At 36.4% G+C, this 72,089-nt stretch overlaps 1 protein-coding gene, 1 long non-coding RNA gene and 1 pseudogene across 6 annotated transcripts; 1 reads left to right on the forward strand and 2 right to left on the reverse strand.

Annotated features, from left to right (window-relative positions):
* Nucleotides 1–15,413: 15,413 nt before the first annotated feature.
* Nucleotides 15,414–31,097, reverse strand: LOC149785573 (uncharacterized; annotated as a pseudogene). The gene is made up of 4 exons (XR_016425412.1): nt 30,822–31,097; nt 25,897–26,117; nt 22,733–22,861; nt 15,414–15,741 (listed from the first exon to the last, which is right to left on the reverse strand). The product of XR_016425412.1 is annotated as an uncharacterized LOC149785573 (transcript).
* Nucleotides 31,098–43,568: 12,471 nt separating this feature from the next.
* On the forward strand, nt 43,569–56,263 carry LOC149785574 (P2X purinoceptor 7-like). Of its 2 annotated transcripts, XM_089979368.1 has the most exons (4): nt 43,569–43,662; nt 44,534–44,688; nt 49,288–49,565; nt 54,659–56,263. In XM_089979368.1, the coding sequence occupies exons 2-3, from the start codon at nt 44,683–44,685 to the stop codon at nt 49,543–49,545; spliced, it is 264 nt and encodes an 87-aa protein (XP_089835494.1). In that variant the 5' UTR covers nt 43,569–43,662; nt 44,534–44,682; the 3' UTR covers nt 49,546–49,565; nt 54,659–56,263. The 2 variants fall into 2 exon arrangements, with proteins under 2 accessions (XP_089835494.1, XP_089835493.1); XM_089979367.1 differs by lacking the exon at nt 54,659–56,263 and having other exon boundaries at nt 49,288–49,597.
* LOC149785575 (uncharacterized) lies at nt 49,753–54,047 on the reverse strand. 3 transcript variants are annotated; one of them, XR_016425415.1, is made up of 4 exons: nt 52,787–54,047; nt 51,803–51,968; nt 51,275–51,505; nt 49,753–50,894 (listed from the first exon to the last, which is right to left on the reverse strand). It is a non-coding gene; the product is annotated as an uncharacterized LOC149785575 (long non-coding RNA). The 3 variants fall into 3 exon arrangements; XR_016425414.1 differs by having other exon boundaries at nt 51,275–51,962; XR_016425413.1 differs by having other exon boundaries at nt 51,275–51,968.
* Nucleotides 56,264–72,089: the final 15,826 nt, after the last annotated feature.

Below are 72,089 nucleotides of genomic sequence, written 5' to 3' on the forward strand. Positions count from 1 at the left end.
CGTCTCAAACTCGTCGGCAGCATGTTTGAATTATAGATTATGAGAGTCGCTAAAATCTTTTATGTCATCTGTGGCGTCTAATTTACTAGGTAAGTCTCATCGAATTTTTCACGACGTCATGTAGTAATTTGAGTAAATCCTTTTGCGCGTGATCAAACTAAGCATGCGGCCAGCGAAGTTCTTAAGTGACGTATTCATAAATTGCAAACGGTCGATGAAACGGACTACGTCCAGAGAGAACGACAAATAAGGTTATTTTGTATTAACTATTTATTTCCCTCTCCAATTTTTCAAAGCATTAGACGATTATATACGAGTCGTATCCCCTCAGATTATGAAAAACTACTGGAATAAGCCCTGCTGTCTGAAATCCTAGATTACATTTGTTATGCGCAGCACTATGATATCGGCAAGTGAAATGACAATGATCCTGAACTTTGTCTTCGCCCAGTGGCTTGCTTGCAAATCCAGCACAATATTTATATGTCGCTTATATCAATATTTTATTTTTGGTATTAGATTGCAGTTTATATAGCCGACTTATCGCAGCAAGCGCTGTGTAAAATATCCTACGCAGTTTGTGTTGCGTTAAAGTTTTATTGGTTTGCTCAGCTCATTATTTATGCAAACGACTGTTAGCGTTTCGACAAAGGTGTAAACGACTGTGTTAGCGTTTCCACAAGGTGTAAACGACTGTGTTAGCGTTTCCACAAGGTGTAAACGACTGTGTTAGCGTTGCCACAAGGTGCAAACGACTGTGTTAGCGTTTCCACAAGGTGTAAACGACTGTGTTAGCGTTGCCACAAGGTGCAAACGACTGTGTTAGCGTTTCCACAAGGTGTAAACGACTGTGTTAGCGTTGCCACAAGGTGTAAACGACTGTTAGCGTTGCCACAAAGTGCAAACGACTGTTAGCGTTGCCACAAGGTGTAAACGACTCTTAGCTTTGCCACAAAGTGCAAACGACTGTGTTAGCGTTGCCACAAGGTGTAAACGACTGTTAGCGTTGCCACAAAGTGCAAACGACTGTGTTAGCGTTTCCACAAGGTACAAACGAATGTGGTAGCGTTGCCACAAGGTGTAAACGAATCTGGTAGCGTTTCCACAAGGTACAACGACTGTGTTAGCGTTTCCACAAGGTGTAAACGACTGTGTTAGCGTTGCCACAAGGTGTAAACGACTGTTAGCGTTGCCACAAGGTGCAAACGACTGTGTTAGCGTTGCCACAAGGTGCAAACGACTGTGTTAGCGTTGCCACAAGGTGTAAACGACTGTTAGCGTTGCCACAAAGTGCAAACGACTGTGTTAGCGTTGCCACAAGGTGTAAACGACTGTTAGCGTTGCCACAAAGTGCAAACGACTGTGTTAGCGTTTCCACAAGGTGCAAACGAATGTGGTAGCGTTGCCACAAGGTGTAAACGAATCTGTTAGCGTTGCCATAAGGTGCAACGACTGTGTTAGCGTTGCCACAAGGTGTAAACGACTGTGTTAGCGTTGCCACAAGGTGCAAACGACTGTTAGCGTTGCCACAAGGTGTAAACGACGTGTTAGCGTTGCCACAAGGTGCAAACGACTGTGTTAGCATTGCCACAAGGTGTAAACAACTGTGTTAGCGTTGCCACAAGGTGCATGCCGCTAACATCTTCTGGTCGAAGATTTATTTGGATGACAATCTGTACCCGCGACAAGAACATTCACTAAATGAAAATCAGCGTGTGTAATAAATGGCACACGTTTAATATGCCTAAGGCTTCCAAAATTCGAAACGGTATTATTTTATTATGCTATGATCGATCTCGCCACGTTGGCACAGTCTGCCGTGGAAAGTAAGAAGTTCTTCGGTAGAAAAACCGTGTAGGCACTTTTTGCAATTTTTCGTGTTGTGTAGGCCACTCATTAGAGCACATAAGTTTGCAATCCAGACATAGTGATCACCCTTATACAGTTTGAGCAAGTCAGCATCTCGCTCACATATTACAGAGAAAACATGTAAAGGATATATACTTGCGTTGTCACTGACACCAAAAACATTGACTGAAATATTATTCAGCCGTTCAAATTTTGGCATGTCATTCACTTTTACTGCAAAACGTATCCCAGGAAAAATGAACGAATTTTGATATGCTATATGCATACTGAATCGGTTATAAATCGTATCTAAAGGTTAAAACACAGGCAACGCGGCCCACATGAAACATTTCGTAACTTTGTTCTGAATATTGACACAACTTTGACTGCTCTGATCTTTGCCAGTATCTAAATACACTAGCGCACACAGAGGATTGTACTTTAACGTGCCGATATCGCGTATTAATACACCATCAAAAATACAGCTAGATGATTCGCGTTGAAAGTCATCCATCTCGTCTTGGAGGGAACTGAAAGAAATTTAGGGACCTATTTTGTCGTCAAATGCGCGCACCAGTTTTGAGATAACATGAGCCTTGGTTTCTGTATCATTTAATTTAGTAAACGCAACGCCATTCCAACATAAACCTTTGTACCACGGTGCACACGTAATTTATCAGGCAGAAGTTTTCTTTTATCAGATTCTACGGTCGTGATCAAAATGTCATACGACGCCAGCTCGCTTGGTCGCATAGCAAACGTCTTGTCATAGCCAGCAAAGGCCTGACCCATCAGAAGGAAGCTTAAATTTATGCTCATTATATAAAATAGGCAGAATGTTTCCTTGAGCAGCTAGCAAACTATTTTGATTACTACAGGCCACTCTGTGACGCATCATCAAATTGTTGCCATAGCAGATGTAAATTGGTCGCGTGATCGCAGTTTGAACCGCTGATTTTCTGATATCAAAATTTGTGTAGAAAATTTTATGTGTTCTACCCATGGAACTTGCAAAAATGTATTTCAAGATTTTTTGTTGGTGACTCTGCAGTAAGATCCAGATGAAATTTCATTATCAGGAATTCTGTAATTTTACGGTGGCCTCAAGCGGTATATATGGTTCCCCCAAGCAGTCGTCTGTAATATAAACAATTGTATCCGTCATAAGATATAACTTGTTTAAATAAAGCTGTACAACTCAGAAGAAGACGAAACCGCGAATGTTCGTGACTACGACGAGTACAGTTATGTAGGAAAGGCTTACCAGCATTATCAGACCAAGCCGCAAAGATGTACTAGAAAGTATTATATCAGAAATAAGTTGGTGCCGTATGAAGAATCGGCAGCATTTAAAGAAATATTTGACTGTGATTCATCTAGCCATACTTGCAAGGACGAAAGAAAATTATCAAGTTCGATTATGCCTTCCCAAAAACATTTTCTGATGCTAGGTATGCAAGATAAGGCGGCTGCATTTAAGCCTGTAAGCAGCAAAATCATTACGAAAAAAATATGTATCAGTATCTTCTCTCTGATAGAGGGCCTGTCTCATTTTTTAGTGACAACCTGAAGGCATACTAAGTGAAGACGTCAATACTATTTAGCAGGTATTTGACGTCTTTGTTCTCTCTGAAATGTTCTTTTATGTCAGCGAGAACTGCAAAGCAAATATCATCAATACCGTTACCAATGATTCCACCACCAGAAAAATGCCATCTTACCTGCCTGTTAGTTGTATTGCAAGTACGTCATCTACTTCCTCCTGGCTGACATCTTTTATTATTTGCTGTCCATAGGTTTGCTGACCTTCGGTCTGCCAGCCTTAGGTTTATTACTTTTGACTGTTCACCAATCTTATATTTGAGTCCGGCAGCGCCTCAGACAAAAGCTTGAGCAATTCTTTCCCTCATTCCTGCCGGCTTAATCGCGAATAACACATTGATTACACTTTTATCGTATTGTTGTTGTTGCGCATTGCTATGGCATCTGCTTGGTTATATGGTTCATGGCTGGGAAGATGCGGATCATTGGTATCAAGTTGTTTGTCTAGAGGCTGCCGAAATTCCTAGTGATCCAAGTGCAGACAAACTTGTTACGCCCCAGGTTGCATGCAATAATTTAGATTGCTGAGAAACTCCGCCAAAATGAGATAATTGTTGAACAACCAATTTTAAACTGAGCTCTTTACAAGTACTCCTAGTTGCGTAAATTTGGTGTGCTGTTTTTCTTAGCACCTGAACGTGCTTTCCTTGGCGTATTTGGCTGCTTCCAAGTTTGGTTGCCACGCCAGATTTATTGTTTTGTTCAGTCTTAATTGAATATTACTGGCGTCACTTATCTCTCACTATGATATATTTCGATAAAGGTTACGAATACAGATTATGTTATACGATCACTGTCATTTTCCACTAAAATAATCGACAATAAAAAATGTATGTGTGGTAATTATATCATATGCATTTTGATTTGCGTCCTCAGCTGATACTATGGTCCACTTCCTTTCGATATCTGCCACATAATCTTTTGTTTGTTCCATATGCTTAAAACGTCAAAGTACACAATAGGATGCAATTTCGCGAATTCCTTTGATGATATTTGAGTTCCTGTATCTACGTCCTAATATTTTTTATAGCTTCTTGAAACATGAAGTACGTTCGCAGATTATTTTGTCTTTTCTGCCGTGAAGTTACACTCAAGTTCACACTCTTGTATCTGCCGTAGTTTGTCAAACTCTAGATAAAATCCGAACTGACGTAGCGAGCACTTAGGAAAACTTGAGTCTACAAGAAGATCGTATGGTGTTATAACTAAGAATTCTAAATCGAATAATAACTGTGGCAAATAACAACCAATCATCCTATTGTCTTTTGAATGGGCATTTAAATTCTAAAAGCAAAGGTTTATTGCCATCTGCTATGTAGCTATATGGACTATATCTGATGCCGTCTACATTTCTGATGCAGACATCGTTCCCACTAACGTTTCCACGTGTAATGATTTGAATATAATTTCTGATTACGGGCTCAAATAACGTTCCCCAAAGACAAGTCAAGGTTAGGTAATCTTGCTGCTTACCAAGCTGTTTTCGAGCCATATCTTAAGACGATGCAAATGGACAGATACCATAAACTGCCACCAACTCAGAGTCACCTACCATGTCTGGCATCATAAAGTACCATTTTCCTGACTTTTGCCTGAGCTCACGCACTTTCACGAAGTTGTCCAAGATAGCGATGAGATACAAAATTATGCTATATCATTTGTTCAATTCAGGATAAAATTTTAATATCTGAAAGGCGGCTATAGGCCTGCCATCATTTCAGTCTAAAACCAACACACACGTCTCATCAGCATCCGTGGGTTAAGACGTCATTTTTATGCAAAATTATCACAAGCCATAATCATATGACATCATATTCCATTGTCGCTAATCCTATTCATCTAGAATCATTACGTAATCATTACCATTCGCCATCATTTTACGTTATCAAGATTAAGGGTAACTCCAAAGGGTTATCTGGTACAAGGAGAGTACCGAGATCACCTCGTGCGTTATCATAAAGAGCACAGCAAGGCTTTTTCCAATAACAAACTGAACTGATATGATTAGTTTACCAACCTGATACCAAGGTGATGCTAAATCTTAAGAGGAAACTAATGTCTGAGCATATCTCGTTATGTTGAAAAAGCGAGCTGGGTCTTTGTAATAAACATCCAAGTGAGCTCATACTCTTCTTTTGCCATACTATTATTGTTTAAGGGTTAAATGATTTAAATTTATTTATAATGGGTTTTTTTATGTGTAAGATATTTCAGTTTTATTTTTATACCTTTTTATCCATTTTACTCTGTGTGGCCAGTAAATGAATGGTGGTCATTCCTAAATGCATGGTAAATAGCAATAGTAAGTGTAGTTTTATCATTACATTTCTCGTTAATGGCCTGAGAAAGCCGACATGATGGAGCGATTTTAATTTCAGTCACAGGGCAGGCAAACTAAGATTTCCCAGCAGACTTATCTAGCATGATATCCGGTTACAAGCAGACAAATTTCTCTTTTAAAACTTACGACGTAATGTTCATTTCAGTGACAGGACAGCCCAACCAATAGATCCTTCCATTAATAAACTAAAATGTTACAATCAGACAACTCATCCAGTAAAAATAAATATGGATCGATTGTTACGCAATGAGTTTCTCCTCCCCCACCCCTCAAAATAGTGGCCTAATATTAAATTGGCGTTTGGCTCTATAGTTGTGTTTCAACCTGTTTAATATGGGAAGCCCCTTTGATACTCAAGTGCCCCACTCTACTAATGGGGTCAGTTTTAAAAAAATGAATGTGAATGTTTTGGACTTGGTTGATGTTTGCTGATGTTTGGCATAGGGTAGGAGTAAAATCATGATAGTTATTTTTAACCACACTTAATACAGATTTATCCCCAGCCCCCTAACCCTCAGGGGGATGGAGCCGCCAAAAAGGATTGGGGAACCGTCAAAGTACTGCCTCACCGTAGCCCACTTAGGTTTATCAACGGCTACATGTATCTAATTCTCTCTAACTTGTCTAACCACAAGCCCATGCTATTAATGCTTCCACTTCCAACTACCTTCTCTTCAGTCGACCTTCTGGACATGTTTGCAAATTTCTTCCGTGACAAAGTATTTGGCATTCATGATACAGCCTTACTGTGGTTCAAGTCCTACTTGGTCAACAGGACACAAATTGTGCCTGCAAATGGAATACAGCCCAGTTGATCTATGTTGTGGTGTTCCACAGGTGTCTGTTCTTGGACCTGTTCTCTTCATTCTATACACTCAGCCGCTCTCAAGTGTCATAGATCATCATCCAGTGTCTCACCAATTGTACGCTGATGACACCCAAATATACAAATCTAGCCACCCAACTGAATTTGATGCTACCATCCAAGGTGTAGAGAGGTGCATTTCTGATGTGAAATCATGGATGACATGTAACAAGCTGCAGATGCATGATGATAAAACTGAAGCCATTGTGATCACAACACAAAGACTTTCTCATTCACATTCTTTACAACAAACAATAAATATCAGCAGCACCAACATTAAATTCATACAGTCAGTACGAAACCTAGGTGTTACTCTAGACAGTACTCTCACATTGCACCAACATGTCATGAACATATGCAAGGCTGCATATCTTGAGATGCGACGCATCAGCTCCATTCGCAAATATCTTTCAGTTGATGTCACTAAAACATTTGTGTGTTCATTAGTACTTTCAAGACTGGACTATTTTAACTCAATTCTGTCTGGTTCATCACAATATCTACACCAGAAACTTCAAAAAGTTCAAGACACAGCTGCTCGGATCATACTTAGAGTACCACAATCAGAGCACACCTCCCCGCTGCTCTGTACCCTACACTGGCTATCCATTCGATCCAGAATCAAACACAGAATTTGTTCTCTGTGCTACGTTTCACTGACGGACTCTAGTCCAACATACCTATCCAACCTCACCCATGTGTACACACCAGCAAGATGCTTACGCTCCTCTTCTGACAATCGTATACTCATTATTCCCACTATGAAATCAAAGTCATATGGACAGCGTTCTTTTGCAAACCAGGGCCCAGCAACGTGGAATGAATTGCCCACTGAACTTAGACACAAAGACACAGTGATCCCATTCAAGAGTGCTCTCAAAACTCACTTATTTCGACTGCAAGCACAAACTTAAGGACCTAATAATGTTTCCTACCTTAAATATTCTCAGCATGTTTTTTATGTTTTCTAATTTCATGGTGATTGTTTTTGTAATCATATCATTATACATGTTTTTTTATGTTATAGGTGTTGTCTAATGTTGTAAAGCGCTTAGAGCTCCTAAAGATTAGGCGCTATACAAAGTCCTCATTATCATTATCAAACAACCATAATCGACCCGAGTTGTTGCAGAGGTTTTTCTCTTTAGGTCTTCCTGCGGTTTCAGCTGTTCCAGCATTTTGAACTTCCTTCGTTCCGACAGACACCTCATCGCTGACATTTAAGCCGAATTTTCAGCGTGTCTTTGTATAATCTCTTCTCGGTCGTCAGCTTTTCACCCGGTTTTGTTTTGCTATTTTATCGTCGGTTACATCCTTGGTATACTCCTTTCGTTACGCATCGCGCATTTATCTTTTCTTGGTTGCATTGTTGTTGAATTCATCGAAGATAAGACGGATTTTTTTATTGGAAGATGGTGTTGCCCTATAGCTCTTTAGATATATAATCTCAGATTTTGTTGAGCTGCTTTATTTTCGCTTAGGAGGATTGCATCGTGTTTTTAAGCACAATGCCCAGTTAACAAAAGCAGAAGAAAGACTCAAGCTTTTACAAGCAAGGGTACGGTCAGCAGCAACACAAAAGCCTCAGTCAAAGCGGAACTCAAAAATGATGATAACACAGTGGTGCCAACGACATCCACCACATTTATTCTGAATTTATACTTTTTGTATCGAACACACCGCCTAGTCTCCGCTCCTAACGATTTTTCAACCTCTGCGTGGCTTTTATTCAGGCGAGAATCCGATGGTCTGAGATAAAGAGACATTAAAGCTCCCGAATTATCAGCGTGAAATGAAAGTTTACTTTTGCTGGTGCGGAGGAAGTGGGATGAGGGGAGGAGGTGTATAGTCCTAGCTCAAGTGAGGCACGCACCTCCAATCTGGCAAGAAAATAATGATATTAAAGAAAATATTAATTAGCTTCATTCACTAGTTGTTCAATAATTTATTATTGTCTGTAACACGCCCGCCAATGCGCTCACCAAGAATTAAAAGTGTCGTACCTTCTCGTTGCATCTTTAGTGAGTGTGGTTTTTGACCCATTACTTTAATGCAAGAAAACATCTTTTTCGATTAACACACGTTAATTTGTCAAGCAAGCGGATTGATAGAGGGTGTTATATACCCCACATGAAAGAATATTGCCAACGCATTATTTATCCGAGTTTTTCGCAAAATGTCACCATGACATCGTTGTAGTAGTCACGTCTGATAGCCCTCGCGTTTGCATTTAGTAGTTTGGGGTTTTGCATTTGCTGCATCGAACGTGCACTTACTTCCAGCATAGTTCGTGTTGGTGGCTCAGTATACTTTGAATGACCCATGTATTCAATGTCTAGTTGCTTTGCATTCTCAGTCAATTTTGCTGTGAACCTGGGCTATCCACCCTTTCTTCGAACAGATACTTTTCAGCCTGTGATTGGTATTCCTTGTCGATAGCAGGCACTGGTGCGAGTTGATAAAATACACCTATGCCGTTCGCTAACGAGGGATTGTCCGCTTGTCCATCTAAAATCAATTATTCATATTGATCGTCTATATCTCACTGTTCAACAGTGGCTTGACAAGCTTAGTTTAAAGTAACCTGTTTTCAACTTCATTGCCCTATTTCTGGCGAAGAGCAGGTAAAATATTGTCAAAGCGGCTGAAAATCTCATCCGCTGTGCGTTTACGTTGAGACCGTCACACCGAATGGTGTCTTTGGCTGCAAACGTAGACGCAAAGTTAGTTGCAAGGTTTTATGCATTAGCTGTAATAGTAGTAATGTCATTATATGTCATTAAATGAATAGAAAGCGACGCCCACGTTTCGTCACAGCGACCCCTGTGGAGATTAATGAAGTAAAGACTATCGCCAGGGACAACATAGTTTAACGTCTATGATGAATTCCAGCGACACAAGCTGAACACATTTATTGTTATAGCCCCACCAGCTGAGGTGATTGTGTCCACCGTTAAGCACAGGTAATTTTTTTTAAAGGCAAAGGAGGGTCAGAACAAACGCTTAATTCATTCAGCTCTCCTCGTGTCATATACTTCTTGAGGGTTGCCTTTATACGACTTTTCTATCTAGAAGGAGCAGCGATACAGTTTTCAATATGGTTACTGTGGCAGCCATTTTTGATAGCAGATCTTCACAGGTTTTGGTTAAGACAAAGTTCACATCATAACTCTTTTGGTGAAAGCACCCATGTTGATATGACTATCCATTTAGGTAATAAGATTTCAAGATGGTCACTTTGGTGGCCGTATTGGATGTCTGGGTGGCACTGTTTTCATTAAGGACGACTTAAACAGCGTAATAAATCTTCTGGTGAAAACACTACGTCGATAAAATTTTCCATTCAGTAGAAGTAGTGATCACAAGGTTTTGGAGACGGTTGTTATGGAAGTTATTTTAGACTTCAGATCGGTACCATTTTCATGTACGATCAACTGGACCACATAAGAAGCCTTTTTGCTTTTCTTGCTTGCGAAAACCCCCATGTTGATTTGATCATGTATTCAGGAGGATTAGCTATAACAGGATTTTCATGATGGCTTTTGTGGCGGCTTTATTGGTTGTTTGAGCAGCACCATTATCACTTAGGACCAGCTAGACCTGGAGATAAATCGGTGTGTAAAGTTGCATGGCAATTCCCTAGATACTTGATAGAGAAAGATCGGGAAGAACCACCTACCCACCGGATGATACTGGCAAGCTTTGACGCATACTCATGCTGAGACTCGAGCTCACATGGACAGAGATGAGATGTGTGCATAATCTAGAAAGGCGAGTGCCTGGTGCCACTCGACCACACGAAGCACCTCCAAGTAACGGAAGAACGGACAATGGACAACATGTCATCCCATAAGTTCTTCTGGTCAATACTAGCAGAATTAGGCGGATTAAGTCATTGACTGAGATATTGCGAGCACTGGCTGACTGCTTTTTTAAAAAAATGGAAATAAACGAGGATTACAACAACATTCTACCATTATATCACGGAAATATTGTGCGCAGTGTGACATGCGCGTTTTCCATTGGACTAAGCGCTCATTGAACTAAAATATTATTCTGGGACAATCGTGAATTATTCAAAGGAGTTCTCAACAATGTCATTTTGATACATCGGGACAGTTGTCTTTCATAACTAGAAATTATAGAATTGTCAACTTTGATTTGAAGAGTCTTCAACATATTGATTAAGGTAATAGATGTAGGTACAACTGAGCCATTCAATCAACATTAAGAACAACAATACAACAACATATTCATGGAGAGCAACCATCACATTAAAATTTTCTAGTTTGATATGAAGCCGCTTTTTGTTTATAAGATTGCCTGCTAGGCTGAAAATCCATTCATAAAAAAACACTAGATGCTTGCACTGCTCCGGAGGGCGACGCGACAAAAGCGCGCAAGACAAATGCGCGTAGTCCAAAGCGCGCAGAGACAACTGAGTGCAGGACAATAGCGCGCAGACATAAGCGCGCCTAAGAAAGTGAACAAATGCTCTTACAATAACATGCATTAAATAAATAAAATTTGCTAAAAAATGTTGGTTTATTTACTTACAATGTTTATTACTCTATACACGGCGGGCGCCCTCTACACACTTGTTGTGAAATGTTAACAAACCTGTTATTGACTTACTAAAATATTGAAAAAGGAGAATATTGTGAAAAACTAGCCTGATTTATGTATAAATAATAAGTAGAAATCTTAGATGTTAATGTTATGAGCTATTCCTTGCAAGTAATCTTCTAACGGTATTGTTCCATATGTTCAGATCAAAGCCTGGAGAATGCGATTAAGACGAACGTACTTTGATTTAGATGCCTCTGATTGCCTGATGAACGAACGAAATCCTCAAATTTCATAACCTTATCTTTGTATACATGCACGATTTTGTCTTGTGCGTATTTGTCGAGTTGTTTATCATTGCGCGCAGTTGTCGGCGCGCTTATGTCGGCGCGCTTTTGTCTTGCGCGCTTTAGTTACGGCGCCGCTCCGGATGTCTAGTGGTTAGAGCGTCTGCCTCAGAAGCGGGAGGTCGTGGGTTCGAACCCCGGCCGAGTCATACCAAAGACTTATAAAAACGGTACTAACAGCTGCCTCACTTGGCGCTCAGCATTAAGAGGTTAGTGTTAGGACTGGTCGGCCTGGTGTCAGGATTATTTACTAGACATCACTATCAACTGCCACAATGCAGATATCGTAGCGATATGACTGAAAAATTGTTAAAGCTACGATAAAAATCCTAATCACACACACACACACACACACACACACGCTGTCAATGTACTGAACTTATGTAATTTGTTTGAAAACCGTCTAAATCCATAAATGAATATTAAACATAGGAACCTCCCTTTTACTTAAATTTTTGTGATTTCTTATGACATTTTTTGCAGAACGCTTTAAAAAAAAGTTTGTAAATGCAGTGTGATTGACCCTTAAGGCCTATATCATAATGCAAAACAATATTTATTTATCTAACTGTTGTTGCAAGACTCGCCAAGAAAATATCGAAAACTCAAAACAAAAATGCTTTCATTCTTGACCGCTCCGGTTGCCTAGTGGTTGGAGCGTCAGCCTCGGTTGCGGGAGGTTTTGGGTTCGAACCCCGACCGAGTCATACCATTGGCTTATAAAATAGTACTAACATTTGCCTCTCTAGGCGCTCAACATTAAGGGGTTAGTGTTAGGACTGGTCGGCCTGGTACCAGGATTATGTTACTGTGTGGGACATCATGCAACATGTCTGCGGTATGGTGTCCCAGTTCTATACATCACTTTAAACTGCCACACTACAGACATCGTAGCGATATGACTGAATTTTTTTAAAGCTACGTTTATAATCCAGATCATACACACACGCGCTCGCTTTCATTCGAGATTGTGTACATGTAACTTTTACTAGCCACTGAATGTCAATTCTTTTTTGCACAAATTGCAAATCACTTTTGTCAGGTTTAGATTGTCTTTATTTGCCGGACCATCTCGCTTTTTCTGGAACCTAAAGTGGGCCCACACTTTCGATCGTATCTTCCAGGAAATTCAGAAAATTCACTTTACTTTTGTCTGTCACTTTTAAAGCGCATCGCTTATATCATGACTAAATTATATTCAAAACTGCATAAAAAGCACGACTTAAACCAAATAGTCTTCGTATTGTTATTACTTAGCATAGTCTATGTTATGATTTCTGTAAATATATTATTAAACTTTATATTTTGGAGTTATTCCAACTCAAGAGTAATAATAATTTAATACATTTATCAGTATCATTGGGAAACTCGATCACGAAAAGTCGTAATCGATTAAACAATCAAGCTGGTTGAACGAGTGATGCTCGAGTAAGTCGATAAAAACGAACAACACTACCCTGTGTCAAATATATTTGACGGAGAACTTTGGCTGTCGTCACCACTTATTGAAATTGTATTCGTAATTGTACCGCAGGCATATAGTTGCCAATGTCCTCAACTGTTTGAATAAACTTCAGCCGTTGTTTTGCCCAAAAACTTCTTAGGCAATTAACGATTGAAAAATATTCAAGACGGCGCGATACTATAAAAAGAACTGTGTCTTACCTGTATAAAATAATATAAACTTAATACAATGCGGATTGTCCAACAAAACCTGCGGCATAAATTTTACAACCTCAACCTTTGGTTCCAGAGGCAGAGGTTCATGACTTTAATTTTACAGCCGCAACCTTTGGTTCCAGAGGCAGAGGTTCATGACTTTATAGCCGTCTACTATGTAGCCATCTGGACTGTATTTGAAACTGACCATATTTCTGATGCAGATGTCATTGTCAATAACGTTTTCGCCAGTGTTGGCCTCAATATAACCTCTGATCACGGCTCAAATAACGTTTTCGCCAGTGTTGGCCTCAATATAACCTCTGATCACGGCTCAAATAACGTTTTCGCCAGTGTTGGCCTCAATATAACCTCTGATCATGGCTCAAATAACGTTTTCGCCAGTGTTGGCCTCAATATAACCTCTGATCACGGCTCAAATAACGTTTCCAAAAGACATAGCAAGGCTACGTAGTCTTGCTGATTATCAAGCTTTTTCAATATCTTCAGCTTATGCGCTTTCGCCAAACTTTTCATGATAGCTTTCAGATCCTTTTTTTTATACTATATCATTTTTTCAATTCAGCAGAAATAATATGGCAGTATACAAAAGTCGGCTACTAGCTTAATATCATTGTAGTCTAACATAAGCATATACGCTTCATCATGATCGGCGGGCAGAGTAGTCATTTTTATATAAAATCAAAATGAGTCGTAGATTTTATATAAAATCTGTTGTTGTTTTTTTTTTTTCTTCTTCTCAGCACAAATAATATTCTTTCCCCAACCTGAGATCAAGGCGATCCTAAAATCTCACGAGGAAAATGATCATGTTTGAGCATCTCTCGTTAGATTGAAAAACCATACAAGTGAGGTCATACTCTTCTTTTTCCATACTGCTATTGTTGAGAGGGCTAGATGATTAATTTTATTTATAATGTGGATCAAATGGCGGTAGGGACCAATGAAGTTATTTTTTTTATTTAAAAAGGATCACATTTCTATGTTTATACCCCTTCTTTTCCATCGTACTCAGTTTGACCATAAAATGGCTGAATGTTTGTCATTCCTAACTGGACGGTAAATAGTAGGTGGAGTTTTATAATTAGATTTCATGTTATAGGCCTATAACAAACCAATTTTTACAAGATGCTATTTCCCCAATTAATACTACCGAATGGCTTTCTAAAGTTTAACTCACCTTTGGCTCAATAATTTGTTAAAACCTATTTAACAACGGAAGACCCAATTGACGCTCAAGTGAGCCACTATACTAATGTAGTCCATGAATAAAAATGAATGCGAATGTTTTTTGTCTTGGTCAATGTTTGGTGAAATTTTAATTCTACCATTCTGTTTCATTCTGTTGAACTATTGCTAAAATTGAAAATCCCCGTATAGGAACTGATATAAATAAGAAATCTGAAAATTATGTGATATTAAATCTGCTTGAAACTCATTCAGTTTTCAACAAGTGTGACAACAAAATTGTAAAAGGGCTAATTCACACGAGTGAAAGAGAATGCGTCGATTTCAGCCAGTTCTACGCTTATGAAAATATTAACATAACATGTTTCGTGTAACGACACTCTCAAAATTTCAATTCGTATATAGGGATAATTGTATTGTACATGTAATAAAAGTCTTTATAAATAGAGACCATTTTTGCTAGACAAGTGGATTTCTTTGCAGGAAAAGTAACATTTATTTCTGTTTGTCTATTGGACAATTGGGGAAAATGAAATCCCATACACACAAATGTCTTACATACAATTGACAAACATCAGCTATAACTGCTGAATACTAACGTAACAGAAAAATATATTTCTTCTGTAATATTACTGTTAGCATGAAAGAACTATGTATTCCCTCAATCTATCCCACCGAGATAAAAGTAATCCATAGATAATAAGGTTTACCTTCTTCCATTATGCTCTTGATCTTCATGACCAACATCAGTTTTAGGTATGATAGGATTTAATTCAGTCAAAAAACATTTTATAAAAAAGCACAAAATCTTAAAATTACAATATCAAAGGTAAAGTGTAAAACATTTGAACAAACGTCTGAATATATGAGCTTATTTAAATATTACAGCTGAACCTCCGTTTAAGGACATAAAATATAGCCTTATACAATGTGTGCCATCTCATGAGGAGGACATAGTGATTGACATATCCTGTTTTGGTGTTAGGCAAGGTGGCCTTATAAAAGAACCGGCCTCTTTCACAAGGGCCTCTCAAGAAACGAATAACTGTAATTGAATGTTGGTCCTTTCACAGTAACTTGTGCATCTATACTTAACTGAACTATTTGTAAAAAATTGTTTATTTGATAAACTGATTCCTTCTTTGGACACCGTTGACAGCAATCCCGACATAGACACCCACAATGATGCAGACAACGACAATGGAAAGAACTCCTGCAATGATGCTGATAAGGGTCAACTTCCGAGCAGATTCGGAACTTTCTCGAGCACTGGCGATATCTCCCCGGGCAAGAGCCTATTTGGCCTAGAAGATAAAACACAACATTACATGTGTACGAGAATATTTTGAAAATGCATCTTTTGATGCACTGGGCTGATGCACTCCACTCCTCAACATTTATCATCCCTGGGCACATCGGCTAGCAATACATCCATTTACATAATTCTTAACAAGATGATGTAGGAAATTGAATAGCCAATCATATGCTTGATAGCTAACTACAGGTGAATCTGAAATCACTCCCATTGGTAACTGACATATGTCAGCCTGTGAATGGAAATTCACAAATATATGGATTGATTGTAGAGTAATGAAACTGTAGCGAGGAAAAAAAATGAATATATATATATATATATATATATATATATATATATATATATATATATATATATATATATATATATACACACACACACACACACATACACCTGTTGAAAGTCACCAGTGGGAAAAGGTTAAACTGGCATTTGTATTCTAGTGACCACACTATGCAAATTCATCTTTCAAACCTGGTTTATGAACACATGTCATGTTCCAAAATACATGTAACATAATTATTAAGACTTGGCACCGCTCAGCAACCACCAGTTCAAGCTCACCCTGTTGTCAAGCCAAATGCTGTAGCTAGGCACTTATTTCTAGTGGCAAAAGTACTTCTAGAGAAACAGCACCGACGTCAAGTACGAGATGAGTGGCGACAATACTGACGTCGAAAGTCAGATGAACTAGATCAAAATACTCCAGAGGCATTTACAACCATAGAACTTGAAACGGTACTATGCAGCATCAAATCAGGCAAAGCAGCAGGATATGACAACATCCTAAGTTCCTGAAGCATCTTGGCCCGAAGGCAAAGGAATGGTTTGCCGCGTTTTACACCCTGCTTGTTAGGGAAAAGTGCATGCCGACTTTGTGGCGCCAGGCAAAGATTATTGCGATCCCAAAACCTGGCATAGATCCTCACAATGCGGCGCGTTATCGGCTGATCTCTTTGCTTTCAGTCTTTTATAAGATACTGGAGCGCCTGATTCTCCAAAGAATTGGTCCTTTCTTGGACAATATCATAACTGTTCACCAGACAGGCTTCGGGCATGGCCGTAGCACTTGCGATCAAGTCCTTGCCCTGAATATGTTTGTTGAAAACGGGTTTCAGAGGAACCTTAAAACGGAGTTGTCTTTTTAGGATCTAACAGAGACATATTACACGGTCTGGCATGCAGGGCTGCTGTTGAAAATTTCTAGAGTATTGCCACGCTGGATAGTTGAGACTATTGAACTGTTCCTTCGTGACAGACGCTTCAGAGTGCACATCAGAGAGAACTGCAGCTCATGGGGGTGTCAGACTAATAGATTCCCACAAGGGTCTGTTCTTTTGTCTATTTTGTTTCATTGTCTATATTAACGACTTACCTGTAGCATATTCGAGCAAGTCATGTATGCAGATGACATTGCTCTCAGGACCCAAAGTCGCTCATTTACAGAGCTTCAAAGGGTACTGAACAAGGGTCTGGAGGATATTACGGACATCTTCAAGAAATGGCGCCTACAGCCAGACGCAACAAAGACAGTCTCCAGCGTCTTCCACCTTAACAATGCAAACATGAACTATGAGCTTTTCATCCTCCTCAATTGTCAGCAAATAAAACACGACCCGACACCAACATACCTTGGTGTGACTCTGGACAGATCACTGACATTCTACAACCATCTGAAGAAAACTGCAGCAACACGTAGCACTCGAAACAACCTACTCAGCAAACTGACTGGCTCAACGTGGGGCGCTAGTGCTCAGACACTCAAGAACTCAGCACTGACCCTCTGATATTCGACAGCCGAGTATTGCGCTCCTGTCTGGGGTCGATCATCCCACACTAAGTTATTTGATGTCCAGCTCAACACAACAATGCGCATACGCTCTGGAACACTACGTCCTACACCTATACCATGGCTGCCGGTACTCAGCAACATTCATCTTCCACATCTGCGTTGCCAGGAAGCAACCACAAAAGTGTTGGCTAAGGTCTATTCCAGTGAGAAACTTCCACTGTTCATTGACATCCCCTCACATCCAACAGTCCGCTTGACTTTGTGACGCAACATCTGGTTAGGTTCGTTACCGGAGAATATGACAGCTATTTTGGCATGGAATGTCAAGTGGTCTTCAACAGATGTTGTAAACTACAACCTCGTAGCTGAGCAATCTTTCTGCCCTCCTGGCTTCAACCTTCCACGTCATATGTGGACCACGCTGAACCGCTTTCGGAAAGGACAGGGGTGTTGTGCAGTCAACCTTGTCCGATGGGACTAGGCCACTAACTCTTCCTGTCTTCCTGTTGCTGTGGAGCTCTTCAGACCTTGTCACACAATGTGAACAACTGTCCAATGACAAAGTTCCCCGGTGGACTGTAGGCTCTGCACCTTGCTGATGACGAAGCTGTTAAATGGCTGAGCACGCACTGCACGCGATACTACTACTACTACTACTACTACTACTAATTATTATTATTATTATTATTTTTCATTAAAAGATTTTGTTTAATGCTCTATGCAAGAAAATTGTGCGTGTGTGATTTGGATTTTTGACGTCTTTTTAAAAAAAAGTCAGTCATATTTCTACAATATCTGCAGTGTGACAGTTTATAGTGCTGTCTGGCACTGGGGAATCATGCCACAAAGTCACATTATCCTGGCACCGCGACGACCAGTCCAAACACTAAGCTGTTAATGCTAAGCGCCAAGCAAGGCAGCTGCTAGTACCAATTTATAAGTCTTTGGTATGACTCGGCCTGGGTTCGAACCCGTGAGGAGGACGTTCTAATCACTTAGGCCACCGGAGCGGTCAACTAAATTGTGATATATTTACTCCAATCATTATTTTGATTAACCAGATGCTTCATTCCAAACATCAAAAGACATTCAGCTTATACGAGAGGCCTGTGATGACAAGGAAATAAAATGAAACGTTAAGTGTCTATTCATCGTAATACATACACTTAAATCTTGCCTATATTTACCAAGCATTTTTTAAATGAAGAATGACGCCTGACCTAACTGAAAAAGCTGTAACTTGTATCTGTCATCAAAAATGAACGTTTTTCTTCAGAGCACTGCTTAAAATTGATGTCATCAGCTATTATGTTCCTGATATTTCTAGCTGAAAAAATAAACTAAAATTGTTATCACGTCATATGCCTTGATCTAAACATTGGCTACCTCATCAAGCAAAGCAACCATCTTTTTGTTAAAACAACTCATGGTAACTGATCACAGAAAGTAGGAGACACTTATATACATAACGTATGTATAGGAAACCTAACCGGGGTAAAGTTAGAATGGCTATTGAGACCAGGTTAACGCTTTATAACGGCAATCATTTATGCAAGTTTGGTTGTATAGTATCAAGTTCTCTGCATTGATGAATAAGTTCTTCAAACAACATTCATGCTCCCTACCACTGAGGCTAGGACCTGATTCCTAACTTAAGAACTGTTCATATTACCACCTTTAAAATATATACACTGATTTGGCATTCCAAGAGGAACTAATCTGTGTAGTCATCATGAATCCATGGGTCTGTCCTTCACTCTACTGGATCCCCACCAGTGGATTCATAACTTGAAAAATGAATGAGACTTGTGATAGCTCATGGGTTTAAGTACTCGACTAGCGACCAGAACGTATTTGATTCGATTACTACCATCTGGAGGCTCGTTAATAATCATGGATCTTGCTCATATTTGAACTTCATTGATATGCGTTGATGTCACTATAATCGAACTAGTTTAATATTTTATAGATATAGGTTTGCATACCAAATCGCTTCAAAATGTGATTAGTAGTATGACCCCTAATGTGTTGATAAGCTCAAAAAATCAGATGCAAGATCACCTCTTTAATATACATGGATGTTGCTCAAAACTGACCTCACCCAGTGTCATGATGATCATGCATACTAAATACAATCCAAATATGATCAGAAATATTGTTTCTAAAGTGTACACGCGCTAAGCCAATTAGTCAGATTCTAATCTGATCAGTAATTTCACTTCTGGAGTGTTCACAATCTCAGCCAAACGGATGCGAGGTCACTTCATCAAACTGCGCTAATGGTGCTCACAGCCAAATTTATCCGAAATCTTAATGGTGTAAGCTAATTGACCAAATCAGACTGAAATCTGATCAAATAAATTGCTTCTAGAATACGAACAAGCTCACATAATCTGATGCAACGTCATAATATTACAGTGAAATCCAGATATAACATCCTTCAGTAGAATACGAATTCCGATATAACAAATGGCCATGGCGAGGCTCCCACACCTTTACAAGCTATTCACTCATTCTTCCAGAATGATTTTCAAGTTACTACGGACTATTATTGCCGACTTATTGTGTCCGATTTATTTCACTGATAATTGTAAATCTAATTTGTCTTCAACCATCAACAAGAACACTAATGCATCTTATTTGTTTCTGTCTTCAACGTAAATTGTTGTTCAATGCAGGTAGACAACAGATCGCTAATATCTTTCAATCAACAGAGATACACACGCATGCATCAAACAATGCCTTGGCTCAGGGGGAATGATTGCTGCAAATATTTTCTGCTGATTTATTAACAGTCATTAAATTAAAACCGCCTTTGTGTTGTCAGTCAATGATCAAGTGATAAATCAACCAGAAGACAACAATACATCATTTCTTTTCTTTGGAAACCAATACACTGTATCACCAATCTATATGCTGCGGATATCCAGAAAGTTCACTGACTGTTGATTAACATTTGTTTTCAGCAGTTTTGGTTATTGTCAAACATATTTGGCCCCCCCCCCCTTCATATTACCTCTGAAAGTTGACTCCAGAAATATGAAGATATACACATTATTTCGTTCATGTAAATCTTGAAGTCATCCTGTGGCCAAATGCATATACTTAAATCCTAATCAATATTGTTTTATTTTCTTAAAATGTAATCGAAACTGAAAGCATCAGCTTTCAATGATCCTGATATACATGTGCTAGTTGTTGTTGTAAAGATAATGTTTTATAGCTGAACACTGACTAGAACAGAACCATTTCAGATGTAGGAGTGCAAGCGATTACTATCGTAATCAAACATGCTACTGTACGCCCTGATTTCGCTTCACAGTAGTGCAAAGTTGTAGTTGTCAACTTATGAAACAACTAATATAGGACTTATTTCATTTATTCTTTCCTGTCTTTTAGAATTTGACTCAAAGCGATTTTTAGACTGCTCTTCGCCCATGAGATATAATGGTTTGCTCCCAAACTGTGTTTAGCCCTTTCACACCAGTTATTAAGTTCATCTCAACTACATGTACCATGAGAATACCCATGAACAAATTTCGGTTGTAGTATTTTTCAAGCCAAAATTCAAGATTCTTATTAGCATCCCTCAATGTTCTTTTGGGGGCATTTTATTGTTAGTCAAAATTCAGTCCCTTTCGACATATCAGCATAGATTAATGTTGTAGAAAATACAATGTTTCCTAAGTTAGTGTGAGTGTATTACCAAAAATAAAATATTTGGATTTAAATAGAATTGCCAGCAAAACATCAAGACATCGCGCGTCTTTATGCACATTTTCGATGGAATTACACACAATGAAATCAATTGTTGAATACATATGTATCTGTACTATCTATTCTCGATTAAATGGCTAATTTTCTTGTCCATGCATGTACCAATTGACGGTTTTCGAAAAATATCAACTATTAAAAATGTAATCACTGTGTTATTAATCATAATTTTAAGTTGATAACTGCATCACTGAAGCATGCAGTCTGTATACAACGTAGTTTTGCAGCCAATCCCCGAATATATGTAGCCAAGAGAATAAACATGCAATATTTTCCTCGGCTAACTGACTTGTGATTATACGTAATATACCAAGATTCCATTTTGTTGACCCAGACACAGGGATGCAGTGAAATATGCATGGATTGATCATAATCAAACTCATCCGGAATCTTACAGATAAAAGTTTACAATTATCAAATATATTTAAAATATGATTAGAAATATACCTTCTAGATTATTAAAAAGCTGAGCAAATCAGATGCAAGATCCATCTCATCAACATGCGTGACAGCCTCTTATAACAAATCGTTTGAAGTCGTGATGACATAAGTTTACACGCCAAAACAGACCAAATCTAATCAGAATTAAGGCCACCAGAGTGTACACAGCTCAGCTATCAGGTGCAAGGTCACAATATTAACATACAAGGATATTGCTTGTTATTGAATTCATCAGAGATCTTGATAGCATAAGCAGAAATACCAAAACATTATTTAAATCTGATCATAAATGAAGCCTCCTGAATATTCTGGCCAGGTGAACTAAAAATATGGTTACCTTTGGATACACAGAAAATGTGGCGTCATACAACCAACCTATCTCTGGAAGAACAAGTCTGAAAGACTAATGGCGATCACTCTTTATAACACTAAAATAATCTCAGATTGGAATTTGAATTCTCTGAGTTAACATAATCAGAGCTTTTTTAATTATTCATCAGCCTCGCAGTTTACATGTGCATTAACAGAGAGATGAAGAATGTAGAGAAACAGTGCTTGTCAACCCTTCAAGAAAATGAAGATTAAACAATGGGAAAATATACAATATAACGGTCTTCAAAGTAAATGGTTGTATAATGATTCTTTATAAAACTGGTTAAAACTGGCTATGAAACAGAATATCTTAAACTAGTTTTATTTAAACCAATGTCTAGTAGGGAGTCATTGTTTAAAAGTAATTTTTATAACATGACCACCAAAGAAATACTTACAAAATAGATCATCTGTGAACTTTTTTCTCTTATCACTTCCGATGTCAATAGAGCTGATAAAAAGATCGTAATTTTAGATTTATTGTCTATATATTTTAACTGACGTTCAAAATAAAAAATTTGACACGCAAGACGTATGATGAATAAGGCACTAGAGGATGCGTATAAAATGTACACCACATTATTATGACAGTTTTACATACATCGCGGGCCTTAATAATGGCAAATATCCCTGTTGGCCAAAAGCAGCAGATTGTCGCAAAGATAGCACGGTTCATGTAGTCTTGTGGGGCCTGCTGAGTGTTCATGGTCTGGTGTTGAGGTGCAGCAACCTAGAGAAGTATAAAATCATGAATGTGAAATGATTTGTTCTTCAGATAAAATCAAAATGTTATCAAGAATTACACAGGTCGCCTCTATTGACCTCTTGTAGTATCCAGCAGCCACTGTAAGCATTAGTTATTATGCAGAAAATAAAGTCTTGACCTAGGAAATGTTGACCCCTGTGTCAGAGTATAATAGATGTTGAAACATTTAAAAATAACATTTTTTTTCTATAACATCAGAGAGAGATATTATTATGAGTTCATATTCATGAGCTCTGCCTAAAAAGTAATTTTGAATGTCAGATTTTACTGGGAAGACGTATTCGAGTAAACTTGGAGTGGCAGCCATAATGACCACTCGGAAAAGCGTAGTTTATGCATCAATGTTGTCATTGATGAACCACTACATCTAAGGCCTGCAATGAAGTGCAGGAGTCCTACTTATTCACATCTACAACAATAAACTGTTTACATGTTGCTAGTAACCTGTCACAAGATACAATGTAAAGTCTTTCGTGTGGAATATTTAACATTTACTAAATATATTCCCTACTTCCATCAGAATGGTTAGAAAGGCCTTCTGTGTAGGCTAGAATGTGTGTAACATGGAAACATCTATGTAGTCATGAGCAACGGCATAAAATGTAGGTCAGTGTGACCTTTGCTTCTAAAGATGCAGTACTAATAGAAATATGTCGAATTATCAAGTTTCATGAGTCTCCTATATCAGTCCACAAGAAATAAACATTAAGCAAACCATTTCAACAATATTAGTAAAGCATGAACTATAAATTATAAGGACTTAATTTTGCAATAAGGCTGAGGTACTTATCAAAGTGCGTGCCCTTATCAAACATTACAGAGTATAGGAAGGATAATATGCATATAGCATACCAAACACTGATATAGTCATGAGGTAAATATAATACATTGACCCCGAGGTCCACGGTGCAAGCGTGCAATTCACCGAATAACTTCATAATTATTCATTCCAAGTGTGAACTGGAATTGTGTGAAGTAGAATGTTTAATGTACTGTACATAAACAAACATTACATCGAGTCTGGCTGCTGCGTACAGCGTTGCCCAAGGGTGTTTTGTTTTTGGCCAAGGTTATTTAAAAAAGATGTGTTCAGTTTATTCATTATTGCCCGCAAAACGTTCCCGCACTGAGAAACCCAATTACAACGAGTTTTCTTGCTGTATATTTCACCTACATCCAGAGTACTTATAGAGTAATTTCTCGTCTTATCATAATGCAATGAGCATAGTCAGGAAGCTGTCTACTTGAAGGGAACAATCTTCAGATGTACAAGTATGTAAAATATAAAATAGTAGTATTTTTGCTGTCTATTTTATGAAATAGAATTGTTTAGCTGATTTAATGTCTGCAAATTTATTTTAAGATTTGCATAGTCAGATCTATGTCACATTAGCAATGTTATCATATATACAATAGTCTGTATGGACAGAACGGTATGCTAATAAAATATGCAGGTTGATAACCTATTAAAATGTACTAAAAAACATCAACTTGCATTCCAGAGAAATATGCTGAGTACATATAAAATAAACTGTTACATTAAACATATTATAAATCTATTTACCTTATCATATGGGACAAAGGCCAATTCGCATTTTCTTGCAAGCAAAAGAATCATCGACTTTTCGGCCTAAGACACTACTTTGGGTTACTGAGAACTCAAAGGCATTCAGAATATGTCTTCGTGGTAAGAAATCAAGACATTCAGGTCTTTTGGAATTCGTTCGGAAGATTCTTTATTGTTGGTCATGCGATAGAACATTCAGGATTATTTGGAATTCAATTTCCAGTACTGTAAGTGTCTTTTGAATTTTCACTTTGTATTCAAAAACAACATTATTTGTTGATCTTACAAAACTTGTTGCTTTTCCTTTTTTCTGTTACATTAGAGAAACGAAACGCAATCACTGACAAACAATATATTTATAACTGTGTAAAACAATTCTGATCCTTAATTACCACCCTGCATATAGTTTATACTAGCTTGCAAATCGTAAATTTTCTCTATCAAATACTTTGTCCTTACTTATGAATTACAAATTATTCATTTTGATCGCCATGATCTACTGTTTTGCTAAGTTTTGAAACTGTTCTACAAAATTTTACACTTTTTGTATTGATAAATTTTGCATGATGAATAACTCTGTAAACGTAAACCTTTGATTCTCAGTAGTCAATATCATGTGTTACGTAACACTTGCTCTGTTTTAATTTGGAGAATGTGAGAGAACAGGTATTTTAGAAAATAAAATTATTTCAGTTCCTCATGATGTGAAAACTATTTATTACTCTGCTGAATCGTATTAATATGTGCAGATCTGACTCGTGACAAAAAGATTAGGGCATCTTGATATTACAAGTCTATTTACTAAGTTAACTCAAAATTAATTCAATATAATGGTTTTCAGAGTGATACTAAGTTACGTCAGTCAATGCATGATCACCTCATTAAAATGAGTGGTTCTTCCTCATTATCAGACTCGTGTGAAATCTTTATCATATAATCCCATATTCCAAGTTTAATCAAAGTCGGAACAGAAATAATACCTCCAGACCTGCTGTAACACCCGCTAATCAGATGAAATATCATCTCATTAGTATGCATAGATCTCACTCATAATTGAACTCGGCCGAGATGTTAATGATATAAACATATAATCAAACTTAAATCAAACACGTGACACGGTGAGTTAAAAATGCTAGTATGGTCCTGTAGTGTAGTGAAAAATGTGATATTTCATGCCCTGGAATGGGAACACTGCTTGCATTAGCAGCCACACTGAGTGTTTCATTATGGATGAATTATACCACCCATGTATGACTATAAGATTTGAAGTATTGTCAGTGACAAATTATGGGATTATAGCTTAATTTCACACCGATGTCTTCAATTTTTTGCTTATGAGAACAGAACCCGGCTATTTATTTGGACTTCATAAGGTGCTAATTTCAAAACTTTGGAAATGATGAGGATTGACTGAAGATCACACTAGGCTTACCACAAAAGTCTGTCCTTGCTGCGAAACGTAGCCATGCTGTGGATACTGTCCAGTATATTGAGGTGGATTATATCCACCCTGTGGAGCTGGGTACTGGCCTGCTTGCTGGTATGGATATTGTCCTCTCTGGGGATAACCAGCACCACCAAGATCTGACCCATAACCGACCATAGGGTGACTATCGAGTGGTTTTCCAGATGGCTCCTGCCCAGATAGCAAACCTGCACAAAAGTGGAACGCTTTTTTCATTGATGATAAATCCAAGAGACCTAACCCATCAAGCTCTTGTCAAATAAAAGGGTTGACTTTATTACTGGACATATCTATGAGAAACATTATATTTATTTTAAAAAAATTCAGCAGGAGGGTAACACAAAACAAAAAAGGAAATGGTACAGTAAATTTGCATGTTATGTTTATTTCCATTATGGGAAGTCCTGAAAGTTTAGAAATCTATGAAAATCTATTTTGGAACTCCCCATTTTTGGTAAAGTGCTATAAACATACATGTATCATTTGTACGCCTAAGGAAACCCTGCAGGAGATACCTTATTTAACCCAGGCATCTGAAAATAGTTCTTGAAAAAGTGAAGTTGAGTAGCATCCCTATTTTGTGATAGACACAAAATTACAAATGAATTTTGTGACCATTTTCTTCATATCATTCTTGATGGGCCAGTAAATCAAAAGTGGTATTGCTGTCCCCTGCCTGAAAATCACATGTAAGTGTAGACAATTCAAAACAACAGCAACTGAAATAGGACATCATCACAAATCTGCACATTTAAATTTCACTGTATCTTCTAAAGCCCCTTTACAAACACTTACTCATCAACCCAACCCCCAACCCCCACAGTGACAAAGTCGTATTGCTAAATACGTCATTTATATGATATGTCTACCTGCTACGGCTGCATACATGTAACTTACGTTCGATCACAAATAAATGTCATAGTAATCACAATCAAATTATGTACATTTTACATTGACTCTACCCTCCCCGTGACAAAAGTGTTGGGTGCAAAGGATAACACACTCTTCTTGCAACTAGTTTCCACATGGGCAATATTTATGAAACTCCATCAAGCAGTTGAAAAGGAAATGTAACATACAGATGAGTAGTTGGACCAAATAAGGTATCGTACTATCCCCGCTTGATGCCACCCAATTTCCTTAATATTTAACAGCACTATTAAGACATTACTGTTATATCAATGTAAGGGAAGCTCGTTGTCTTTCCCCGAGATATGCTGATATGCTGTATTCATTGACACACTGCAACCCGTATCGAGTTGTTTTCCCATACGAAGCAACGCACCTTGATTTTTACAATCTTATTTTATTACCTGTATGTGGTTGGATTTTTTTTTTCCTGCCTGGATAAGTCTGCGTGGCAGTGTGAATATTCGCATGATTGCAGTTAGAAACCCGCAAATACGCCTACACCGAGCATAATCGAAATTGTATTATCACGACTGATATAATAACGGCTCCATCCACCCACACCAATGGGTGATGGAAAATTTGGACAATCTTGGTCAATATATTTTCGTCAGAATTACACTCTACTGTGCGTGCGAATATTCCTACAATTGCAGTCAGCAACCCACAGATTCACCCACTCAAGCGTGTTTAATAATTGTTAGCCAGACACGCCAGGACTACACATAACCACGCGCGACTGCAACCTCTGCTGCCAATCGTGGAAATGTGAGGCCTTGGCTGCTGCAACGCCAGCTTCACAACTACACGTTTAAAGGGTTTTTTCAAAACTGAATGCAATTCGTTTGCACTTTATCAATTTTTGGTGCAGAAGTTAAAACTAACAAAAATGAAATTGCTTGTTCAAGTGGCAGTTGATTTTATATTTCTACCTCTTTGTAATTACAACGATCCAATCTATGTATAATTAATTGAAATATACAGTTTCTGCTGGGTTCATCTGAAATCATAGGGTCATATACATGGCATGACGAACCATTTTATTTATTAAGCCACATGTTTACAGGCTTTACTGCATGGCCAAGCTACGGGTTGGTTATTTTAGTCCTCAGACCTCCGGAGGGATTGGTGATGTAAAATATTGCTATTGATACAGTTCACGCTAGACCACGCGCTACTCTTACTTTGAGATGTAACTACTTTTACGCATGAGTCAGAAATTTAAAATTTCAGGATATTAAGTGATGCATACACATATGATCTATTCCAAGAGGGATTAAAACTTAAAAAGCGAATGTTCTGAAGGATTTAATGGCATGGGTCAAAAGAAGAAGGATTTTACTTACCACATGCATACTAAGGTCAGTCGATATAAATGTATTAATTATTAGCTAAGGGCCGATAATACGACTGAGCAGGAGTCCATTCTAAATAGTGCCTCGCACAGTTTTCTCTGCAACCGGTAATGTCAGAAAACAAAAATAAAAAGGGTGGAGAACTACTTGTTGGTCTTGAAAATTTCGATAAAAATGTATCTTTTAAAACTAAATTTACTTTTGCTCGTCTACAACGTGAGAAATTATATCCAGTTTTACATATACTCTGTGAACGTTATGAAATAATATCAACCCGAAAATGGCCGTATGTTAAAAAGAAATCTAACAAAGAACACACTCTAGCGTCCTCTAACAAGTATGCAATAGCTTTTCAAAAGAAAAATGATGCTATCCGTCTCGGATGATTCCAACCAACGTTAATAAAATGCATACCTCTGTAATCTATTTATAAAGCATATGATGTAGAGACAAAAGCTGATTGGTCGTAAATTACTTGAGTTTCAATGTAATAACAGTCCGATTGTTTTGCCCAATCATTTAATTTTCAGGTGGGGTGGGGGTGGGCCTGGGACATTTTTTGGAGAAAAAAGAAATTTCCTAGTACTCAAACAGCTTGAAAAATATTATTAGTCTTATTTAAAGAAATAGAACTAATTTTACCCATCCATAATTTTAGTAGAACAACAATTTCTCTAGAGACACAAGATAAAAAAAGAAACATCCTGGTTTTGAAAGAAAATCACAGGCCACCTCCATCCATTACCAGAAAATTGAATGGTAGGTCGCTAAAGAAGCGGAGTTTTGAAAAGACATTGGGCGAGCGTTACAGTTTGACGAGACGAAAAATCACAAGGAAATATTTTCTATCTCTTAACTTCTCAGAGGTCTAATTGATAAAGATATGTGGATACGCTTAGAATTAGGAGTGTTTCAGCTGCTGGATCTTCAAAGAGAATGAGGCATGACATAAAATATCTTAAATTGTTGTTTTACCATCGCTTTAGTTCCCATATCAGTCAGATCACAGTTCACTGTGATATCTGAAGAAGTAACTATATTTAGTTAAACATTCGAGGAGTATCTTAGGCAAAGTTATATTTTGATAGCTTTCAAAGCAAAAATCTAGAACTCCATAGCAACCAGATAGAAAATACATTTTTTCATGTTTCCTCCCACACACACGCAAACAAAGATACGCTGGTAAACTTTTTATCAAATTATTGGAGAAAATATTTATTATGTCATATTCTACAAAAGAATGTGTGTATCTTGGTCCCATTGCCAATCAAGTGAAATACACAACTTTTCCACCATCTTCAAAAAGAACAGTAAATGTTGTCAAACTTTCAAGAAGTGTTCAAAATAATCTATTTTAGCTAATGTTGTTTCGTTTAATCTCCTGAGCAACCAAGAATATCGGACATCAGCCGGGTAATGATTTGTTTAAACATTGTGAACGCTGTTATGGTAACTTATTTTCTTTTACAGTTTCTACAAAGGCTGCGTGTAAGGAGAACAAGAAACTGTTGGCTAATTATGTTGGCTGAGGGGGAGGGCACATTGGTTGTATTTTTAAATTTACTGTTATTTCAATATAAACCTAGTGAGCCATACTTGTTTTTATTTTTATATATGTTTGGTTTACTTAATAAGTACTTTCATTTTTTAAAAGAGTCAAAGAGCTACGCCCTGTTCAAAATATGTCTGTGTATGTTATCACGTGCGCGAGGGAGACAGACAGACAGAAAACAGAGACGTAAACATTCGATTGATAACAATTTGAGATGATCCCCATGATCTCATTCACAAAAAAATTACTTGCTTTATCCACTGCTCTAAACATGCAAATAAACTCTTATACTTCAGGGAGAGTACATTTAGTATGTGTTGAAACTATTTCATCCGATCAGTGACACATACATAAAGGTGAAAGCATCAACATCGCTCTCATTCCCTTTATCCTTAGATAACGAGTTCGATTTGTCAAGTTATCATCTTAGACGAGGAAAGCCTTATGGCCATCGAAATTTGGCAATCTTTAAATGAGATTTTCTGTCGTATTAGAGTTAACATAAGCTTAAGTTTTCGACATTTTGAACCAACAGAAATGAAAGCAAAGTTGTCTTTTTAAAAACAATTTATGTAGAAGAGCCCATTTAGTATCAACATTAATTAATTACCAGAACGCCTGTGATTGTATCCAGATAGGATTCCCAAATATGCATGCTTTAGAAAACATAAAGACATGAATGAGATTTTTTTTTAGTAGGGTTTCTTTTTCAACGACAAGAATACAAAAGTGATAGACTATAAACAAGTTGCTCTCCGCCATTTTATAGATTACTTTCAGATATTAGCCCACTGGAACGCAGGGGCTCGTATTAGTTCTTGCAATTTATGCACTAGTACTATACATATAATAAGTAAATTACAAGCAACTATACGAACCCATGTGTACTGACCGTGGGACAACGGCCTTGTCAGAAAATAATTAAATGGGGCGGTGAACGAATTGCTCATATTGTTGGTCTAAATGAAGTGTTGAGCTCGTCTGTTTTCGATAGAAGAAAGAAATGAAAAATTGTTCATGCCAATGAAATCAATCACCGTCTCCAAGACTTAAGAGAAAGAATAGTTTTGTCTTACCTGTTCTCTCATCTGCCATTGCTCTTGTTTTCAGTTTTTCACACAAAATCTTTGTTTAGTTCTTACGAAATCCTGCTTTTTGTCACCGAGCAAGAAACGTTCAGAAATCCTCCTGTTGCCTCAATATTACTTGTAAAAAATAACCCCATAAAAAATCTTCCGGTTACCACAACAGACTTATGAAACATATCACCATGAAAAACTTCCTGTTACCACAATACTATTTATAAAACACGACCCCATGATGTTTCAGTAGACTTCATTTTTTTAAAATTCTACTTAACGAGTTAAGGAACGCAATGCATTGCTTAAGGTGGATGGTTTTCATATCCGAAACACACCCTCAGACGTGCATGGTATTTCCGATCTGACCTATGACGAGAGACATTACTGGTAGCGGAAAAAGCGGAGATCTATTTGTTGGTCGACAAGGCAATTCAGAGAGAGTTACCGTGGGTAGTAAGATATCAATATAATTTTTTTTAAATCGGGAAATGTTACATAAAGGCAACATATTTCATTAAAAAAATTCGAATTACATCAATTTAATTAAGATCTGTGTATGTAGATCCATTAAATTATTGCGATTGTGATAATTTTATAGTATCTTTTATTACATGACATATTTATTTCTAACCCCAACCCCATAAACTTAAATTATATTCTCTAAGTCTAGAAAGCACATATAATGAATCTGAAGGGATGTCAGGGTTCATTAGCAAACCTTATACAACGGATAAGAACCCGCACTGATACGAAACTCGGTAATTATATAATTTACCCTTGACTACCCCCTCCACCAGTTATATACCAATTTGTGGTCTAATAATTTTAGTCGTGTGACAAATTCTTCCTTATTGTTTAAATTGTGAAACAGGTGAATTGTTGACATTATGCTTATCACGTTTTAAATATTTAACATAAAAACGATTGGAGCTGGATGTGGCATAAATGGGATTTGATGAGTTACTTAAGTAATCTTGGACGAGTCCATTTATTGACGAACAGTTAGATCTCCGCTTTGTTTCTGACATTCCTACTTATTCCATAAACAATGTCGATCAACTAACGCTCTCGGACTATAACGAAATCGGACTACCCGATTCGGCCCATAACGAAATCGGACTACCCAATTCGGCCTGTAACGAAATCGGACTACCCGTATCGGCACACTACGAACTCGGCCTATCAGTCCAGAATCTATAGAATAATAAAGTCAATGTAGGCTAATGACAAGTTCAACCCAAAGATATGATCCAGTACAGTTCTTTGTCAACGGTCATCTGACATTTTTTTAAATCATTGTTTCATCGTCAATGGTCATTTCATATTTTGACCGCTCTGGTGGCCCAAGTGGTTAGAGGATCCGCCTCGGACGCGGTAGGTCGTGGATTCAACCCAGGCCGAGTTATATCAAAGACTTAAAATATGGTACTCGCAGTTGCCTCGCTTGGCGCTCTTCATTAAGAAGTTAGTGTTAGGACTGGTTGGCTTTGTGTTAGGATAATGTGACCGGGTGGGACATGATGCTACATGTTTGCGGCATGATGCCCCAGTGCTTGACAACATCATAAACTGCCACAATGCGGACATCGTAGCGATATAACTGGAATTTTAAAAATCCAAATCACGCATACACACACATTTCAATTTTGATTTTAAAATTATTGTATATTTCTATGTTCAGTGCATCAGTTTGTTTTTACTTTCCTGTGAAAGGGCAAGTCTGCAGGTCATGTATACATTCAATATAAACTAATAAAATAATAGGTGTAATTTTCTAGAATTTCATTACACAAACCGTTAAATGGTGATTATTCACTTTATATTGAGCCTAATATACCCATCTTATTGAAATATTAGTATATACACGCCCCAAGAAGCACATACGGCAAAATCAATGTTAAATTACGTAGACGTTTTTGGACGAGGTAAACCTTATGACCTGATCCCGTACACACAGCATAAAATGTCTCGTGATGTGATGTCGCGATGAGAACTGAGAGTGTTGTGAAGGAAATAAATCCAACTAACCTGATATTTGTTATGACAGACCCGGTGTCCTCATTTCTTGACCCAGTTTTGGTCTTGATAACCACTGTAAAGGTGAATAGTGACCAATAATTTTCGTCTGAAATATTTGGATAACGGGGCCGGATCAGCTCGGGGGGGGGGGGGGGGGGGCAAAAAATTTCAAAACAGCACCAAACCAAAAGTCAAATAATACCCAACAAATGTTCGCACGAATAAAACGATGGTCAAATTTCAAGTGAAAAGTGATTACGTTTGTGTGTATGTTTGTATGTGTACGTTTTCCTTAAGCCCTGGGGTTGGTGGTCCGAACACCCTGGACCTCCCCCCTCCCCATTCCAGCCCTGTGACATTTATGACATGGTGTAGATGATTCAATGCAACAATCAGGACTTTTCTGACTTCCGTTAAGACATATTTATAATACAATTTAGAACAAGTAATATTTAATTTAATTTGAGTAATTTCGCGTACGTGACCCACTTTGATATACACTTTAACTCAAAGAGTAAACAGTTGGCAAGAAAAGCCTGTGATATGTTTTTACCATTTATTTAGTGGATATTGGGAAAATATTACAGTCAGTCGTTGCTACTGCCAAAAATCTGAACATATTGCATCAGTAGCTTTGAAACATTCATCTTTGTTGGTTGTTGTTTTTGTGGGTTAAATGACGCTGCGTTTTACATGGATGTAAAATTTACCTTGGCGTTGTATATATGCTCATAGGCGGCATTCTGCTGGAGTCAAATATCTGTATTATATTACTGTGGTTTTCTTACCTCTGATTCAGACTACAACCTGTTGACGTTGTAATACAGAGTTTCTGATAATCTTATCGTAGCCTGAAACTTCAGTAATATAATTGAACATAATCCTAAAGAATTTCCATTGCAATGAAGCGACAGGGTATCTTTTGTGACGTCATCAATGAATGTGGCAATACAATTTGGCTGGTCTTGGACGCTGGTATTAGCGTAGTCGTATTCCGTATACATAAAATTCTTCAGAAATAAACATAACTGTACCTTACAAGATTTGCCTTAATAATGTCACTATAGTCACCAAAGAAACTTACGATTCCCATATTGATTGGACCCTTCTCGTACCGATCGTACTCTTTGTGATAAAATATTTCGTATACTCTGGGAAAATTCAAATTGGCTTTGCGAGCACTTGCTAAAACTAGTTTCTACAAGAAGACATAAACTGCAAGAACAAATTTCCAAGTTAGATTGTAACTGCGGCAAATAATAATCAGGCAGCTTGCTAATGTGGCACTTAAAGTTTTGATGTAAAACGTTTTTGCGCCTACTTTGTAGCCACTTGGATTGTATCTGAATACTTCCGTACTTCTTATGCAGAAGTCTTTGCGATAGCATCTTCACCAGTGATGATCACAGGCTGAAATAAAGTTTGAAACAATGTAAGGTTTCATAATCTTGCTGGTTAACAAACTTTTTCTCTGGCTAAGTCTATAGGTAATGCATACGGGCTGATACCAGGGGCTGTTGCCAACTCAAAGCCGCCTACCGTGGGTGGAATAATCGAAAACAATTTTGCTAATTTATGTTTCAGTTTATGCGCTCTCATGAAGTTTTCCAAAATAGCCTTCTGATCCAATATTATAAGATATAATTTGTTCCAATTAGCATTAAAAAAATAATGATAGTATACGAAAGGCGGCAGTCTAAAATCAAAATATAAACTTAATCATCATCTGCGGGCTAAGTCGTCATTTATTTTGTAATGTAAAATCAATACGTAATATCTTCATATGCCATTACTTGCCATGGTCCATTAATCCTGTTTTATGTAAAATCATCTACCATAATTTTTTACGTAAACAAAAACATAGACAAATCTGAATGGTAGTATGGTAAAATGAGTGTCGAGCTCAATTTATGAGCATTACAATAACAAAGTACACAGATAAAATTTGTTTTCCAACCAGAGATCGTAGTGATGCTAAAATCTCTTGACGAAACTGATCTTGTCTGAGCATATCTCGTTATGTTGAAAAAGCGAGCTGGGTCTTTGTAATAACCATGCAAGTGAGCTCATACTCTTTTTACCATGCTATTTTTTGTTGAGGGTCTAGTTGATTTAAATTTACTGTGTGACCAGTAAATCGATAAATTTTGGTCATTTCTGAATGTATGGTAAATAGTAAGTATCGCTTTATCATTACGTTTCTTGTGATAGGCATGAGAACGCCGACCTGCTAAACCTAGTTTTAGTCAGAGGACAGAAAAGTCACATTTCCCATCAAACACATCTAGCGTGCTACACCGTTACAAACATCTCTTAAGAAACCTATGATAATATTCATTTCAGTTAAATGGCAGCCAAACTCACATTTCCCTCCTCTAGCATATTACAAAGTTAAAAGAAAAATCAGACTCATCCTGTGAAAAAAATATTAACCAATTTTTACACAACAACCCCCCAACCCAACCCAACAAAATTTCAAACCTAATGTTACATTCCTATTTGTCTCTATACTGTTACTTTAACCTGTTTAACAAGAGAAGCCGCCACCCCCACCCCCCTTTCTTTTTTGATGCTCAAGTGCCTTATTATACTACTGGGGCCAATTAACAAAAATGACTGAATGTTTTGGATTTGGTCAATGTTTGGTGAACTTTGGTATAAAGTTGAAGTACATTATGATTTTATATATTTTTACCAATTCCTTTAAACGTTTAGCACCAGCCAACCTATCCCACAATGAGGATGGAGCTGCCAAAAGTATCAGGGAGCCTTTAATGTACTGTCTTGCTCTATCCCATTAGGGTTTATCATACAGGTGGCTATATGTATCATATTAGCTGTATGTATCTAAATCTATATGTACATGCGGTGAGTATCAGCAGGTAAGTGTCGTTTGCTGGCAAGCGTGTAACCGCCAACCCATAGTATTATTCCTATTCAGTTGAATATGGACGTTTATTTGGCATAACATCAATGAAAACAGTTTCAACCTACTGCGCCCTATCGTGTACCATGACGACAGCACAAGCACTCTTCATCGACTCGAGCTTTTACAATATTTTTAAATGGGATAATGATGTTTATTGTGAACGACTTCAGTCACATATACATTAGAAAATAATAGACAAGACTACTAAGGAGACAGAGGTCAACATTGGCTTTAGTTAAGTACCTTTACCTACAGTACTATTATGATTTAGAGTCCAGTCACAGCGGTACCCAAAGACGAAGGTGCCCACCATGGCACCAACAGCATCTACTATATTTACTGCGAACGTGTACTTTTTGTATCAAACACACCATTCAGTCTCTGTCATACGGATATTTCGACCTCAGGCGAGAATCAGATAAGTCTTATAGTTCGGGTTATAACATATAACAATATTATAACTCCTTTGTCAGCAGCTTGATATGAAAGCTGACTTCGGCGGGAGCGGAGAGATGGGATGAGGGGAGGGCAAGTCGACAATGCTTTGAATGACCCATTGTCCATCTGCCTTGCATTCTTTGCCGCAGATACTCTTCCCCCTTTGGCTTGTATTCTTTGTCGATGTCAGGTACTTATGCGAACTGATCAGCTCATCATTCGCCGTCCGCTACCGAGGGATCTTCAGCTTCTCCAGTTGGCACCAACGATTCATATTCTTCGTTTATATCTGGCTGCTCAGCGATGGCTTGTCCAAGTTATCGTTTAAGATACACGAGTTCGTTTTGTAGGTCATAATGGTGGCGAAGAGCAAGCAAAAGACAGAGTGGCTGAGAATCCTGTCGGCAGTGCGTTTACGTCAAGACGGTCACATAAAAGTGGTGTCTCCGGCTAAAATCCTTGATGCAAAGTTAATTGTGTTGATTTAGTGTGAGGCATTTGCTGGAACGGCAGTAATATCATTATCTGCAATTACATGGGTTGAACGCTAAGCCTACAGTCTATCACTGCGACTCACGTGGAGGCTAATGTAGTAAAGACTTGTGTGCGGGACAAAAGCTTTTTAACGTCAAGCGTTGAATCTCAGCGATACAAACTGGACCTATTTATAGACGTAAACCAACCGGATGAGGTAATTATGTTGGCACTAACCTAATTTTTCAAAAGAAAACGTTTAATCTCTCTAGCTTTCCCCGTGTCACGTACTTGGTAAGGTCTACTTTCCATACGACCTATCTAGGAGTAGCAATACCATTTTAAGAATGGCGGATGCGGAAGCTATATTTGATAGAAGATCGGTACAATTCCTATTTATGACCAACTTGATATCATAAAAAGTCCTTAAGTGAAAGTACCCATGATAAAATAACCATCTATTTAGGTAACAAGAATTTGAAAATGGCCGCAGTGGAGGCCATATTTGATATCTCGGCGGCATTTTTATGTTTTATTAAGGACCACTTAAACATTGTAAGAAGTCTTCTGGTGGAAACCTCGTGTCGATGGTATGACTTTCCGTTCAGGAGGAGTAAAGAAACGATTTTGACGCGGACAAAGATGAGATGTGTGAGTATCTGTAAAGGCGAGTGCTTTGGACCACTCGACCATCCAAGATCCCTCCAATGTGAGTATCTATAAAGGCGAGTGCTTTGGACCACTCGACCATCCAAGATCCCTCCAATGTGAGTATCTATAAAGGCGAGTGCTTTGGACCACTCGACCATCCAAGATCCCTCCAATGTGAGTATCTATAAAGGCGAGTGCTTTGGACCACTCGAACAACCAAGATCCCTCCAATGTGAGTATCTATAAAGGCGAGTGCTTTGGACCACTCGACCATCCAAGATCCCTCCAATGTGAGTATCTATAAAGGCGAGTGCTTTGGACCACTCGACCATCCAAGATCCCTCCAATGTGAGTATCTATAAAGGCGAGTGCTTTGGACCACTCGACCATCCAAGATCCCTCCAAATAGTTTAAGAGGATCAGCAATAACAAATTTGTGATACTGATAACGTGCCATCCCTTAAGTTCTTCTGGTTTACACTAGCTAGAAAATGACCACAGATTATGTCAGTGATATTGGGAGAACTGACTGGACGCTTTTCAATAAAGAATCGAAATGAACGAGGACGACAACAGCGGAATACCATTACGTCATAGAAAGATTGTGAACAGTGTAACATGCGCATTCTTCACCTCTACAAAGGAAGAGTCTCTGCGTTCTGTTGAACATTAATCTCTTCGATGAATATTTAATTTATGCTAGAATTCATGAAGTTTTTTCGAAACATTTATTTATTTGCTTTTATTGTTCTGAAGACCGCATTCTCTGCTTAAGTACTCAAGTAGATTGGGGACCAACCATTCAATTTTTGTCTTGGGGTATGGATTTTGTTGAAACCACAGCGGTTCGTATCGTTGCCTACAATTTACTGACAACTCATACATGTGCTATATAATCCTACAAAGGAGCACTCTTCTCTCTCTTGTCGCACGACCTATTTAAGAATCTATACTGACTTCAGGCTAAATTTGACATCGATGTTTAGCTCAGACATCCAACTTTGTATATCTACAGGAAGTTTGACTTACTGTCACATCTTTAAGGAATGTCATACCATTTTCCCACACTACCGCTCGACACGACCGTGAATGGCTATATTTGCACCCATCTAATATGCAGGCGCAATGAGCCAAATGGAATGCTGTCTTCTCATTGTTTGACCGAAATTGACACTGCGCACTCAGATATCCTGATTTCGTGCTGTGCAATGTCTTGCGTAGATGGAATATCAAAATACAATTTGGATACATACAGTCATTGGTTTGATAGATATCCGATACAACTGATGCATTAGGAACTTTGAAAATGAATTGGATAGAATGGCAAATGTTTCTGAAATAGAAACTAGTTTTGTTTGCTCTTATTTCACTAGAGACACATTGTTTAAAATTCATTTACCGATCTCACAATGTAACATCTGTGATATATTCTGCTATTGTACATTTTTGGTTGAAACGTATTTAATTGCAATCCTTACAAATGGGGTCGAGATGCAAGCTGTCACAACTTTGAATAAGCCCTTCCCCTAAAATCAATATGAAATTTACATGGATAGATGCAGTAAATTAATGATTTCATATAATCATAAGAAAAGATTCATGATTCAGGCAAATGTCTTCTCTGCGCTTCTAAGTTTGTCTCTTGTATTCATCTAATGGGGCATCTCTTGTCACTGTCCAACAATAGTCTGCAACATTGATGGGCTCCATTTGCTCTGATAGCGTTTTTCCATTGTTGCAATGTCCTGGTGAAATCGCTCGCCGTGTTTGTCGCTCACTGCTCCTCAGTTCGGTAGGGGAAAAAATGTAGATGAGAGTGCGAAAAATGTATCTTTAGTGACATGTTTCAATTAAGGTTTTGGTATGCCTTGAGGAGGTTTTCCATCAACTCCCTGTAGTTGTTTGCCCTGTTGTTTCTGTGAAAAATGTTTGCCACTAACTGGCTTTCCATGCTGTCTTTTCCTTGCCATACAATACACGGTCAAATGCATCATCTCGAAGAAGTTCACGAATCTGATGACTAGCAAATACACCTTCCTTTATCTGAGCTTCACTTAACCTTGGACTTTTTTTTCACGGAGGTACTTGAAAGCTGCTTGTGTTTTGTCTACGGTCTTGACAAAGTTCTTTATCAGACCTAGCTTGATGTGCAAGGATGGTAGCAAAATCTTCCTTGATTCAACAAGTAGTCGATGCTGAAAACTTTTCCTCTCAAACTCCAATGACGGTCGGAGTGACCAATCTGTCTTGATGTAGTGGGAATCTCTCGCATGACTCATTCGCAGAGAAAACAGCAGTACCTTGTGTATCCAGTCTGCAGACCAAGCAAGAGAGCAAAAACCTTAAAATCGCCACAAAGTTGCCACTGATGTTGGTCATAGTTTATGCACCTCAACAGTTTATGTTTTCATAGATTTCTTTCATATGGTCTGAATAACCAATTGGGGTTGATAGCAAAGCATTGCCACTATGCAGCAAAATAGAAATCGTGACTTACAAAAATTAGCTTTTGTATGTTAGTCGAACATTAATGTAATTACAATTATTCCTGTTTTTAAGGTTACACCTGTTTATCTCACCAACCAGTGGTGGTAATAAGTCAGCAAGACAAGAATGAGAGACTCATTATACAAATTTATGAACGTAACATAGTGTATTGAGCTTTCGTCGATCTGTATAGGTAGACCAACTGGTTTCTTCATAATTCTTACGTCCCGAGATACTTCTAGTAAGCCCAATTCCAATTTTTCCATTCAATTATAATTTTTCTGTTTTGAGCGAGTTTTGGGACGAACAAGCCTCGTTTACAACATCAACGTATTCTACTAAGGGGCGGATTTGTGTAATATATAGAGTCGACATAAATATATTATCAGTACCTTTCGTCCAATCCCTTGACAACTGAAAGTTACACCAAGATGTTTGTGGAACTCAACAAAAGAGATGATTTCATTTTTGAATTTTAGCTCAGTGAAAACCGATTCCAGATTAGGCGAGAATAACACTGCTTCGGTTTTGTTTGGACTAAAGTCGACTAAACACTGCTTTGACCAATCGTCAACCATTTGTAAAATCATTGTTCAGAACATATTCTATTTTGTAAGTATCATTAGATTAGTACGACATCATCAAAGAGTCTCATTTCACTCAAAAGTGTGATCGCCAATATCGTTAATATACACAATATGTATATAATAACGGACCCAAAACAGAGTCCTGTGGTACATAATGATATGATTACAAAAAAACAAACACCATGATATTAGAAAACATAATGACATGTTGAAAATATTTAACGTAGGGAATATTATTAGGTCTTTAAGTTCGTTCTTGCAGTCGAAATAAGTGAGTTTTAAGAGCACTCTTGAACTTCACTTAATTTCTCAAGTCCACTAAATATTTTATCTTTTGTTGAGTGTGTTTTATGTTTACTGGCCTTTCTTATAAATATCTTGCCTGGGTGTTGGCGTAACACTCAAAGTTTTTTCATCATCTTACACTGAAATCATGTGAAGTTAATGCCACCAAACTAGACTTAATTTTTTTTACTTAAAGCTGTAATGTCCGAGTTTTTATTTCCTTATATTTATTATTGAAATTCACTCAGTCTATTTGAATTAAAAAAATCAACTGTCAAATATTTTCAGTGGGAATCATGCTATTGATACTGTAGTACATTAGTGCTAATGAGGTGAATAATCATGCTACTGATATTGAGGTGGATAGTCATACTATTTATATCGAGGTACATTAGTGCTAATAAGGTTAATAATCATGCTATTTATCTTGAGGTACATTAGTGCCAATGAGGTGAATAATGATGTTATTGATATTTAGGTAAATTAGTGCTAATGAGATGGATACTCATGCTACTGACATTGAGGTACATTAGTACTAATGATGTGGATAATGATACTATTGATACTGAGGTACATTAGTGCTAATGATGTGAATACTCATGCTGATGATAATGAGGTACATTAGTGCTAATGAGCTAGATAATGATGCTACTGCTATTGAGGTACATTAGCGCTAATGAGCTGGATAATGATGATATTTATATTGAGGTACATTAGTGCTACTGAGGTAGAAAATCATGCTACTGATATTGAGGTACATTAGTGCTAAAGAGGTGGATACTCTTGCTATTGATATTGAAATACATCAGTGCCTATGAGGTGGATAATGATGTTATTGATATTGAGGTACATTATTGCCAATGAGGTGGACTGCTTGAACAGTGAAGTTGTTTATTTTACATGAAGATGCTATTTTCTTATCACTACCAATTCAATCTTAAAATCAAATTATATCTTAAAATGGTCATTCTGAGGGGAAATCATTTCTTTATTGACATAAATAGCCATGACTGTTTCATATGTATTTATGTACGTTTTTATTACTATCATTCTGTTTGACTGTTTGTACATTTGAAGATCTCCATATTAGAACTGATGTAATTAAGAAATCTGAAAAGTCTGTGCTATTAAATCTGCTTGAGACTCATTTATTTCTTGACCAGTGTAACAGTCATTTTTTAAAATAGCTAATTCACATGAGTGAAAGAGAATGCATATCTTTTAACCATTGTTACGCTCATAAAATACCGATACTGCAGCCTTTATGTAATGACACTCAGTAAATTTCAAGCCTGGCATATATAAGGATAATTGTAATGCAAATGCAATAAGTCATTATATAGGGAGAAAATATTTGCTGGATAAGTTGCTTTATTTGCTAGGTAAGTAACCTATATTTCTGCTTGTCCAATGGACATGTGGGAAAAATGAACTACCATACACACAATTTACAAGCATCAGCTATAACTGGAGAACACTAATGTAAAAGAATATATATATATATATATATATATATATATATATATATATATATATATATATATATATATATATTACTTAGAAAGCATGACGTTACTGAGTATTCTCTGCATCTATGCCATCCATATAAAACTGGTCCATATTTAACTACATGAAATCTGTGTTAGAACTCAAATATTACTTGCCCTTTATTAAATTTATAAAACAATTGTATCACTTGAAACAGATAGCAAGAAAGAATACAGTTATATATTTCACATCTACAGCTAAAGATTGCTCCCTAAAAGTGGACAGCATCCATTTATATTGTTATAGGACAAGAATTTACTTTATAAGTACCCTGGTTTTGATTCAGAATCCACAGCCAGAGAACTTGAAGTAATTGGTTTCTCATTGCAGGTGCTTTGCATGTGCAACAATGGATAAACTGATCTGTGCATTTTGAAATAAACATGGCCGATGAAACCAGAGTGCATTTTTTATTAATATTCAATCTCTGAGTCCCTTATATTTTCACTCTTGCAGGAAAAATGCAGGCTGATTAGATTTTTCGATGAGGGCATTTTTTTAGCTGGGAAATTTCGTGTGGGAAACACTCCCCTTATTTAGCGTAACCAATCAGTATTAAATGTATCTACCGCCTTTTATAACTAGGCGCAAAATTATGGTCAGCCTGATTTCTAGATTTCCAAACAACAATTCTGAAAAAACTCAGCTCTGCCAGTTCCGATAAAAATCGAAGTTAACCTTCCCTTTTCTAGTCGTCTATCGGCTAAGTAAACGAAGGCTTACTTAAGAATTACTTCCTCTCCCGACACTGACAGTAGAAATCATTGCAGTATAGCAATTTAACAAACACCTGTCCCCATAAATCTTATTAATTGTTCTCTGGCCCAAATTAATGTGCTCTTTATAGATAGACAGAAATGTGCACCCTTACATATAGGCCCCCACCCCCTTGAAGAGTTAAATCAGGGATTTTTACTCCCCAAATTTCGGAGATCTAACCTGATCCATTTACACGTCCTCAGGTGAACCCTTCACCTCAGACGTCCCTAGTCTACTTAAGCAGTCAGCCCCTACATTCTCGCTGCCTTTAATATATCGTACTGGCAGTTGTAGAATTAATGACCATCTCATTAAAGGCACAATAGTGCAGCTGAGGGTGAATTTTCTTGCAAAAATGTTGGGACATTTATGTATATCAACTGATTAAATACTATTTAAAAGGCATTTCTGGGGCAATATCAAGTACGTAGCGGTTCTCGTTATGAAATACGAGCTCTCTGAAATCTTCGTACGTAGAGTAACGAATCTGTCGTCTCCATGTTGAAATCCCGCTCGGCAGTGATCGGCAGATCCCGAATGAATAACACGCATAATTCACGTGAACGAAATTTGCATAATTATAGGCCACATTGTAAACACTGAAGATGATGACGTAAAACACAACCACGCTACGAGACCGCCCAAAATGTCAACAACGGTGAGTACGATCTTCTTCTGATCTCGTTCTTTTCTTCTTATCCTTTTCCTTTCTAATTTTAATTTTGAGACGAAACAATGAAATGTATGTAGAACTACTTTTATAGTTATATTTCAAAGTTTTTGTGGTACGAGAATAATTTAAATCGACGTGCTCTGTACAGTATTGCAAAAACCCACAGGTACTCACTCTATTTCTTGCCCAGTAGAATTCGTACTCCCACACGTCCTCACCACTCAATTTTATAAATGAAAAGCATCAGGGATATTTCAAAATGCTCATTAATCAATTTATAAATTCTAACCAGATTGTCACCAGTGGACCCCTAACACCCATCTTTCTGACGTTTCAAACAAAGCAGAAAAGAATTTGTGTGCTTCTCCAAGTTAATACTTTACATGCACAAGGTTTTAAATAAGCTTTTTTTTTTTTTTTTAAATCTTCGACTAGAATATGGAATCCAGGTTCAAAACTCGGGGCCAGATCATAAAAAAGTACACACACACAAACGTACAGTCACTTGTCAGCTGAAGTTTGACCACAGCTTTATTCTTGCACATGTTTATTGGGTATTGTGTACACTGAGTAAATAGACACATAGACTTTTCTTTGGTGCCCATTCGAGGAAAGTAGAGGCCCTTTTTAAATTTTAGATCCCCACCCCACCCAACACTTGACCTGATCCAGCCCAAAAAAACCTCCATCAAATCACAACCTCTCATGTATTAATTTCTGATCCAAAGTTGGCACTATATTCCTATAAGCTTGATAAGTAATCATGAATATATTAATTGTCAAATTATGAAATACATTTACATATTAAAATTCATTAGATAGACTTAAATCAGCTCACTTTCAAGCTCAATTCTAGAGCGACCTTTAAGAGGAAGAAGGAGAGGAAGGATGAGGCATGGAGCAAGAAGTTGAAAAACCAGATGGGGGAGAGGAGGAAGACATGATGTGCAGCCTAAAAACTGAGCTGACCAAGCTCTACACATAGTTCAGACAAGGCAGACAAGAATGAGGGTAATTGTTTATTTATATCTTGCAAAACAAGTATTGATAGATATTGAAAAATATCTATGTCAGTAGTGTTTTGCACAACTTAGAAAATGCATACTTGTATTAAAGGATTAGTTATTTTACCAAACAATGTATGTTTAAACTGTTTTACTTTTTGTTGCTACTCAACACTCCACCCCAATATGATTTGATAAAGGAAGACTATGCACAGATACCATACAGAGGCCACCTCATTTATATGGCCACCTTATATAATACTAAAATGGTAAAAGTATTATGGAGACAGTCTCATAGAGTACTCCATTACATGATGAAATACATATAATTGATATGAAACTAAATACAAAAGGTTTTAACATGGGTCACTTAAATGTACAAGGTATAGTGGAAAAAATAGAACAGATTAAGTTAATGTTGTCTTCCAAGGAAAATAATATGCATGTTTTAGGACTCACTGAAACCAAATTAAATGCTAACCACAATGATGATCTATTTCACTGTCAAGGCTACAATAAACCATTATGCAGAGACAGAGAGACAGTGGGGGGGGGGGGGTCTTGTATACCTTACAAGATGTAAATGCAGAAAGGCAACCTGACTTGGGGTCACATGAAATTGAGAGTATTTGGGTAGAAATTTCTCAAAATAATGCAAAATCATTCCTAGTTGGTTTCATTTATAGGTCACCTTCCTCCAAAGCAATTTGGAATGATAACTCTTTGAAACAAATAGAAAATGTTCATGCACAGGTGAAAGAAACATATACTCAGCAGTGTAAATAAGGACCTACTCAATACTCAAATAAGGAGTAATTGGATGGAATTTTTTGAATCATTAGGCCTAGTCCAGCTGGTAAATGAGCCCACAAGTGTAACAGAAATATCAAGCACTCTTATTGATCACATTTATACCAACCTACCAAACAATGTGGCTTATATTAATGTACCAAATGTTGGTCTTAGTGACCACTATCCTACTTTTTTGACAACAAAGGTCAATTGCCACAGAAATAGGAAACATACACACAAAACTATCACTTACAGATCTTTCCAAAATTAAAGTAAATAACAATTTCAAGATGACCTATATAAAGTTCCATGGAATATTATCCAAAATTTTGATGACATATGTGAAGCTCTAAAAGTGTGGACTTATTTATGAATGTAGTCTCTAAGCATGCACCACTAAAAGTACATGGAGTAAAGTATGAAATCCAACCTAACTGATTTACTACTGAAATTCTAGATACTATGAAGACACGAGACCAATTGAAGGCTATGGGAAACCCTACACAATATCAAGTATGGGGAAATAACATAATAAGTATGATTGAAAAGGCTAAAAAAAACTTGTTATCAATCAATGCTTGAAAACACAAAGATCAACACAAACTCCATTTGGAAAGTCTTCAGTGAACTCATTGGGGTAACACACAAAGATCAGACAAATAAAATTCACTCACTTCTGGTAAATGACACAAAAGTCACTGATGACACTGACATTGCAAATATTTTGTGTGAATTTTTTTCACTAACGTTACCAATAAGTTAAAAGAACCAGTGATAGAAAACAACTATAATGAACTGAAAAATCCCTAAGGAAGTATGTTTCTCTATCCCACAGGTATAAAAAAACTGCTAAACAATGTCTCAGTAAACTTGATATCAAGAAAGCTACATGGCTTGATCAGATTGGTCCACCACTCATTAAAACTTCTGCCTCAGCTTTTTCAGATAGCATAACATTCATAATCAATTTAAATATTGCAACCTCATCTGTCCCCAAAATATGGAAAACTGCAAAAGTAATGCCTATGCACAAATCTGGTTCTAAGAATGATGCTGATAACTACCAGCCAATTTCAATACAACCAAAACTTGTCAAAATTGATTGAAAAACATGTCCATGACTCATTCATGTCATATTTAATGAAACAGTTGCTGTTAGACCCTATTTAATCAGGCTTTAGACAGAAACATTCATGTGAGACTGATTTGATCTCTCTAACTGATAAATGGCTTCAACCACTTGATCAAAGTTGAATAATAGGATCTCTATTTGTAGATTTCAGGAAAGTTTATGGGTTGGTGTACATGAAATTCTTTTAAGAAACTGAAAATCAACCAATGTGATGAAAGCACAATTAGATGGTTTACCTCAAACTTAAGTGAGAGAACACAACATGTTTATATAAATAATGTTCTGTCGGAACCTGGAACAATTAGATATGGAGTACCACAAGGTTCAATTTTAGGTCCATTACTATTGATACTATTTATTAATAGCCTACCACTTTTTACTAAGGGACTCAATTTCATCTACAGATCTCTATGCAGATGACACAACATTGTCAGACATCCAAAACACAAAGCACAAACTGTAAATTTATTTACAGGATGCCCTAAACAAACTGGACAACTGGTGTACATGCAATGGCATAGTGGTAAATACTGGAAGAACTAAAATATGACTTATCTCAACATGGCAAAAAAGAACAAATCTTGGTAGTGATGAACTATGTCTGACATGGAAGGATACAAATTCGCAAATGGTTTGTCATGATAGACTACTTGGTGTTTTGGTAGATAATAACCTATCATGGACTGAACATGTCAGTGAAAAAGTTAATTCAAGTTTATGGCTTTTCAGTAGGATAAGGTACAGAAAACTATTTTATAACAGTTACATACAACCCTATTTAGACTACTGTAACACAGTGTGGAGTAATTCAAATGTTAAAATCATAGCAAAGCTGGCACATCTTAAAACAAGTGCATTCAGGCTAAATCAATCCAGAAAGTAAGCAAGGAAAATTTTAGCTGGTAAGTTAAAAATTATTACCTATTAAAGACTGAATCCGGTTGAGAAAAGCCAAATTAATGTACATGATATCCAATAATAGTGCTCCTGAATATTTACAATCACTATTCAAGTATAGGCTACCTGGTAATACTCCACAACTGTGATCCATGTCTACCAAACAGTATAAAATTCTCAAACCAAAAAAAGGAATTATTCAAAAAATGTGTCCAGTACTCTGGAACTTTGCTCTGGAATAGTATTCCAGTTGACATTAGAAATGCCAACTCTATTTCCTTCTTCCAAACCAATATATACAGCGACTTCAGAGATACATTTAAAATAGATAAATTCCTTTGTATGAGGGCCTAAAGGTAGATTAGCTAAAATCATTTCATATATAGGTATTAGTGATCTACGCTAGTGGCATACAAACATTCAATACTGTTAAGGTCAACTTGCTATTTTTTCAATTTAATTAATAAACCAACTTAAGTAATACATTTATTAGTTTTATTTTTTTAAAATACAAAATAGTAACAAAAAGTCTATGCAGTCTTACTTTGGAGTTCAGCAATTAAACCTGACTAGATTGCAGTTTTTAAAAAAAATTAGACATGTACAGAATTCATATAGCCATTTAAGTCTTGTGAAATAAATACTACACTTTTATTCTTCTGTTTTGAATATGATGCATGCCTTAATGTGTATTTCTAAATTCCCAAAATATGTTAAGATAATACTATATATGCAATATCATGATAAACATAAGGACTTAATAATCCTAAATTGTTTTATTTATCCAGAATTAAGACTGACATGAAGGTTTGCAAGAAACTTTTTTTTTTCTTCATATCTGATCTAACATTTTTGGGTAAGAATTTTAATTGCCCAGTCTGCCTGGCATTCAATGTTTCCACCTTTGAACTGGTGATTACTGCAAATGATTTCTGTATAACAAATTTACTTGATTCAATGGCAATTTTGAAATTTCTTTAATTCTTTCAATAACTTTTATATATTTCTTGAGCGTGTTATTGCCAAAGCTTAAAATTTTTATGTACAAAATGTATATCTCAAAAGGTATGAATAACTTGACAGGTATGTTGGCTACATTACAGAAAACCTCTTTCTGTATACAGGATATGTGTAGCACATGCCTATGAATGTACAACTTCTACTTTGTACCAATAAAATCAAAATACTGCATCAATTTACAAACAGAATTAAAACTTTGATAGTTACTATTACAATACAACATTTACAATGAATTCCATTTCCAAGGTGGACTCTCAAAGATTGATAATTGATGTACATACATGATTGTTGTAAATGTTATTTCTTTGTAACCACTGTGAAAGAATTTTAAAATTGTAAGCCGTCCAAAAACAGACATGCATACATATGCAAATGATAAGGACTTTGTTTTAATTTACAATTCTCATCGAGTAGATTATTTTCATTACCTGATTTCAATGTGGGTACCTTACTATACTAAACAAATCTAAGCTGCAATCAGCCATTCCTATTTGATCCCAATGCAGGAGTCTCTGACTTCTAGAAATGCTCCCCAAAAACTTTGAGCTGTCCATCTTAACATAAACTATCAGTTCTAGTTGCGATGGAACTCTCAGTGCTCATGTAAAAAAAAAAAACGTGCAGTTTTGATCCACGTGTATTTCACAGTGGAATTTGCTGATCGAAGATGAATAACATTTGAATAAGTGCATGTTCCTATTATTTCTTAAAATATACTTTTTTACATTTTAGAAATAGCATATTACAACTGGAATAATTTTTCAGATTTTTCAAGATCTAATCCTTGATGAGGCTGTACTTGCCTTGTCCAGGATGTACAGACGAAATGTTCTTGTCCTCAACGATAAAGTTGACTTGATGAGTGCCAACAGTCATGCTACCTATAGGCAGTTCATACTACGGCAACATGGAAGGCTGGGGTCTGGACAGAGACATGTAATTCCCTCTTGCTGTTTCTGGCAGATACATGACAAATATCCAGATGGACAATATACTGGCTTCATCCCCTCTAGGCTAGCATGAACTTCAACACTTTCTTGCATGTATGAGTTTGTATATAAATGAATACAATTGATTTTATTCATTGTTTTCTTATAAATGCACATAATATTGCATCAAACAATAATGCTTTCAGATTTTTTTTTAACACCAGTCTATTTCTGCCTATAAACAATGTGGGCACGAAGATCATAAATAATCAATATAAAAAGTTTTCAGCAACTGCAGATACAATATTATACATTATTTTATTTTCAACTACTGATATTTCAGGATATTATATAAAGTGTAACCGGCCTTAGCTGACACCTCCATATATCAGACACTGTTTCATATTTTACATAACTAAAATCGAGAGATCTCCTTCACCACACCAAAACTAGAGTTGACGGTGGTTCTTGAGGTGCCAGGTTTCTACAAATTCTCCTGGGATCATCTTCCTTTAGTTCTCTTCTCCTCTGCATACCCTGCTTTCCCTCAAGTTGACAGATGAGGGCTTTCTTTATAAGCTCCCTGATGTGGGGATGTTTTCTTTTCCTTGCAAGGGTAGATGGACCATCTGCCGCTTTTTTTGTTGTAACATCGATGCCTGTTTTAAAGAAAATTTTATTTTCTTAACATGTGTGACAAGCATCCCCATGCTAACCCATATTAACTTTTTACCCAATATTAGAGCCTCATGATCAGTTCCCAAGAAGGAGTTGTTGAGGGGTTGTTTTTGTTCTTATTTGTACTATCCACAAAATACTATGTAAGACAGGATGCATTTTTGCCCATTCCTTCAGAAAGCAACATGTTTTCATGAACAGGTATTACCTAGTAATCATCATGATGACAGCATCTACCCCAAATGTCCTGAGGATATTCCATAAACCCCATATATCCTTAACAAAGTGTGTCAGTCCCCTGGGAAAGTGCTATACATATCACTGGATCTAATTATTAGACTTGCATTGCTCAAATCAAAATAAATATCCACTAGAATGATAACAATACTAATTACAAGATCTGTATGCATGAAAATATTAAGATTCCTTGCCACAAAGATAAATGTGTGCCGATTGTTGCAAAATGACTTGTATCTAATAAAAAGTTTTCATGACTTGTTCATGTGAATAATACTCCATTCATCTGATCTCCAGGCAGGGATCATAATGCACAATCAATATATAAAATTATTTCTAATGTCCTGTAGTGAAACAAGCTCACACTATCTCCCCTTTTTGTTTCTCATTACACCTCAGCCACTATGGATACTGTGATCCAAAGCAGCTACCTCATTCCTAATCCTGTACACAGGAGGGATGTATGAAAATCTCTTGGCACTGTACATCATGATCTGCTGATGAAAAACTTCAAGCTCAGCAGTGCTTCTGCAATTATCAAAAACATGTATCTTGTAACATGTATTATTTCTAATCTGCTAACAAATTAATACAATTATTAAATAATCATTACTGTTGGTAATTTTTGCATACATAATATCTTTACTGAAGTGTTTATTGATAGAGTGTCATGGAATTGTTTATACCTGATGTGCATGTATTATACCTGAAATTACCAAAGACTTGAGAAGGAGAGTCACTATACATGTATCATGTGCACACATCTTATGAATTCTAACTTATTCAGATCTTCAAATGGTAAATATATACAGTAATTTATTATTTAGTTGAGAATAAAAATATTTAAAGTGGTCTTCACAGTTTTCTTTTAAATACCATGCAATTGTTGCAATCCTGAAATGGCATACCTGAAATTTAAGTAATACTCCACTGTTTAGGAACCTTTGGTCCAAGAGCACCTGTGCCAAGGTTTTCAGCACTTTGGCTTTCTTCTTGGAATCATCTTCATCAAGCCAAGGCTTTGTCAGCTCTTCATTCTCCAGGTAAGGTTCATGAAGACATTTATTAATGCCTTGGCCGTGTGAGAGGATCTACTCATGTGTATTGGTGATGTGATTTAGGACACTCCTCAAGATACTCTGAAAGAATGCCACAATCAATACCTTTAGCAATGACAGTTCAAATTATGCCTTTTTCTATGCATCAAGTGGCACAGTTGAAATACCCAACCCCACTTCTGAGAAAGCGAAATTCAAGGTTTTTTTTCGAACTCAAACTAAGAAAAGCATAAAGTGGGAACTCAACCTGCTGGCAGTTATAATAATGTCCTTTATCAGCACTGCATTTGTTACATCATTGTTTTCAGCAGAATGACAATTGTAAGACAACCCCCACCCAAACACAAACAAAATCTGCAAGAAATTTGTCATTTTTACCTTCCTGATTCAATAGCAAATACTTCAGATACTGAAGGTGTCTTCATTCTCTCAGTATGTTGCAAAAGCACTTGGCCAGGTGTTGATGTGAAGCATGAAAATGTACTGGCCATCGGGTTCTGTATGCTTGGGTTCATCTTTTGCTATATTCTTTGTAACTCTGTAACTTAAAATATGAATTAAATATTCATTTGTATTATAAGTTATGTTTTAAATATGTTTCTTTGTGCACTGTGTTAAACACTTGGAACTGAAATACTTCATTTAAGCAAGAATACATAATAATAAATCTAAAAAAAAATTCACATCAATAAAACTAACTTGACTGCAACTCAAACTTTAACTGATAACAATCTGCCAGCCATATATTCTGGTAGCACTACAACATCCTTTCCTATCATGACTAGAGATCCTTTTGTAATTGTAGTCAATACAGTGCTTTATAATAGATTTACTAGTAGTTGAAAGATGTACAATAAAATCTTATTATTTGTTCCATCACGTTTACATGATAAGGTTATTAAACTTTTATGCAAGTAATGTGCATGTCACATTAACCTAAGGTGTGTGTGTGTGTGTGTGAGGGATAGATATGATATAAATAATGATAACGCTTGTAAATGTATCTAAGTTCCCTCGCCGAATTTTTTTTAAAAAAAAACTGTCTCACGAAGATAATTGACAGGTGTACAAAATGACCTTTATGAGCACGCTGTTATAAAAAATAAATAATATATTCCACCCCAACATACAATACACACAATGCAGTCACCGAGTGAAATATTGATCAGCCGATCACATCTATTTTGGGCATATTACAAAGCAAGTCCTTGTGCAAACATTGTATTAATAAAACAGTGTGCTTTCAAACATACAGTAGGAACAAGATATTGAAAAATGGAGAACACTTATACATAGACATCACAGTCACTTGATTCTGGGGAAACTAATGTGTATCACCATATAACACAGACATTGGCTTACCTGTCCAACAACAACTTCGCCATTTCAGTGTACGATGCCAGTCCTAACTCTTACATCAGTGCTCTCCATCGAGCAAACTGGTCCCCAAGACGAATCCTTGATTAGTCCCGTTCGGTTTCTCAGACAGTTTTTCGACGTTTCTTCTCCGAAAGCGACAAGCGCGGGCGACCTTTACGTTTTTGACTCTCACGTGTGTTCGCCATTTTTGTTTATAGTAGATAGTTAAATTACAACCACGTGACTCATAACCCGCCCACTGGACGAAGATGACGTATACGTTTTTGTGGTCACGTGAGGCTTCCGTAACAGTTCGTGACCTACAAGTTTCAATTAAAGCGGGCCCCCACAAAAATTCATTTTCTCTCGTTTATTTATCAATTGCCCAATTTAATCTTCTCAAACTTTGGTTATTTTGAATTTTTTCAGCTTATAAGTCGACACATTTCACTAGTTACATGATCTGTAACATTCACAAAATTACAGACACTCTGCACTATTGTGCCTTTAATTGTCCATTTGTTAACTTAGCTTGAGCTACATAGGCGAGTGGTTGGTGGTCAGTTTCTAAAATAAATTTTCGTCCATACAGGTAGCGTTGAAATTTGGATATCCCAAACATAATTACCAAGCATTGTTTTTCAGAGACCGAATAATTGCATTCTGCAGTTGACAATTTCCTGATACTGTATGGAACTGGGATTAAGTTTACGTAATTCTCTTGTAATAGCACTGCCCCTAAACCTCTATCACAAGCGTCAGTACGTAAGACAACATCTGGTGTCACATCGAGCAATTTCACTACTATGTCTGACGTCAGTCTGTCCTTCAACGTCTGAAATGCTCGTTGAAATGCGTATGTCCATATAACTTTCGTCGGAGCCTTTTTCCGAGTCAAGTCAGTCAGTGGGCTAGCAGTAGCGCTGAAGTTAGCAAAATTTCGACGATAATACTCTGCCAGTTACAAGAAAGATCGAACTTCCGTCTTAGTGGTCGGTCGTACTGCGTCCCTAAGTTGGTCTACCATTGAACTATCGGGTGTCTTCGCTGAGGGTATGACCCAGGTAGGTTAGTTTCCTAAACCATACATGGTACTTAGATGGTCGTGTGGTCAGTCCCGTTTGTCGAAGTAGTTCTTAAACGTTTATCGGCAAAATGATGTGATCGTACCAAGTACCTATCGCTAAGAGTAAATCGTCCTTGAAGTTTGAAACTCCAGTCCCCCTAAACGGTTCAAGTAATTTTCGCATCAAACGCGTGCAGACACTCGGCGCATTCTGCACCCACGAATTATATATGACAATTTTGTTGTATATAGCACTAAGCTGAAGCTGTTGATGACATAATAATAATAATAATAATAATAATAATAATAATAATATTATTATTATTATTATTATTATTATTAATAGTTGGTACGTGGCAGTAGTTCATAAACTAGGATTGAAAGATGAATCTGCTTACAGCAGTCACCTGTGAACAAAGGCCAGTTTGGCCTTTTTCCATGAGTGGCTGCTGTCAACAGGTTGGATTATATATGTGGTACTCTGAATTTTTCTTTCCTTTCTATGTTTTCAGTACTCTACAATAATGCAGTATGTTTGTAAATTGCATATTTAGGCTGACATATGTCAGTTACCAATGGGAATCATCACATATATCACATAAGACTCACCTGTAGTTAGCTATCAAGCATATGATTGGCTATTCAATTTCCTACATCATCTTATTAAAACTTATATAAATGGAGTCATTGCTAGCCGATGTGCCCAGGGCTGATAAATGTAGAGGAATAGTGTGCATCAGCCCAGTGCGTCCAAGGATGCATTTTCAAAATATTCTTGTACAAATGTAATGTTGTGTTTTATTTTCTAGGCCAAACAGGCTCTTGCCCGGGGAGATATCGCCAGTGCTCGAGAAAGTTCCGAATCTGCTCGTAAGATGACCATGATCAGCATTATCGCATGATTTCTGTCCATTGTCGTTGTCTGCATCATTGTGGGTATCTATGGTGGGATTGTTGTCAACAGCATTAAGTAAAATGAGGGATGCAGGGGCAATCATTTTAGGATGCAAGCAATTTTTTAAAAAATACATCAGTTGATTAGAGATGCACAAATTAATGTGAAAGGACCAAACTTTAATTACAGTGATTGCTCTTTCAGGAGGCTCCTTGCTAGAGAGGCCACACCTTTTATAAAGACACCTTACCTGACACCACCACAGTGTATGTAAATCACTGCCCCCCTTATGAGAGACCTCACATTTTATAGTGCCATATTTTCATTGCAGAAGGGGTGATTTTACATGGAGGGACATCTGTAAAATCAAATAAGACCAGATATTCAGGTTTATGTAGAAATGTTATACATACATTACCTGTTCTGTTGTAATTATAACAAGAGTTTATCCTTTTTATAAGACATTTTTGACCAAATTAAGCAATAGAATGGTCTTGTTAAGATACATTCCATCATACCTCAAACTGGTTTTGGTCATGGACATTTACAAATTATTCAGAACTCATTAAAGATGGTAAACTACATCTCATATGTTGTCTGATAAAAACAAAACTCACCCTCAGAAATATGGAGACCAGGTACTAAAATAACTCCCATATGGTTCAAATACCCAAAATGTTGACAGTATTACAGACCCCATGACAATAATAGGGTTACAATTTATAAACTGATGAAGAATTAAATTAACGAAATTAACATCAAGGGAAATGTTGATGTGATTACAGATGCCCACTCATTTGTACTATATTGCTTTATTTTGTGTACATTGTGTGTCATTCATAAGACATTTTCTTATGTAATTTTGATTATTATAGTATCTTTTGTTTATCTTGTTAACATGTAAAGAAAGCTTTATTGTATAAATCTTTTGCTTTATGGGGGGGGGGGTATTATGCATATCTATAGTGTGTACCTTATATTTGTCGTATTTAATCTATCTGATTTTTGTCATCATTGTAAGAGGTCAACAAGATTTTGTTTTTAAGTTTTAAGTTCAAAGCCTAAACATGTTTGCAATTTGATGGAATTTACCATTAGAAATCAGCAGTATTCCAGAAAACACTATTGCATGATAGGTCAGTTGACAGTCCTTATATAAAGAAGACAGGTAAACGATAATTTACTCCTGTTTAATATCAGTCTTTAAGTATCTATCATCTGAGTTTATAGTTGTGTTGAGTTACAATTTGAAAGCATTCACTTAAACGGTATTTAAATTCATTGGAATTAATAACTGCTCATTGATGCTTTGGTATAACACACTATTTTGGGACTTTGGAATTATTGAGAACTCATTCAAAGACATTTTAAATTATATAAAATTTATTCAGAACATCATATACTTCTGAACTTGTGAGAGAACATTTAGGATTATTTGGAATTTAATTTACAATACAGTAGTATTTGAAATTTCTACTTTGTATTCAAGGAAATTAAATTGTTTGCTTATTTTACTAAACTTGTATGAGTTGCTTCTTTCTGTTACGTTAAAAAAAAAACAATCACTGACAAAGATATATCTGAAACCATGTACAGAAATTTGTATCCTTAATTACCAGCATGCACATAGCTTTCATGTTAGCTTGCAAATTGTACATTTCCTCTATTAATGTTATACTTTATCTTCAGTTATGAATTACTAATTATTAATTATAATTCCCAAGGTTTGCTTTTTTGCGAAATTTTGTAATTGTTCAGCTAAACTTTACACTTCTTGTTTTCAAAATTTACTCGTCTTCACTGGTTTTCATAATTTTTGCATGAGGAAGAACTCCATAAACCTAAATCTGTGATTCTCAATAGTCAATATGGTTACTTCCCTTGCATTGTTTTAATCTGAAAAAAAAAACACGAACAGGTATGTTACAAACAAAGCAAAGATTATGATGCATACGATTTGAAAACCATTTCTAACTGAGCTCATTTTGATTGATGTGCACAGATCTTACAATAAAAATATTTGGGCATCTTAATGATATAAGTCTATTTACTACATTTACTTAAAATCATATTAAAATAACGGTTTTCAGAGTGATACTAAGTTAATTCAATTGATGTAAGATCACCTCATTAATTAGTGGATCAGATGAAACTTCATAAAAGAAGCCATCTTTTTCATGTATACACAAAAAAAAACAGTATACTAAAGTAGTGTCGATGCCTTAAAATCAGATACAAGTATAGAAAATTTATTTAAAGCAACAGTAATTGATAACGTTTATCTTCTAAAGCTCCTTCCCAACCCCATCTATACCACCAGACAGTTACCAAAGTTGTAATGCTAAATATGTCTTCTACATAACATGTCTACCAGCTATGACTGCATACATGTAACTGAAGTTTGGTCACAAAATAAATCTCATTGTAATCACAATTTCTGTATATTTCACATTTGAAATTGACACTCCCTCCCCTCCCTGGGACAAAGAGGTTGGGTACAATGGATGACCCATGTTACAACTATATGGTCTAAAAACTCGTTTTTAAAAAAAGTGAAAACCAACACGATTTGCAAAATTCAACAAAGAATGTATTTCCCTTGAATACAAAGTGAACATTTTAAAAGAACTTACATTATTGCATATAAAATCCCTGATAGTAATAAAAGATTTATCACAAATCCAAATATATAAAACTGAATTCCAGTGATATTCCAAATAAGTCCAATATTGAATGTGTTGATGTGCCTATAGTCTTGAACATGGTGATGTGCCAATGGCCTGAAATGTAATGTCATGCTAACCGTCCTTTGATATATCATAATATTATAGTCCAAAACTTTCCTTGTCTGAATACACTGTAATTCTAAATTAATGTTTCTCTTCAAGAATAGTATAGATGATCACTTCGTCTTTCCAGTGAATAATATTGGAGTAAATAATTCCACCCAAATAAAATACTGAACACAACATGGAGAATGATTCTGCTCAAGATGTTAAGGCAAGAATGAGTAAATTCTCAGGTAAACAGAATTATATTTTAAAAAAGTAAGAAACAAAACTACAACCAAGGTGAGAGTCAAATTTCATTTCTAGAAAACTCAAAGTTGTCAACAAGATAAAGTCTGTTACTAAAATTATAATGCAGTGCCCAAAACTCGGGTCAAAATAAACATGTTTAATTAATAATAATCTGAATACTTAATCCACAATCATAGGAAAATATTAGCTATGTATAATGTTGTCCACTAAATAAATGTTACTGGTCAGGTACAACATGAACTTGATTTTGGACAAGGTCAAGTCCAAAATATATTTATACATAACATATAATCAACGACAATAAAACTAAAAACAATGCAAATTAAATATTCATAACACATCCTTCTTGCAAATGATTACCATTGGAGCAAAACACATGTATACAGTTTTATGAAATTCCATCAAGCAGTTTAAGATAAAATATTGTAAGAGACAGATGAATAAATCTGCAAATGAAGGTATCTTAATATACCCCATATTGTGTTATTTATTGGGATAATTGGCATTTTCAGAAAATAAATCTTGATAAATAAGAAAATTTAATAATTTAAATACCAAATTCTCCATTGATAGCATTAGTCGCTGTAGGATGATAACCTCAACTTCACCTGCAGTGTACCACAATACGCCTTTTCAGCAAATTTTTAATAACATTAAGAATTCTTTGATGACAAACCTACATCAAAGATGTTGATGATGTAGATCATGGGATTTTTGAGATTTTGTTTTTGTCAGTTTTAATGGCACTTTTAACACATCACTGGCTATATCAATGAAATGGGAGTTCTGTGTTTTTCCCAAGAACACACACAGATGCAGCCAACCCAGGTTAGTATTGGGACATTGATCCCTTGTATTATGAGTCTGATATTCAGTTTGACAGGCAATATGGTCTTATCGCAGGAGAAATAGTATTGGGAGTTTTAAATAAAAAGATGTCGATTTGAATTCATCACAGAGAGAATGAGAGATTTATTGATATCTCAGTTGAAGAAAGTATTATTTTTGCAACTCCCAATGTAGCAACTGTCTACTGTTTGTTATAAATCTCCCGAGAAACACTGAAAGCATACATGACATCCATGTCAAATAGTTTCTTTGGAAATCAACACTAACAATCCTCACAGGTCAATCTGCAATTAAGTTTGTGGCACACGCCGCTAGTATGAGGAGTGTTCAGTAATATATTTTTTTTAAATATCCCTTCTTTACAGTTCTTTTCTGGCGTATTTATGCTTTCACCATTGGACAGTGTTGATGATAATTTCCCAAAGATCAGCCACATCTTTGAGAAAAGTTGGAAGTTGCAATTCAGAGGTTTAAATTTAGCATTCTCACTGTAGCAAGACCTCATCACAACAGCTACACTGTCAAAACTCATAGTGCCATCCACATGCGAGGCCATCATAAGTTTGTAATACTGGTCGTCATTATATAAATAAGAACTGTTATTTTTAATTTAAAATCTCTTGAGTGATCCACAAGTACATGCAGTTTGGAGAGTGAATACTAGAGTACCCATCATGGTTTGTCACCACCACACGCTATGCACAATGCAATTTGTCCACACATGCCAACTCCAGATTGTTTGCATGGAACAGGACCACTCCCTCGCAAACATGAAGAGAATATAACTGCAGTATTAATTGACACAATGTTTCCCGCACTAGGTTGTTTTTCCCATGAGAAGCCACACACATTAATTTTATCTAATCATATGGAGTAATATTATAACTTTTAAATTAATAATTTATTACCTGACGTGTTTGTTTCTTTTTCTGCCTAGAGTGCTATTCCAAATGCTCTTATCTCAAAGAGACCAAGGTCGTGTATTGAAAGCAATACATTTGTTTGCTTAAACTAACCCCAGTCTGATTCTTTTATGGAGAACAATGAACCATTCATGTATAAAGGTTCTATCTCACTTATTGGTGAATCAGCCAATCAAAAAAAAAAAAAAAGAAAAAGAATGGATACAGAAGTTTCTCTTAGGTCTTTTGTTATCAGGTACTTTGACTTTATCTGAGAAGTCATCTTCTAGTGAAAGTTTTCTTACTCAGTGAGTAGAGTGCGGGTTTGGTAATGTTTCTCCCCATTTCAATCTCAATGAGATAAACTTTTTGATCAAAACAAAGCTTGGCAGTCACAAGTGGATTAATGACGACCTTATCTTAAGCTAGGTCACTGCCTAGTAATAAACTAATACCTTTGATGGGTAAAGGTTTATGTGACAGTCACATGTATGGAAACTAAACTGGTTATAACTTATAAGCATGGACAAAAGTTCAGTACACCTTATGAATTAAATGTAAATAACAATTGTCATTCCATCCCTCTGTTGACATTTGCTTGCCTAGCCCATAACTTTGTGACAACTGGAGAGATTTCATAAAATTATGTCCATGTATACTGTCTATCAGAACTAGACTTGTGTCATACATAATATACAGGACCCCTGCCAATAACTTTACAAAAGGCAAGGGAAATTGTAATTCTATCATTTTGTGCATTTCTGAGGAGTAGTTTTTAAAGTGCTCCAGATATCTTAATGAAATTTGAACAAGTCAGTTATAATAAGTAGAATACCAATGTCATGACTTCATTCAAAAGCTCAAGGTCACAGCTAGGGAAAACATAAATCAGCAACCTCTGTCCGAGTACACGTATAATATCTTAACCAAAGAAGGTATTTTCAGGCATATCTAGAATCAAAAGCATTTAATATATTCAGTCATATCCCATGCCCTAAAAGTTAAAGTCAAACACGTGAAGTCGGAGGTCTTCTACCTAATCTCGGCTCTAACGTTTTAGCTTCATCACCTATTTTGATGACATTTGATCCAGTTCCACACTTCATGATGCAGTAGCAGGTATGTAGCTCTAAATTCAAGGTCAATGGAATGAAAAAATGCAAAATGGGTATATAATATCTTGTGTGGTACTCTTGTTATTTAAGTCCTTGAGATTGTGTCATCTCATTGTTTTGGTGCCATCTTCAAGATCAAAGTTCGAATCTTTGAGAGTTTCTTGAATGCTTTTTACATCAACCCATGTGACACTAATGTGAAATAGTTATGTGACTATGTGCAACTTATCCACTTATGTCATGGAAATTTCATCAATTTTATATGCATGTAGCTATAGCAATATAGGGTTAATAATGCATAACAATACAAGGGTTATTAATGCATACATGGGGAATCTGCTTTTTCTTAAGATTTCTTTTTAAAAACCTTTTCATTAATTTCAATATAACACAAATTTTGGTACCAAAGAACTCTTCACATGAACACATTTGTGAAATAGGCTTAAAATATGAGGAGTGTTCCAGCCGCTTGGGCTTCACAGAGCATGAGGCACGACACGTACAGTATCATACGTTATTCATTTATCATCTGTCCTATATGAACTTATCACACATTTTTTATTCCCATAATAATCAGATCAAAAGTAAACTTTGACATAAAAAGAAATAACTATATTTGGTTAAACACAGAAGCGTAGTTTCAGGCAGATCTATTTTTAACAGCTTCCATAACATGCATTAAAAATCCATAGCAACCAGATACAAAATATATGTTTTCACATCTCCCACAAAACTACAATGGTAACAATTTTAACAAAGCACTTGCTGAAGAATGTATTATGTCATAATCTCCACACACAAAAATGTGTGTATCTTGGTCCTCATGACGGCCAGGGGAGAAACATAAATTTCACAACTTCCTCAAAACCACTCCATTAAATATTGTCAAACTTTCAAGAAATATTCAGTGTGATATTTTTAGAAATATTCAGTGTGATATTTTTAGAAATATTCAGTGTGATATTTTTAGTTAAGTTGATTCAGTTAGACTTCACAACAACAAAGCACCTTTGACATCAGCCATGTATAAATGTGCTTTAATATTTTTAAAACTATAGTGGCAATTTAAGTCAAACATTTTTAATAAAAAAATATCTTTTATGTTTTCTGTAATTGCTGTATGTATAGAGAACAAGAAACTGCCTTTTCCCACAAATCAGATTTTTTGCAATCTGTCTAAAGTAGTTTTGTGGTTAAAATATTCCAGGCTCCTCTCCCCCAAAATAATTAGCAGCAGGGAGGATGAACAGACGACATTTTAGAACAGTCCGTTCGCGAAAATAAAGTTTCCTACGAAAAATGAAAATACAAGGTCAATAACATCAAACCGAAGCCTCTAAATGACCAAGATTTCTCTAGTTGGGTTAGCGCATTTTGCTACTTTATTTTTGACGCTTGTGTTTTGTGTGTTTGTTTACCCGTCGGACATTCATTGTTGGCCGTCACCCTCCCTGCTGCTGTCTCTTAACCTAAACGTTTATCATGACCTACGCGATATCGCGACCGAGGATCATGCAAATTTATCGTGGTAAAACCGTGTGGGGTTGAACATAAGCTTTTGAACTTAATCATGTCCATATCCCCTGAACACCAAGCGTGATGAATGTTTAGCAGAATATGTGTATCGACTCCATTAAACACAACCAAAATATTGCAGCTATCTCTGATCACCTTAGGTATTTGTGTATATCGTTGAGTAACATAAATCACGACTGTGTTTTTGTGTCTGCCTCGAGATAATATCCGAGCTGGATTTGATTGTTTGTCTAGCATCACATCATCGTGTACTACGAGATTAATAAATAAATCCATCGAGGTAATCTACAGATGAGGCTTCATCAATATCGGTGATAAAATCAATAATGTCATTACTATCCTCGTCCAACAATTTTGCGTTTTCATTAAAATCTTGAAGCACATCGTAGCATCGCTAATAATCTACGGATGATGCCGTTAAATATAACGTATCCCACTCGAGCCATCTCATTATCAGATTAAGTAATAATTGCGTTTAACCAGACCCAGATGGACCTATGATAATTTCTCTGATATACTTTGGTAGCGCTGGATGAGGTTTGACTGGCTCTTGCTTTCCTGTCGTTGAGAAATCAATGATATCCATGTTGTGCAAATATAATAAATAATATGGATGTATATTGTGTTCGATGCAGAGCTCCCAACAACACGAGTAGATTAACAACAATAATAACAAAACAAAAGGCGTGTACTTACAGGCAGGTGTGTGAAATGTGGTACAAAAAGATACAAATGTATCTCTGTTGACAAGGGGCTAAATTCCCCGTAGAAAAACATCTTCCTGATATAATGTTGGTGGACCCGACTTGATATCCGACTTGACGAGCGAGGTCAACCAAGACCTGTAAAGTGTCCATAAAATGCTACTGATCAAGCATGTCACGTTCATATTGTAGAGTATAAACAATAAGGATTTACAACAACGACATACTGCAGATGTGAAGTGATTCACTCGTTAATGTCCATAAAAATAAACCTCTCAGAGGAAAACTTGCTAACTTTGAAAGGAATGATGAAACTAGTATTAAGGGATGGTAATTAATCAATCGATTATTATTATTATTATTATTATTATCATTATTATTATTATTATTGAATCGATTTAAAATAGCCCAAGAGAATATTGGATGGGTAGCTCAGCGATTAGTAAACTTGATGATGCAGCAAATGTCACGCGTTCTGTTGCTGCAAATTGGTAAGCACGACGGCCAATATGGCAAATTTATCTACCACCACCTAAACAAATTTAGTATGCACATTTTGATGTCAGCGCTCCCAATGAAGTTCATAAAGCAGATATTTTGCTTTTGCCACAGAATACTATTTAAACACGCAGACGACAATCCCGCACATACAAATACGCGTTGAATGTCATTGACGTTGCAAGTAGGTACAAAGAAGCAGAACCAATGTCAACTAAAGCAGCAACTGAAGTTGCATCTGCGTTTGAACGCATTGATCAACGAGGACCCGTACGATGTCCACAGTTGCTACACGTTGATCCTGGCAAGGAATTTCTGGGTGCAGTATCATCTCTGATTAAAAAAACCTAACGTCCCAATCAGACAAGGGTACACCGCAATTGATCGCAATCAGGCAATTGTTGAACGATTTAATCGAACACTTGCTGAACGGTTATTTGGATATCAGTATGCACAGGAAATACCCTTGAACAAAGTTTAAAAAGACATGAGATCTCGTGAATGGGTTGCATGACTACCAGGCGTGATAGCTGCGTTAGATAATGAAATTACTCGTGCAAGTTCTATGAAACCCTTTAATGCGATCAAAAACAACATATACCAGTACGACTACTTTTCAAACCAACCAGTACTAGGTAATGTGACTCTGAGGTATTTATATGAACCAGATGAACTTGAAGGGGGTAAAATAGAGCAACTCATCCTATTTGGAGAGTAACGTCACATTCAATCTCTAGCGTGGTAAGATCCACGGGTAAACCTGCAATCTACAGATTAGATTCAACTGCTTCCTCAGCGTGGATTTGTACGTGTACAAGTAATACCTGAAGACACACAATTACCACCGTGTTCACGTTTGTGAACTAGCGCCTCGACGTCTATTTCATTCAAGACAGGTCAGCATCACATGTTCATGTGTGACCAAGACTACTATTAATTCTATCCAAGGTAAACTGTCTTGGATTGTTATTTGAATATTGCCACAACATTACTGTGTTTCAGCTCGCACAATGACTATTCTGTCGTTGTTACAGTGTCATCATAAATTGAACATCGAGATAAAAAATTGCTTTTTTATCACACTGATTATAACTAGCTAATTGTTTTCTTATTACATCATGGCCAACACCTTCAGTGTTGCTAGAAGTTTGACTATTATTTACTGAGAAGTCTATGACAACCATCCGCAGCTGAGATATTTGTCTGACTCGAGACACTGCGAGATAAACTAAATTTGATCATTCGATGCAATCATCAACAATCCAAATATTAGTATCCGAAATAATTATTCCTTTTGACGAATTAATTGTGATAACAAATCCTACTATCCGTGGAGTTTTGTCCATCGTCAACGCGCTCTCTTGAAAACTTACAGGAACTAAAATAATATCATTTAACACAAGATTTTATTTACTACCACAACCTGGAATTTTCAACGTCGATATTTTGCCGTCGAGTATCTGCTGGGCGATAACACAATGGTACAAGTAGATTTGAATTTCGTTTCTTTATGCAACATAAATAATTGTTGTTGAAGTGTAACACGAACTATCTTTCTACTTGCAGCTATCAAGTCATCTGGTCTCCATAAATTCCAAAAATTGTTCATATGAGTTTCTGAAATTATCTCACGCATTATTTCACAGCGAACCTTATTTGGTTGTAGTCTGATTAATTCCTTAAGCTCTCTTAATTCTGGATCAAACGCTCTATGATCATCAGTTATCTCCTTATAATAATCCACAAGTTTTTTCAGCCATTGACGTGGACACAATCCAAAAAAAGGTGGCGGTTGACCATGATCACCACACATTATCACAGCAGTAGTTTTTGTCAACAACCAATCAAGAAATATTTTTTATGTCCCCAGCGACATTGTACATATTTCATCCCAGATAATAAACTTTGAAATATCTTTTTCACCCATTCGTTCAGGGGACCATGTATCTCCCTTCCATCGGAAGAAGCTGTGAGATTTAATTCGTCGTTCGTTCATTTCTCTGGCGAGTCTATGTGTAGCGGTTAACACAATTATATCAAGTCAACGAAATAACTCGATCGCACGTGTAGTTTTACCTGAACCTCACGGTCCATTAAGATTAACATTCTTATGTCTGGTCACAGGATCATATACCGATGCCGCAGATGACAATTCCCGTATTTGATTACTTTTGTAATAAATATCATTGATTTCAACGTCGGCAAATTCAGAATAACTAAGTATCTTTTCTGTTTTATTCTCCATTCGCCCCATAATGCATCAGAGCCGATGTGTAGTTGTTCTAGTAATCCTGTATTTTTTATTGATATAAAATGAATCTGTGGCAACTCTAACAGCGGAATCAGAAAATCTATTTATCATCGATAATAAATATATCAAAACTTACGCAAGCATTGAAGAGCTTAGACGAGTAAACTGCGGTGACTCATAACCATTGTAACTCACAATTGTATCTAATTTGGTTCCATCCGAAACGTTAACATTACTTCGACATATAAAGGTGTGTCTCTCTGTTGTATCAATAGTTATAAAATCGAGTTCAGCATCGTCTATAATTAGTCTTGTACAAGGTCGTTTATGATCATATGATCCTCCTTGCGTAAATTTGCCAATTATTTTATTACATATATCTTTTGCGATTTTATTCTAAAAATCAGTTATATCAGGATTTTCAATACCAGAATATTTCTTTTGTTGTGGTAACCAAACTTGTTGCTGGGGAAGATATGATATAATTGCTCCACTTACAACCAACGATATCAATATTTTTTAAATCAATCATATATCGTAATAAAACTACTGGAGCCCAGCCGCATGTGTTTCAAACCAAACAGCGATAATCTGATGAAGGTTTTTCGGTGCAAATTCGAATGAGTCGATACAAGCGAATCCATTCAAGTCAAAATCTGGTAAAGGTCCGTTTATTGCAACTCTGGTCATCTCATATTTTGGATGTCTTTATCTCTTAAAATATGTCGAACACTCTCCCATTCCAAGAAAACTTCCGTGATAAAATGCAACCATATCATCCGAGATAACATCCTTATAATCGTATACTGTATTCCACAATCCACCGTGTCCGTATTACACATAAATGCAATGTATTTCTTCAAGAAATTACAACCGTGTTTTACTGAAAGCTAAAACGATACTATGATTAAAAAAATAACGCCGATGAATCTCCCACAAAAAAACCGCAGAAGATTATATCAACAGATCTTCTCTTCAAAAATAAATAATTATTTAGACAAATAATTTTATTATGTGTAATGGAACAAAATGAATTTGTGAAACATCCTCTCATCAGGAATTATGAAGCATCTTCAGATGGTGAAATCAGAAACTGTCGAGTAAAAAAAACAGCCGGTGTTGTTAATAAATTTGGTTATCTCGTGTTCCATACCGAGAGGAATAAACATAATTTCTCACATAAATTTATTCACGAGTGTTTTCATGGACTAATCGAAAAAGTTTTGTGATTGATCATAACAACGGAATAAAACCCGATAACTCTTTAAATAATTTAAGAGTTATTAGAGAGTCGGAATTGCAAAATTGGTGGTACTCGTAAATACAAAAATAATTGCAAAACTTGTTAAATCTGTAAATGCAGGGATTGGCGAAGAAATAATATATCAATCAATGAATGCAGCTGGAAACTATTTTGATATTGTAACACCTTCAGTAAAAGGCGTCTCAAATTATATAAGTAAATCAGCATTTTCAGTAATATAAGCAAAATCTAACATTCCATTATATCCCGATTAAGTTAGATGCAAACACTCCGGATAAAGGGGTATAACTCTGTCAAGCAAATCTTTATTAGGTAGAGTAATTAAGCAGTTACCCCGCTTCTTACTGCGTAATATTATATGACTAACGCGTCTATTTTTGTGTCATCGTAATTGTTATATGCATCAATTTAACTACCTAAGTGGCAATTATCTGTCAGTGGAGTAGCGTAATAAGTAAATGTGCAAATTCGTAGAAGGATATTTAAACCTTTTGACTTCGTTCTTGATAAATTCAGAAAACCAGTAAATAGCACGCACCCGCTTATGTAATAGAGCTAAGTTATTTTTTAGATCTCTAGGTAAAATATCTGTATACTGACCTAACATGTACTTTAACTCGGCACAAATATATGTGCGATTATATTTTAATGGTGTGTTTGGAAATTGAAATAAATCCACGCTGCAGTTTATAATAATTATGATTTACTCAGTATAATAATAATTTAAAGGAATCCAGCATAGGTAACTTCATAATAATTTCTGAAACATGTATCTGCAAGGATGGTCCGTGGTGCAGTGGTTTTATCTTCCTTGAATCTTTCAAGAGCTTGGATACCTACGAAAATAGTTTTGTGAGCTAACATTCAGATTTTTATTTAAAAATCTGTATCGCAAATCAAGCATATGTCCGGTTTGATTAGTAAGTTTGAAATGTGATCTTGATAATAGCTGATTATGACATCGCAGATAAACAGGATTAACAGATTGTTACTGAATAAAAAAATGCATTAGGTGCTTGAGGTATAAATGTATAGGAAATATATCCCAGTTGAGCCTAACTAGATTTTTGAAAATCTACTTGATAGCTTCCATTGATAGCATCACAAATAAGATTTACTACGACTGTGTTGATGTTATATTAACAATTCCTTGTGAAATATGACGACCTACACCGTATTGATTATTGTTATACCTAAGAATACGTACCGGTGGGTTTATTTATTTCTATGCTGATAATATTTGTGGGAAGTATTCATCGATAATATCACAACTTATTTTTTTTAGCCCGTCTTATTTTAAATTCTGGTATTACAGACGTTGCTAATTCTGCTTCGGTTATTTTATATGCGTCGATGAATAATTGTTTAATTTCAAAGACATTAACTACTTCACTAAAATGACCTGTTATTTTATAAGTATTGTCAATTACATTTTCAGTGATAATTCTTTTGACAAACTCGAGTTTGGATATAATCTGTTTTAAATGTTGTATCGTTGCGATGATTTCCTGCTTTGAATGATCGCTGAAATATTGTGTAATGCTTGAAAATATATTTTGCAGTTGACCAAATACATATTTATATTCTAACTTGATGTCGTCGGAAAATTTGCTATATTCTTTCTTTAATACTATTTCACCGTACTAATAATATAAATATAATTTTATTACAGGAAGCTTTATACCATTAGACGCAATGAAAGTAGATTCCACAATATTCCATGGACATGTTTTCTATATTCTGGAAATTTCAGGAATATTTTCTTTGTCCATAGAGAAATCAGCTCGTTTAGGTTCTAGTAGTCGTTGATAAACAGGTGCTATCTCTGGCCATCCTAATGCACTTCGGATCGATGAAAAATATATATGGACGGCGTATTACAGCGAGTTTATTTCTATCGTGGCTGATAATGCTGATTCATGGACAGTGATAGCTATTTTGGATTCTTTAATTCTACGCTGGAATTCATCGTTGATTTGTTCGATCTTATAATTCCTATACGCATGCTAACGACCTTCCAGTCTGTTGTTCCATCTGGTTCATTTTTATAGGAAAATACCAGAGAATTATTTTCTTGCAACCTGTCAAATGAATTTGATCTAATATTTGGACAACTATGATATTATCTTAATTGTGCTTGTGCTTTTTTACCCGCTGGTATTGCAGTTGGAAAGTTGACGCTAAATTCAGGATTGGTTGAGCTTGCTGATATCATCGTGGTTTTCGACGGCGTTGTATCAGAGACGATGTGTTGCAGTAAGTCTTGCGACGACGACATTATTTATTATTTATTAAACCCCTGATTATAAATCAGGATTCGAAATCCCATTTTTCTAAATCGGACGTAGATTCTGACACAGTCATTGCCTCGTTGTAAATCTTAACCATTTTGTGAACTCAGTATCTGATATTGTTCCATCGTTAAGACCTGATGATATCAACGAAGATAATTTGGAGTATGCTAGCGTCTTTGTATGAAACTTTCTAATATACTCATGAAATTCTTTATTCGTACATGTAGATAGTTTTTGCAATGATATTAAAAATACCAGCAATTGTTTGTTGCAGGTGAAATACAAATTGTTATAACTGCTAGTGATGTCATTGTTATTGTTGATAGCAATACGCCGGTTTCAGCGATAACAGCGGAATTATGTCAACAATTATGTCAAGCACAACTACACGCGATATTTTTTTAAAACTTTTATTGTATAATCGTCAACGATATTTTTCAGTTTGGTTTGCCACTCACATACTTGATTGTATCTGTAATGTTGAACGTCGATTAGGGAGTTCATAATATTTTAAGTAGGTGGTAGCTTAGCGACTAATTCAAGGCGCCAATAGTACAACAAACCTATTATTTTCTTCGAGTTCCAGAACAAATGTTTCCTCTTTGTTTTGATCCAACATCACTAACTTATAACCAGAGGATCCAGTTAGTGGATAACACAGTGGAAATGTGGTAGATATTGTAAATTTCGTAGTGCCGAGTACTGAGAACCTGTATATACCGGCAACCTCAGCGCGATGTTTGATGGATTTATTGAGTGGTGTACATAATGCTGATCCAGACGCTACTGTACATACTACGCTGTGGGTGATCTTTATGATATCAGAGAGCTTAATGCCTATAAATGTTGGCTTTCCAACAAAAAAAAATCATCAACGATTCTTTTATTATTTTTGCGAAAATTTATAAACGCGTTTATATGATTTGAATATTCAGATCTAATTGTGGTCATTATATCACTGAGTTCATCATCGGGATGCTGCTATCATCGACGTATTTCTTCGTTGCAGCGTCATCGCTTGATTCTGGTTCTCCAAGACCAGTAATTTTATTATTAACCATACTGAGAGAACCAGTCATTGTATCGCCTGCGGTTAGTAAACCATCATTGATCTCAGTTCTGATAGTGTTATTATTGCTGTCTACGTATCTTTTTGTTACCACATCATCGTCTGATTTTGTTTCTCTCACATTAATAAATGTATTTTTACTCATGTTGAGATCGTCATACAAAATATATCCAATTCTTCTGATACGTCCAACAATTTCTCCCATGATTTTTAAATCTGATTCCTCCGACTTTTTTAATTTTAGATTTTTTAGCAAACATCACTAAGTTATCTTCGGTCTCATCTGGAACCCGTAGAATAATATAAGTCAACGGGATATTGCTCGTCTTTAATCGTCCTTGTTTATCCTGAAAAACAACGACTTCCTTTTGTTCCACATTTGCGAGACTCAAAAAAATAGAGAGCTCATCCTTTACCTCGTCAAGGGTTGCATATTTAGATAAGTCGCCTTGAGGTTTGCCATGAGTCTTACTATGAATAGATCTTCCGTAAATATCTACCGTTATACTTTAAAATTTGTTTAAAACGACGGTGGATGATTATATCGTCTGCTTGTATACTCGTCCGAGACTTTATGAGGTGGTATTGTTGATGATGACACAGCGTCGAGCACAGCATTACTTCACGGCCATATATCAGCGGATCAGTTATTGTTTGTGTTGGTAATGTTGAATACTAGACGGCAGTACTTCGTACTGTGCTGACATATTTTTAAAATTATTTCGGTGGCGCCAACCCATACGAATCGAAATAAACAATTCCACGTGGATCAATTGCGTATGCAACCCAATGAGTACCTTTTCCAGAACTTCCATCGAGATTAATGATACCGGTTCCAACACGGCTTGGTAATTCATCACGCATAAAACATTTCTGAAATCTTTTATATTTAATTTTTTAGCAGCATCAATTAAATCAAAATTGGACATAGGAAGAGACGCTTTGCGTCCTACGAAGTGTCCCGGGAAGTCTAAAACCCTTTCCGTATCAGGACGTTATTGGGACATGGATTAATAAGACCACTTTCTCGAGTAACAAGACCACTTCCGGTTGCTTCTTTTGCTTCTTTCTTACTTGGTGAAGAATGTAATTTCTTCCACCGTTTAATTTCTTCAAATTCTAAATCTTCTTCTTTTTGTTTCCTTTTTCGTTCGACCTCCTTAAGTTTCGACTTCATTTCTATTTCTCTTTGTTTCCTTTCTGTTTTTGCTTTGCTTTTTCAAGTTGCAATCTCATTTCTACTTCTTTTTGTCTCCTTTCTAGCATTGATCGTCTAATACGCTCATCTACTGTCTGGTTAAAAATGTTAAAATTATTAACATCTTCCTTAGATCTGATTTGTCGAATATTAGTAGCGATGCGATATACATCCCTAATCTAATCAGCATTTTTTAAAGTTTTAACATATTCGGGATTTACATATTTATCTTTATCATGATATCCAATCGCAGCAATATCAAGTATTTTGTTTGGGTCTTTGATAGCGTCAATACCTTCAGGCGTAAATTTATCTGTAATGTTAGTTCTAACTCTTGGCACAGGTTGTGGTTGAACTTCAGGTTGTGGTTGAAGAGGCTGCTGGGGGAGTGGTTGAACTGCTTGAAGACGGCCAGCAATATCAGCAGGCAATGTTTCAAGAGCTTTTTGAACCTCCGGTTGCTGTAACAATTTTCTTTGTTGCTTCGACAATTGGTTTGAATACTTGTTATGTGCCTTCTGCAAAGTCTACCTGAGCCTCATGACGAGCTTGTAGTTGCTGCTTGACAACATCACGAACAGGGATATATTTCTTAATTGCCTCTAGTCACTCTCGAGCTAATCT

This window comes from Sinohyriopsis cumingii, chromosome 13 (genome assembly GCF_028554795.1).
Source record: "Sinohyriopsis cumingii isolate HCF-2022 chromosome 13, ASM2855479v2, whole genome shotgun sequence".
NCBI lineage: Eukaryota > Metazoa > Mollusca > Bivalvia > Unionida > Unionidae > Sinohyriopsis > Sinohyriopsis cumingii.